Genomic DNA, 54,791 nt, shown 5'->3' on the forward strand with positions numbered 1-54,791 from the left:
TACGTACGTATGTATGTATGTATGTATATGTGTGTATATATACATGCACACACACTTTTTAATATAGACAGATAGATATAATTATAGTTAGTTACAGATATATATATTCTTAAACAATTTTACTAAAAGCTGAGAGAGAGGAATAGAGGGCAGATAGTAAGCATGCCGTCTTCTCCTTTTCGTAGTTTCGAAATCTCTGAATCTCCCCACAATGAAGCCAAATAAAGAGAAATCAAAATATCGATAAAACGGGGATAGTTAACAAAGTTTTTTTAAAAACAAAAAGTTGGAGGACTCGCCTTTTTAAAGGACACGTGTACCTCACGCGCGAGTTTAAAGCGGTCTCAATCTCACCAAGTATATTGCGGTTTGTGTGTGGGGGGGGAACTCTCTCCCTCCACCCACGCTGCCGTGAAACTGTTATCGCCAGGATACCAGTGGTCGACGCGGGGGGAAACCGAGGCGGCATGGGGATGGTCCACGCTGACAGGTCCACCCACCCGCCCCGTAACGCAGGCCTCACAAAGCAAGCCTGGCGGCCCCGCCGGCAGGCTCCCTTCCTGCCTATACAAGGCTTCGAGCTCGCCAACCTCTCCCCCCGCCAGCGCCGCCCGAGCCGCTTCCTCACCGTGCCGCCGTCCTTAATGATGATCTTTTTAGCCAGCAAGATGCTGCGGTTGGCGGCCCTTTTTTTCTTCTTCCCCACTTGGGTCATTTTACCATCCTCCTAGTCTAGAGGGCCGAAGGGGAAGAGGGCGAAGCAGCGAAGAGAGAAAAGGGGAAGAGGAAAAAAAACAACCGAGGCGGGAACGTCGTCTTTTTTTTCTTCTTTCCCGGCGGTAGCCGGGATAGTCTTTTCCAGCTCTCGGCCAACAGCTCCCCTCAGTCGGCCGCCGGTGCCGCCATCTTGGGGAGAAGAGGGAGGGAGGAAGGAAGAGGCGGGGGGAGAAAGAACAACAACCCCGCTTGCTCTGGCGGCGGCAGCGGTGGTCGGGGTTCGTATCACGCGATCACCCGATTGGTTCAGGAGCGTCGCACGTGACACGAGAGGCCCCGCCCACGTGTAGTTCTCAGTGAGAACCAATCGCTTTCGTCGACGGGTTTGCCTCCAATGGGGCGTATGGGGGGGGCGCGTGAGGGAAGCAGATGTTGGAGTTGCTCCGGCGGCTGACTCTGAATAGCAGGCCGTGACAGGAAGGCGGGAGAGCGCGCGGGTGAGGGGTGGATGTTTGCTTACCGCGAGGGCGGTATTACACAGGTAGTTTCCGACTTAACGAACAATCCGCTTGTGTAACCGTTAAAGGGAACGACAGCGCCGAGAATAAGTAACTTACGGCCGTTTGTCACGCTCAACGACTGTTGCAGCGTTATCCCCTATCACATGATCACATTCGGTGGCTTAGCAAGGACTCCTATTTATGACCGTTGCTGTGTCCCGGGATCATGTGAAGACCCTTTTACGACCTTAAGGTGAAGCAATTTTTGGAAGCTAGATTGCTTCAAACAAGCTCGTTGCTAACTTAACCGCAGTGATTCATTTAATGACTGTGGCAAAAAAAGATCGTAAAATGGGCCAAAACTCCTTTATTTGTTTAATTTGTATGCCGCCCATCTCTCTAGGAACTCTGGGTGGCTCACAACCAAAAATTAAAACTTACAGATAATATGAAAACCTTTAAAAACAATTTAAATCTAATCTTAAAAGCCATACATTTATGGCTGTGTCTCGATGGTATACCATCTGGTCAACGGCCCCATTCCTGCTGGAAAAGCCAAGTTTAGCTGATGGGACTTGGACAGGACTTAATGTCTCGCTTAGCAACAGAAAATTTGGGCTCAATTGGAAGTTGAGGACTGCTTGTATAAATATGTTTGGTAATTAAGCTAAACCTGTGAAGTTACTGAGCGTGGACTATTATAAAACAATACCGATTCACATACATTTTATTTATTTATTAGATTTGTATGCCGCCCTCTCCGTAGACTCGGGGCGGCTAACAACAATAATAAAAACAGTATATAACAAATCCAATATTTAAAATAACTAAAAACCCTTATTAAAAACCAAACATACCATGCATAAATTGTATAGGCTTAGGGGGAAGGGATATCTCGATTCCCCCATGCCTGACGACAGAGGTGGGTTTTAAGGAGCTTACGACAGAGGTGGGTTTTAAGGAGCATATTTGTGGCACTATAACTGTCAAGGCAAGAGCGACTCATAGGCGCCCATGTTTTTTAAACAGACACCTAAGATGACCTATAACAATAACAAATTTCAATTTTGTTTTTGTTCCTGGGTATGAAGTGTGTTTTCCTAATCCCATATGCCTAAAATAAATACAAAATAGCTATTCCACAAAAACTTTGATTCTGTGGTCAGGATGATGACATTTTGAAATGTATCTGTTTTCAAGGACATTCTTTATTAACATTCAATACTGAGCAGATTTCCAGAATATTCAGGGAAGAGGGCCATGAAGTTTGCTGTCCCAAGAATTTATTGGATGGAACTGTGCAAGTCACAGGTCAAAGAAAGCATATAAGGGAACACACAAGGATCGTGTGTATGTTCATTCCTTTCTTGTTATCACACACAGCAATAGGCAATCTGATGCCTGCCCTCTAGGTGTTTAGAGTTCAGTTTCCATTTCCTCCAACCAGTCATTTCTCTGATTGACATACCGATTGATCACAAAAATATAAATTAAACTATGATTCCACACGTTCACATGCACCTTCCTTTTTTTTGACAAAACCCCCCCGACCAAAATGAATTCAAAATAAATTAATAATTTGAATAATAAAGTACAGCACAACCCATTATCAAATAAAAATAAAGGGATTATGTTTTCAAAAAAGTTTAAAATATCAAATATACAGCTTTCCACATTACTGGAACTATTAAATTAAAAATACTGGAATATTTTAATTTTAATTCGATGGGGGCTAACCTTTTAAGTCACTGAGGTGTAATATATATATATTACATAAATGAACAAATATAATACAAATTATTTATTTACAATTATTGTAACTTCATCTTATAAGATGACAGGTTTTCAAATTCTCTCCTGAAATTCTATAGATAAAACTAGGCTTGACAAATAGCAACGGTAGTTGAACAAAATTTGGCCACTTCCTCAAATTCATTACTGAAGTGTCTCAAAGAGGGGTAGTGGAAGATAAGATTGGCAGCTGCTCTGCTATGATTGGTTATTAAGTTTTTATGCAAATTTCAATAAAAGGACCAATTAAGAAAGTTGTGTGTTACTGTCCTGCAAAGGATATACTGTAGAATTAGGTTAGGGATCTGCAAACTTAAAAACTCAAAGAGCCATTTGGACTTGTTTCCCAGAGAAAAAACATTCGGAACCACAAAACCTGGGTGAGCATGGCCAATTCTGTCACTCCCCCTGAGTCACATGACACACACACACCAGCTATGCCTACACAGGTTTGGTGGCTCTATGTTTTCTATGAGAAAAAGGTATTTCTCTCTCTCCATCTTTCTTCCTCTCCTATCTCACTCCTTCATCTTTCCCTCTCCCCATCTCTATCTCTCCCTACCCACTCATCTCTCTCTCTTCTTCATCCTTCTCTTTCTCCCATCTTTATTTCCCCTCTCCCCTTCTCTGTGGGCTGAAGAATGATTGTCACCCACAGTGGAGGGTTCTCTTTGGATGACCCTCCTCTCCTTCTTGCAACTCCCTGGCTATCTGTGGTGTGTGCTGGGAGACCCTCAAGTGAGCACCAAAGCACAGCCAAGGCACACACAGAGGGTGGGGGGCTGCTTAAGGAATGTTTTTGGATGGGCTTCTTTCTTTCCTAAGGATCCGGCCATTGCCTTGCTGTGCCCCACCCCATCCTCCCTCCCTGCAGGCCTTCGGTCAAGCAGAGAGGGTGTGAGCCTGAAGCAGCAAGAAACAAATATTGCCTTATGCACAAACATGGTATGAAGGCAGCTACAGGGCTACTTCTCTCCCATCTTAAGGATCTGGCCATTGCCTTGCCATGCCCCCATCTCCTGCCTGAGAGAGGAAAGAGGGTCACCAAAATGAAGGCAGCCTTCACTTTCTGCCGTTTCGAGCTTGAGCTTACATCCATGCTATTTGGCCAAAGAGCTGCAGTGGGGGAACACGGCAAGCCAATGGCCAGATCCTTAGGGCAGGAGACAAGCCGCGTCCAAAGACCCGCCTTAAGCAAGCAACCACCTGCCCTGCGTGTGCACCTTTGCTGCACTTTGGTGCTCACTTGAGGGTCTCCCCATGCATGTGTACCCTCCTGGCCCTGCCACAGCCACAGGGGGTTGCGAGAGGCAGAGGAGTATTGCCCAAAGGAAAGCTTCACCGAGGGCGGCTATGTTCCTCAACCAACACCAGAGAATCAGTCCAGGCCATTTCTCTATTCCTGCCATTGCCCTTACCTCCTCTGGCGAGGGAGGGAAAGCTCAGGCCAGCCAGTGATGGGACAGGGAGCTGCAGCAGGGGAGCTGAAGAGCTGCATGCAGCTCCAGAGCCGTGGGTTGCTGACCCTTGAGTTAGGTAGGTGTCATTGAATCTCCCTCATCAAAAAGTTGAAAGCAGGAACCCGAGTCTCACTAATGTAAAGATTAATTTGTGTGCTAGTTGTAAATTAGTAAGTCCTTTAATCACAGAAAACTGTCTCCCTAGTATGTCTGAATTACAGGATTTTTTGTCATAAAGGCTACATTCTTTTGTAAGACTGGATCAATTTTAAAAAAAAAAATCTGAATATTTTTCATAGCCAGTTGAAACCAGATATTTCATGAAAAGTCTGCAGTTTTAAATTAAACTTAGTCAAGAGGAAACCAAGTTACTTTGCTGGGTCATAGCAGCAGCAAGACATTCATTGAAAATGATTTTGAACCATTTTTTCACACAACATAGCTATAATTGCACTCTAATAAGGTGTGGCTTAATTCAACTCTTCATAAAGCTGTGGGCACACAAAGTATAGGCCATGGAAAGTTGACTAAATCTACAATGAGATAATTGCTGATGTATGCACCATAGAGCAAATAGCTTATTATCTTAAGTCAGAAGATTTTGGTAGTGGCTACTATTGCATGGGTACAGCTTTAATGTCTTTGGCCAAGGATGTTGAGACTTAGAACATAGAACATAGAAGTCTGACGGCAGAAAAAGACCTCATGGTCCATCTAGTCTGCCCTTATACTATTTTCTGTATTTTATCTTAGGATGGATATATGTTTATCCCAGGCATGTTTAAATTCAGTTACTGTGGATTTATCTACCACATCTGCTGGAAGTTTGTTCCAAGGATCTACTACTCTTTCAGTAAAATAATATTTTCTCATGTTGCTTTTGATCTTTCCCCCAACTAACTTCAGATTGTGTCCCCTTGTTCTTGTGTTCACTTTCCTATTAAAAACACTTCCCTCCTGGACCTTATTTAACCCTTTAATATATTTAAATGTTTCGATCATGTCCCCCCTTTTCCTTCTGTCCTCCAGACTATACAGATTGAGTTCATTAAGTCTTTCCTGATACGTTTTATGCTTAAGACCTTCCACCATTCTTGTAGCCCGTCTTTGGACCCGTTCAATTTTGTCAATATCTTTTTGTAGGTGAGGTCTCCAGAACTGAACACAGTATTCCAAATGTGGTCTCACCAGCATTCTATATAGTGGGATCATAATCTCCCTCTTCCTGCTTGTTATACCTCTAGCTATGCAGCCAAGCATCCTACTTGCTTTCCCTACCGCCTGACTGCACTGTTCACCCATTTTGAGACTGTCAGAAATCACTACCCCTAAATCCTTTTCTTTTGAAGTATTTGCCAACACTGAACTGCCAATACAATACTCAGTTTGAGGATTCCTTTTCCCCAAGTGCATTATTTTACATTTGGAAACATTAAACTGCAGTTTCCATTGCTTAGACCATTTATCTAGTAAAGCTAAATCATTTACCATATTACAGACGCCTCCAGGAATATCAACCCTATTGCACACTTTAGAGTCATCGGCAAATAGGCAAACCTTCCCTACCAAACCTTCCCCTATGTCACTCACAAATATATTAAAAAGAATAGGACCCAGAACAGATCCTTGTGGCACACCGCTTGTAACCTGACTCTGCTCAGAATACTCGCCATTAACAATAACTCTCTGATGTCTACGCTTCAGCCAGCTGCAAATCCATTGAACTATCCAGGGATTAAGTCCAATCTTCACTAATTTATCTATCAGCTCTTTATGTGGAACCGTATCAAAGGCTTTGCTGAAGTCCAGGTAGGCAATATCCACGGCACCACCTTCATCCAACACCTTTGTGACATAGTCAAAGAAATCAATGAGATTAGTCTGACATGATTTGCCTTCAGTAAAGCCATGCTGATTTGGGTCTAATAAGTTATTGTTTTTTAGGTGCTGATTTATCCTCTTTTTGAGTAGAGTCTCCATCATTTTAACTACAACTGATGTCAAGCTAACTGGCCTGTAGTTACCAGCTTCTTCTCTACTGCCCTTGTGAATAGGCACAACACTGGCCATTCTCCAATCCTCAGGAACTTCTCCTGTTAACAAGGATTGGTTAAACAAATCAGTCAGGGGGGTAGCAATGACAGATCTGAGTTCTTTAAGAACTCTGGGGTGGATGCCATCTGGACCCATTGCCTTATTTATCTTTAATCGTTCAAGTTCTTCTAAGACATCGGCTTCTAAGATCACTGGAGCTGAATCCGTACAGCTGGAAGCAATGCTATATCCCTCTATAGTATTATTTTGTAAGGTGTTTTTTGAGAAAACTGAACAGAAGTAGCTATTGAAATGGTCAGCGATCTCCTTATTCCCATTAATGCATGTATTATTCCCGGTACTAAGCTTCGTGATGCCGCAGTTTTTCTTCTTCTTATCATTAATATATCTGAAGAAGGTTTTATCCCCCTTCTTTACAGATTTGGCAATTTCTTCCTCTTTTGAGGCTTTAGCAGCATATATTATCTGTTTCGCCTCCTTCTGTCTCATTTTATATACCTCTCTATCAGCTATACTTCCAGACTCTTTATACCTCCTATAGGCAGCCTTTTTTTCATTGACTATAGCCCTTACATCATTGCTAAACCATAGCGGTTTCTTCTTCCTTTTACCTTTAGTTATTTGTCTTACCTACAGTCCAGTGGCTTTTAAGATGGCCTTTTTTAATACAGTCCACTGGATGCTCGCTCCTGCCATTTTATCCCTCCCCTTTAATTCATTATCTAAATATTCTCCCAATGCATTAAAATTTGTTTTTCTGAAATCCAATACTTTGGTTGCATTATACGATTGCTCACAATGAGTTTTTACATCAAACCACAAACATAGATGGTCACTGCAACCTAAATTTTCTCCCACCTTGACATCTGAAACCCAATTCCCATTCGTAAAAACTAAATCTAGAATATTCTCCCCTCTAGTTGGTGTCTTAACCAGCTGTGCCAGAGCTGCTCCTGTAAAGGCCTCTACTATATTCTTACTTTTGCATGTAAGGGCACTGGGGATATTCCAGTCAACATCAGGCATGTTGAAATCACCCATAACCACAATATCTCCCTTTACTGCCATTTGGGTAATTTCATCCACCATCTTGTTGTCATATTTCTCGGATTGCCCTGGAGGCCTATAGATCACCCCAATTCTAATGACAGAACCTTCTTTATTTTGCATGCAAATCCAGAGAGTCTCTAGATCTTGACACGTATTTTGAATTAGTGTTGTTTTTAGACTTTCTTTAATATAAATGGCTACTCCACCTCCCCTTCTCTCTATTCTATCCTTCCTATACAGTGTATATCCTGGTATGGATATTTCCCATTCATTAGAATCCTTAAACCATGTCTCAGTTATGGCAACCAGGTCCAAATTATCTCTAGATATTATGGCCATTAATTCACAGAGCTTGTTGCTCAAGCTTCGAGCATTTGTGCACATTACCCGAAGAACATTATTTTCGTTATTAGTTTGCCCCTTATCATCAACAACTACATCTATATTATTTGCAGCTCCCTTTTCATAAGCTTCCAAAAACTGCTTTATCCTCATTGGTCGGGGACAGAAATCACCCACATCAGTTACATCTCTGTCCCCTTTACCTAGTTTAAATGCCTGTCCAAAAAAGTTCTGAATTCCTCACTGAGCACCTGGGTACCTCTGTATGATGGATGCAAACCATCCCTCTTAAACAACTCCCTATTAGACCACCTACTGACATCATGACTTACATAGCCAAAACCTTCAGCTTTACACCACTGCCTTAACCACACATTAAACTCTCTGATACACGTTGTTTTATCCTCTTGGCCACAAACCGGTAACACCTCTGAGAAAGTCACTGAATCAGTTATTTTACCCAGCTCCACACTTAGACATTGAAAATCTCTTTTTACTACATTAACATTTCTCTGGGACAAATCATTTGTGCCAAGATGCACCACCATATCAACGTTATTACCTTTACTCACAGTCTTAACAATGTTTGTAATCCGCCTCCTGTCCCTGCTGGCAGTGGCCCCTGGGAGACACCTCAGCACCTTAACCACATCCTTGCTCTGTCCCAAATCAACACCTCTAACGGTCGAATCACCCATAAGAAAATGTGTCCTCTTTTTATTTCTACTAACTGTACTTGATGGTTTGGTGACATTTACGACAACTTCCCCTTTGAACATCCCCTCATTCTCTGCCTGAGGGACCTTGCTAATATCTCCAACATCCTTACTATTTAAATCCGCAAGAACACTATAGGAATTCGATACAGAGAGACCAAAATTGCTATGTTTTTGCTCAACTGCACGCAATCTTCCTGAACCGACAGTTGTCCACACAGCCCTCCTCCTCGGGGGGCGCTGTGGAAGTGGAGGCTGGACACATGGCTGCATTACAGCACGTGGCTGGGACAATCTTTCCACTTCTGACTGCAAGCTACAAACTAAGGACTGCAATCTAGAGATCTCGCCATCTAACCTAGATGTCCTTATGCAAAGAGGGCAGTACCCCAAGTTCCACAAGGTACTAAGGAAGACAACAGCCAAACAAATGTTACACTGCACCAAGCCAGTTAGAACGGGTAGTGTTTGATTCATTCTTGAGAGAAATTGGGACAACTGTCTGTCTCATCTGTTGATTGGTATTCCAATATCTGGCCTTCTCAATATAAATGTAAGGATGATGGTTACAGTATTTTCATACAACTGACAGTATAACAGTATGCTGTGGGGAAAATTTGAAAAGTTCCCCATGAAGTATTTTCTTCACAAGTGTAGTTGGAGAACCTGTTCCTAAGTTGATGAGTGAAGTCCATAAGCATAGTTTGGTTTCTTTATGGGAACCAAACTATGTTTATGGCACTTTGCAGAATCTTGTGATTGTGTTTTACAACAGTTTGCTGAAAACTGACATTTACTTCCAGCTTACTTATACAAAGTCAGCATTATTCTTTAAGGCCATTGTCCTCCAACAGCTCATTAGGCATTAATATTTGGAATTTCTATTCAACTAAGATATTTTTTCTTGCAGTTCAAGAAACTTATTTTTTCAGTTTTCAGATAACATTTAAAAAACCCACTAATCATAGATTTGCTTAATCCATATGAAAAACTGACTTACACAGCCTTCAAAATTGCATAGCATTTTTCTGTCTATTATATATGTCAGTTTTATCTGCCATTGGAATACATTTTATAATTCCTTGCCATTGTTAAATATTTTATTTCTTTTTAACAGCACTGTTTGAATAATAAATTATTTCTATCTCTAACCATTACTAGTGGAGCTATTACGACTATCTCATTTGTAAATTTGTTCATTTGCTTTAGATAGCAATTATGCTGCCCTTTACCTTTTCTACATTGGATAAAAAAACATAGAAACATAGAAAATTGACAGCAGAAAAAGACCTCATGGTCCATCTAGTCTGCCCTTATACTATTTCCTGTATTTTATCTTAGGATGGATATATGCTTATCCCAGGCATGTTTAAATTCAGTTACTGTGGATTTACCAACATTAAATATGCTAGCCCTTACTCTCACTTTCTTTTAGTTGACCTCTGACCTTTGTTTGACCTCAAAATCCACTTTTGAACTTAGAACTTTTTATGTTCCAACGGCTTTTAAAAATGCATCTGGACCTATGGATAAGGAAAATGAATCTACCTTCTTCCATTCCATTAGCAGAATTTGCTTCTATTGACGTATAGTGTAGACTTGTCCACACACACACACACTCACACTCTGTTAAACTCTCAAGGACAGCTTATAGTTCTTTTGAGTATGTATGTATGTACAAACATTTATCTTACTACATACCAGGCTCCTTACATCATTATTTTTTAAAGGTTTAAAATACTGGAATCATTTTGTGAAGGAGTAAGGCTCTCACCCATAATAGTTTTTCTTCCATTATTTTTACATAAAACAATCATGTTATGATTCCAGTGTAACTAATGCCAAAGGGTTATGAATCTCTAATTCATTGCCATTCTTAAAGTACCCCTCTGGTATAACTAAGTTAGCTAAAATTCCTAATCTTATATCACACAACTATGTTTTCTATCAGTTTCAGAGGAATTATAAATTTCAGAAGAACCATAGTTATTAAAAGATGGATATGGGTCAGAGGGAGATGCAGGGTAGACATTATTTTATTGATATATTTTATAAGCATTTAGGACAGAATGGCCTACAATGTGTTAAAAATAGAGTTTCACCTAACAATGCAGCTCAACCGTTCCAGACGTCTGCATGGAGGATCACAAAGTGCCAGTATGACTTCCACGATTACAATCGTAATTTCTCAGCAGCAATTTCCATGAGGATTTCAATGACGTACTACTATTATACAAGCAAATGTACACAAACTGCTTTCATGGAGCTTATCAATTTGTTATGTTCTCTGAACATATTTAAATATTTCAGTGTTCCAAAATAGTCTGGGTATGATCTCTACTGAGTTCATAAAGATTTGCCACACTGCCAATGAAGCTCTTCTGCATCAAAAGCAATTACCTGGAGTCTGGACCCAAGCTTACAAGTACAGTAATTTCAAGTTTTATATTCAATGAAGAGCAGAGAGGATTCCATTGGGCTCTATGGCCTTTTCTGCTTACACACCTGAACAATTCATGCCTAATATTTATTGCACAGTAACATTCTTCATTTCTTTGTTAATACAATTAGCATGTATTCTAACAATGGAATTTCAAGACTGGACAGAGCCATTTTAATTAAATAAATTTTCCGGAATTTTAAAAAATCTCTATATTATAGTACATTATATACACATGAATATACTACTGGGGCTCCAAAAGGAACTATAATACTTTTATAGAGTTATATGGCTACTTTTAAAAATACATTTTAAAAATATTTTCAAATTAAGATAGTAAGCAATGAAATGTACTGTCCATAAATTGTAAGACTGTTCTTGTCAAGTAAAGAAATTGTTCTCTGAACAAATATACACATATTCATTATTGGTTATGACAATGTACAATGACATTCATCTAATGTAGAACAAATACCAGATACTGTAGTTATGCTGTTTCTCATTGGTGAGGCTCTCATTTAAAAAAAAACGTTGCAGCAATATAGTTTGTGGCATTCATATACACAAAGCTTCCAAATGAAAATACGAAAGTCTCCCTCTTGGAGAATTCACCATGAATTATAAGACATTTACATCAGTACATTTTACAACATCAATTTCAGTGAATTATTTTCTATATAAAACATTATAAATCTACAAACAATGATTCAGTGATACTTCATTGGTTTTGAATAGGAATACTTATCAGAAACATCATCATCAAACCTTCTTCCCAAAAGAAAACATATCTTCTCACCAGATATTAAATTTGATTCCATAGCTTTTCCGCCAGCCTGGTGAATTTATTTGGTAGGTTATAGAATCCAAACTCAACATACCCAGAGAGGACATCCATATGGAAAAAGACTACTATAGGACAAAATTATATCTCTCTGATTTGAAGTGTGTGTGTGTGTGTGTGTGTGTGTGTATACAGATCTGCATTCATATAAAATTAGAAAAGATGAAATAACTTTCAAAAACAGGTATGATTTAACAGATGCTGCCATGTGCTGTTGCAAGAAGAATGCATAGGACATTTCTGCAGCTGTCGAAAACAGTAAATCATTCTGATTTAACTGCAGAGTTCAAGTTGGAAGCCCTTCAAGTTCCAGGTTCTAGAAGCAACCCATTCAAGTTTTGCTCTGGGCTTTCCTTCTTTTACAGACGTTGTTTTCCAAATTTAACTATTAAACCTCATTCTTCTGACACAGTATAAATGCTTTCAGTGCCTGATAACCCTCCAACAGTATTCAGAAGTCCCTTTTTCTACAATATTGGCAAAATATTGTGACATGGAATAGTCTGTTATGCTTTAATAGGATTTCCTGTTGGCTTTGGATCATAACTATATAAGAAAGTAGCCACTATTACCAGAACAGCTCCAAGAAAAAACACACTAAAGAAAAAAAAAGAGAATACATGTTTAGAATACATATTTTGTATATTCATAAAATGGGTATTTTATATAATGACTCTTACATAACAACTCTGGATGACGTACACAATAAAAATGTATAAACAGATAAAATCAATTAAAAACACAACTTGAGTGAATTAAAAAATTAATACTCTTACCATCCTGTAACCATCTAGCATATATTTGGCTTGGAATGGGATATTTAGGCACAGACTCCTTCGCTCCCAGTCACCCACCTCAGCCCATTTATAGCCAGCTTTTCTTCTCCACTGGTGCTCCCCCAGCCATTCATGGCCAGTGGGTCCTCGGCCCTCCCCCCTGGCCCTTTGTTCCTGCACATTTCGCCCAGATACTGTTTGACCCAGACTCTGGTTGCACGGGACAAACAGCCCCCAGCCAATAGGGTGGTAGACAGAAGCAATGGTGCTGTGGGGCAGCATACAATTGGCAATGGGTCGATTGCAAGGACTATTGAGGAGGAGGTCATACAATGCAGGATTTAAAAAAAGCAACAGGTGAGAATGTGTTGGGGGGACCAGGAAGGGTGGGAATTGCATCTCTAGGGGCTTCACAAAAATGGCTTTGCCCTACAATTCAGTCAGCTCCAAGAAAAGAGGAAGAGGAGGAGCAAGGCCAACAAAGCTTCTGGCATGGGGAGAGGGTGTGTGGAGGTGGCAGGCAAACAGAGATGGCACACAGCTTCTGGCATTACAGCGGGGTGTAGTGGGTGCAGCACGCAAATGGAAGTGGTACATGGTGGAAGGGAAACAACTGCCTGTTAGGCATCAAACCAGAGCGGCAATGGTATAGTGTGTTGTAACTTTGAACAGTCATTAAGTGATTGATCATGTTGAAAACTATAGTATACTATACAGTAAAGGGCTACCAAATTTTTTCCTACCACACTGTGGGCGTGGCTTATGCAGGATGCCCTGCATTTTCTTTCAATATCTTTCAGCTCCATTTTCTCTACCCCACTGCTTTCCCCCCATCTGGGCAGTAGCCCACCCCTGGTCTTATAGGTATAATTGGAGAAAAACATTTTATTTTTCTATTTGAATACAAATGCACCTAGATCTTTTAGTTAGTTACTTACTTACTACTTACTTACTTACTTACTTACTTACTTACTTACTTACATACATACATACATACATACATACATACATACATACATACATACATACATACTTACTTATTCTGTTTTCAGGAACTGAAAGAAATATATTAATTATAACACTAATAGAATTGAAATATCCAAGTTAATTTGTATTCAGCCACACTTACGTAAAAAGCTGCCTTATTCTAAAACAACTGACTTAGACCAATATTTTGTAGACAAAAATGGGCAACCCATACACTGCATTTTTTTCAAGACATTTTCCAGATAACCATTTCGCCCCCATGTTATACCATCAATTTGTGGATGAAAGTAGAAATAAAAACATAATATTAAACCTCCTCCCTTATATACCATTGTTTGAATAAATCCATCCCATGGAGCTCAACTGATTTATGTTTGAGTTGATGTGTGCAATACTGCTCCACAAAAAATATTTCCTCTATTATAGTGCAAAATGTTTCGTTTATAAGCTGACCAAAACATTTAAATTCAGTTTAAATTATACTTTATTTTATACTTGTACAAGGTATTTGTTTTTAAAGACAAAGTTAAAAATACAACTTACCTTGTAGGGACAAAATCTTGAAGCCAGAAATATGAAATTAATGTTGACAATATAATAGATAATGATGTTGCAAATCCTTTTAAAATATTGTCTGCATATTTTATAACAGCTGCTATAACAAGACCGCCAAGTGCCTGACAAAACATTGAAAATGTATTAGTCACTTTACTAATCTTAATGGTTATTCAGATAAAGCTTGCTATGCATATTTAGCAAAGAAATACTGAATGAAAAGTTATTACTTTATTTTTATTTTACATTATTCTATGAATAATTATTCTTTTTTAAAATAAATGTTATTGTATTTTTCTCTTTAAACAAATATTCCTAATTTTTACACAACTGTGTTCATTTACATATTATTTACAGATCATTAATTTCAATTTAAATATATTCCATAAATTCCAGTTATACATTTTACTTCTATTTGCATTTTATCACTTCTTTTTTCATTCTTCTATTCTCAATCCAATCATACCATTTCTTCCATATTGCATAATATTCCTAATCATTTTATCCTTTCAGTTCAATTGCTAATTTGTCCATTTTGGCACTATCAAATATTTTTTTAATTATTAAATTTTTGGAGTGTAAGTTCTTTTGTCTCCAACATTGCACAAACGCTATTCTTGCAGCTGTTATAATATGTAGTATAATATATGTAGTTGTTTTATTATATTCCACTTTAATAATCCCTAGCAAAAATAACTGGAGTATATTCTACTTGACTGCCTATTATTTCCTGTATCCATCTACGATTTTTTTTTGTTTCCATCATAACCACCATGTATGATAGAAAGTACCTAGTATTTGACCACATTTCCAGCAATTTGGTTCTGAATTTGGGTAAATCTCTGCTAATCTACTGGGTGCCATAGACCATCAGTAAAACATTTTGTACTGATTCTCTTTATACAGTATTTGGCTAATTTGGTTATTTTGTGATTTCTATTCCAAAATTCCCCCCCAATCTTTTAATTCTATATTACGTCCAATATTTTTGCCCATGCTACAACAACTCCCTTCACTATGTCCTCTGCTTTGTCAAATTCTAACAAATATTTGAAAATTTTTGTTATTAATTTTTCATCCAGGCCAATCAGTATTTTATTTAATTGTTAACTGTAGTCTATAATAATGCGTAGTCTATAATAATGCTATACATTATTGTATTATCCGTCTGCCTTAATCCTTAAAACCATGGTTTTCATAAGTAGTTTATCGCAGCTAGTCCTCACTCAATGATGCTAATTGAGATTGGGATCTCCATCATTCAATTATGCAGTTACTAATTAGGGAAATCATGTCACTGCTACTATGTTCTCCAGCTGGGACAAGATTACCTTTTATTTGACTAGTAACACTGCCTTATCCTTTGCAATACTAGGTGCCTGATTATTGTTTTTGTACACACTGACAGCGATACAATCATGCCATATCTTGGGACTGGGAGCCATGGGCATGCCACGGGAACAATTTACTCTCTTGAAATCCTTTTATCTCCAATCTTTCTTCCTGCAGGAGAGGAGAAGCAAGCTATTTCTGTTGTCAGTCTCCTTTGCTTGACCCTTTCCAATTGCCAGTACAATCACATTGCACTTAATGTGTAGAAGAACAAATATGGTAGTTTATTTGCTAGAAATCCTTCTCCAATCTCTCTGCTTTGAGGGATGGGGGAAGGCAAAGGACAGATTGCTTACAGAAATAGGTGGTTGTTGGTGGTGGGTTTTTTGCCTTCCACACCCCCAGAGCAAAGAGATTTCAAAACATTAAACTGTATAGTATTGTATCATAAAATAAAATTTAATTTTACATCAGCAATGCAATTGTGCCGGCAATCTGAAAATACATTCTTAAATTAGTCTTAAATGCAATTGTAAATGGGCCACAAACTTATAATTTTAGCACCTTCATAACTTTGAATGGTTGCTCATCAAATAGTGTGTGAGCGACCTAAAATGTTTAATCTGAAAAAGAATTTTCCAATTTCAGTATCTTAAATTAATTTAAATATATAATTGGTTCTGGATCATTTATGCTAAGAACTTTTTATTAAAGTAAAATATAATATAATGTATATTATTGTATCATAAAATAAAATTCAATTTTACAAGTTTTAAAGTCTCTATCAGATCTAGTTATTGTACTCTCTTCTGCATTTGGCTCAAAATTGTTTCCAAACTATGCATTTTATTATTTCTTAATTAACATCTAAAGTGTTAAACTGTTCTTATTCTTAAGTCCTATTCTCTAATTAAATGAGGCAACGTTAACTATTTCCTATCAATTTTATTTCTGTTTTATCAAGAAATAGAAGTTCATTTTTCAAATAACTGGTATTCATAACTAGTGGTGAGGGATAGGAGACTTATCTTGGAAGCATTTATAATAAAAAAATTCAATAAAATTAATGAGTCTGATTAACTGGGACATTAGAAACATAGAAACATAGAAGATTGACGGCAGAAAAAGACCTCATGATCCATCTAGTCTGCCCTTATACTATTTTTTGTATTTTATCTTAGGATGGATCTATGTTTATCCCAGGCATGTTTAAATTCAGTTACTGTGGATTTACCAACCACGTCTGCTGGAAGTTTGTTCCAAGGATCTATTACTCTACATAGTTTTAATTCTTTCTATGCAGTGTAATATGGAACGCTGTCCTTTAAGATAAACTTCCAAAAACTTAACAGAACAAGTTCAATTTTGGTATGGTGGGAGAAACTAACAGCAACAACAACAAAAAGATTGGGTTTGAAAATGGAGGAAAACATTTCAGAAAAAAAATTATCTCAGGTATTTTAGGAGACGTAAAGTTGGACTATTACTCAAAATGCTGTTGACAGCTCTATTCTAGGCCCTGCCTCTGGTCACATTACTTAGAATGGAACATGTGCAGCCTGCTTTATGCTTCCCAATGCATATATACATATACATATTAACACATGGAGACAATCACAAGGGTAAGACAATACAGAGTCACACAACAGATCATTATACTAAGTAAACAGACAGATCTTATGGTCAAGTGCTGGTGAAGTGCTGTGGAATATTCCAGAAGCCAGACTCTGTGTGCTCCCTTATTTGAGACGTCCTGTATCTCATCACGTGACCCAGGAGTTGCAATTAAGGGGTTGAAAAAAGATCTCCCTTGCTTTGTTAAATAGAATGTTTTTAAAGTATTGGTTGAACAAATCAATGTGTAACTCTCAAAGGTAATTTCAGTATTGGCATAACACAAGCCCAATTGATAAAATGTAATATTGGATGTATTACCTGCAGAACTACAACTATCCAAGTAAGCTTGTTATAGCCTTGAAAAAATCCATTCTTTGATACAAGTTCTCCATCATAAATGTATACGCCCATCAATCCAAATATACTACCAAAAAATCCTGAAAGTCAAGACAAATATTGAGCCATGGTAAGTTGGACAGAAAAGAAATTCCAATTGCTCTATTTATGCTACCCAGTAACAATTTGGATTATGTACTTTAATAAGTCAGATGCAAGTGGAAAACTCTCCTAGTATCTGTTAAATATTATTTTGTGCTGTATATAAGAAAATATCAAAGAATGGTGATGACACCCTAATTTTTTATCTTAAAAGCTTATTTCAATGCAGCACCTCATAAATGCTGTTTGCTTTCTACAATGAATCAGTGAAGAGACACTGTTAGATACGTAAAGGACCTAAACAGCTTCTATCAAACATATGTGAGAGATATGCTTAGGTTTTGAATACATACTTATTCAGAAATGCCAATGATTATCTGATGGATTTAGAACCTGTGTTACAATTTTAAAACTAGATTTTCCATCTTACTGCAATAGTTTCCATTTTGAACGGTTATCTTAATTATTTTGGAAGCAGTTTTACATACAGCTTATCACAGCATAAACCACTATTAATTGCAGTTGTATCTGTTAACCACTGTGGGGCAGAAAAGGGCTGCCTATAATTTTTAAATACTGTACTGTACTACTGTAGAGTAATAATACTGTATTAACCTCTTCATTTTAAAGGTCTACTGGAGATTTCACATCTACGTGAAATGAACCCATCCCAATTGCGTTGGGCTTTATTTTATTATTTATTTATTTATTTTGTCCAATACACAATGAGGGTTTTAGTGGGTATATATCTATATACACATAATAAAATACATGATGAAGGTTATAGAGGAGATACTCATAGTAAAATATGTCTAAGAAATAATAGAAAAGAAGATAAAGTAATAGAACATATCAATGAAAGAATAGAAGAAGAGATATAGGAATAGAAGAAAGGTATAGGACATATAGGAGAGCAATAGGACAGGGGACGGAAGGCACTCTAGTGCACTTGTACTCGCCCCTTACTGACCTCTTAGGAATCTGGATAGGAACTTTCTGGAAGTTCTATCAGCCCAACTTATTATTGCAAGTATTCCTCAGTTCATGACCACTTGTCCTGTGATTACTGAAGTTATAACCCAGTGATGGTGAACCTTTTCCCCCTCAGGTGCGAAAAGAGCGTGGGTGTGTGCTATTGCGCATGTGTGAATGCCCACACCCATAATTCAATGCCTAGGAAGGGTGAAAACAGCTTCCCCCGCCCCCCAGAGGCTCTCTGGAGGCCAGAAACGGCCTGTTCCCCAACTTCTGGTGTGCCCAATAGGCTCGTGTTTCGCCCTCCCCAGGTTCCAGAGGCTTCTCTGGAGATGAGGGTGGTAAAAAAATGCCCTCCCCATCCCTCCAGAGGTTCTTTGGAAGCCAAAAACGCCCTCCCAGAGCCTCTGTGTGAGCCAAAAATCAGCTGGGCAGCACACACGTGCACACTGGAGCTGAACTAGGGCAACGGCTCACGTGCCAGCAGATATGGCTCGACATGCCACCTGTGGCACCCATGCCATAGGTTCACCATCACTGTTATAACCAATTCTTGAAGATTAGCTGTCCCAGGACCCCTGCAGTCATGTGATCGCAATATAGACACTTAGCAACTATGCCATGCGTCATCAGTGCACCTCCTTGTTCCCTTTTCTATCCAGCAGAAGCCTGTTTGTGAGCCACCTGGGACTTGCAACTTCCTACCGACTTCCCCACTGACTTTGGTTGCTGGAAGCCAGGAGGAAGTTGTGAAAAGGGGCTTAGTTAATGACAATAAGGATCGAAAGGATTACATCACTAAGCAAATGGTCACATTTTAGGACCGCATCACTTAGCAATGAGAATTCTGATCCTTACTGCTGTAGTAACTTGTGGACTACCTGTAAAATATACTGCTAAAAAAAAATAAAAATAAAGGGAACACTCAAATATTACATCCTAGATCTGAATGAATGAAATATTCTCATCGAATATTTCATTTGCACAACTATTACATTTGCACAACAGCATGTGAAATTGATTGTCAATCTGTGTTGCTTCCCAAATGGACAGTTTAAGTTTGATTTCACATAAGTTTGATTTACTTGGAGTTATATTCTGTTTTTTAAGTATTCCCTTTTATTTTTTTTGAGCAGTGTATATCAAAAACATGAGGATTGCCTATATATTACAAACAATAGAGGTAGACCACAACCTATGACCATATAATGATAGTTTAAAGCTACAATTGCTTCAGAAAAAGTGGCATAACGATTGAGGTTACACTTGGGAAATTGGCAACTGCTCACATTTATAATGGTTGCAGTATCTTGCAGTCACTTCTGAGCAGGCTTCTGACAAGCAAAGTAATTGGGGAACCTGGATTTGCTTAATAAATGGGTGTGTGGCTCACATAATGATCCCATGATTACCGGTAGTCTAACTTACACAGTAAAATTGGTAGTATAATTAGGCTTGGTCATGATGACTTAGTGAATGACCACTTAGCAACCAAAATTCCTGTCTCAATTATGTTAATCAGTCAGAGATTTCCTGTGCTACTTTTCTCTATTTTTAAAAATTGCATCTGTTATTAGATTTATTTTTGTTGCTGTTTGTAGTGTGATCCATATTAGAACTTTGAATTTTGTATTAAAATAGCACTACCTTGTGTATTTTAAAAGACAGGCAATTAGCAAATTTAATAAAAATGGATAGAGTTAATTTAATACTTTCAACCATAATTAAGACATTCAATTCCAATTTTAAATTCACTTTACAACTTAGGATGAACTATGGGAGGTACTTTTTTTTAACAGGCACTCTTTGGATCATAGCACTTTTTATATAGGCATATAGTATGTAAAATGCATGTGCAATAATAGTATCTACTTATGCCTTTTCTTTTTAAAACAGTCTATATTCCTAAATCCACTTACTGGAAAAAATATTCATTTATTTTCATCTTTAGTTAAAAGTATTGCTATTTTTTTTTCATCCTAGACTTCTATTCAAACAGAAAAAATGTCTTTAAAGTATTCTTAAGTAAACATTTGTAGATACACATATTTCCATTTTTTTATTCTTAAAAGGAAGGATGGGTAGGTGACAAAACATGCATCATGACACAAAAACTGACTTACATACTTGCATCAGATGACAGGACACAAGTACGTAAGGGTGGATTGTGCATCATGACATCACCACATGCATGTAATTTTGATGTGATCTTGGTTTGTTCAGATGCCTGTGATAATGGCTATAGAAAGATGGCAACATTTAGTTTAATTTAACTGGTTCTCATATAACACATAAGCTACAACTGTTTGAAGTGAGTCATGCACTACCTTTTCTCTGATAGCAAAACCCCCACCATACCAAATTCATAAAAGTATAATTGAAGTTTCAAAAGGGAGTTGTCTTATAGCAAGAATGAGAAAACTTTAAAAAAAATTACATTATTTGCATCATGGTAATAAATGCACCAGAATTTGGATTCTAGCCATAGCCTTTATCGTTCATTAAATATTACCAGAAATCAAACAGAAACTGACTCCTATAACACGTATTCCTAACAGGATATAAGTAAGAGAATTCCTTTTAGAAAAGTTAATATCAAACAGAGTGTAGCCTTTATAATCATTTCTCCAAACTTAACAGAATGAAGTACTCTTAATCAGTGTTCCCTCTAATTTTTTTGAGGGGGTGGGCGGAAAAGTATAGTGTCTGAGCGGCAGGCCCTTCGGGACTGGACGGCACAGAAAAAATAAATAAATAAACAAACAAACAAACAAATAAATAAAAAACCCACCCTGTTTTGCCTCAGAGAATTTCAAAATAAAATACTGTACTGTGTGTCTATAACAGTGAGCTCATAATAGGGCAACTCTATCAATATCAAAATGCCACTTAAATAATTGAGCTAGTTTCAAACTAGATTTTGATTTTCTTTCTCTCTTCCTTACTCCCATTCTTTTTCTTTCTCTTTTCCTTCCTCTCTTTTTTCTATCTGTTTCTCTCTCTTCCTCTCTTCCTCTCTCTCTCCTTCCCTCTCACTCTTTCCCTCTCGGCTTCTGGGCAGGTTTGGAAAACTCTGAGTTGATGATGATTTTTAAGTGAGCGATTGCTCACTTGCTCAGCTTAGAGGGAACTATGCTCTTAATTATAGTTGGATGCATATCTGAATTTCTCTTTTAGATTTTTTAAAGACTTACCAAGCTGAATATTTCTAATCCATACTGATTGTTTTGTTTCTTTCAATATTTTTTCAAAATATACTCCAGCAAATCCACTAGAAAAGCAGGCTATAAGTACTGCTACCAAACCTACAAACTGTGATCCTGCTGAAAGTTCTTTAGCTGTTGTTGTCTGCAAATCTGATGGCCACTAAAAGAAATAAAGTAATATATTAAAATATATTTAACTTACCAAATAAAATTAACAAGAAAGAAGTGGGGGGTGGGGCAAAATGCAGCAACACACTGGTAACATTTCATACAATGGTCTCCTTTAAGACAGTTCACATACAAATTTCACAGATTCAGTCAAATCAGATCCATCAGTTGATGGCTATTAAATCAAGCCTTAATCAATGCAACCGACTAGTCGCCACATACTGGAAAAAAAGCTACTGACAAAACAAATCCATTGAATTTTGAATATAAACCAAACTGAAACAATTACTTTTCTTAGGTCAATTCTAAATAATATGCAATAGAATTTTTACAAGAACCAATCTGTTTTCTAATCTTAGGTTACAACAAAATTTATGTCATTCACACTTACTAAACAAACATTTTATTACTAGATCTAAGATAATACTAAATATACAGGAGGTACATTCTCTTCGCACTTCAAGTATAGGTGGTAGAACATTAATGAACAAACTTAACTTGTAAAGTCCTACAGCTTGGGAGTAAAAAAATTAAAGGCACAAGAACAGTATTGGGAAAACTGGCTTGGCAGTTGTATAGGTCAGGGGTGGGCAAAGTTGGCTCTTCTATGACATGTGGACTTCAACTCCCAGAATTCCTGAGCTAGCATGATTGGCTTTTGAATTCTGGGAGTTGATGTCCACAAGTTGTAGAAGAGCCAACTTTGCCTACCCCTGGTATGAGTGAACAAGAGCTGGGTATTCAAGTTGAACATGAGCCAATAGCATGATTCAACTGCTAAAAAGCAAATGCTATTTAGGGCTTTACTAACATAAAATTGAATCTAGATTATAGAAAATAACGATCTCATTCTACACTTACAATACTATGTTCAGTTCTGCACATTGCAGCCTAAAAACAACAATGACAAACTAGAGCGAATTCAGAAGGCTTCTATGTACAGGTAGCCGACCTACTGTATGACACAATTGAGCCCAAAATGTATGTAGCTAAGTGAGACATTAGTTAAGTGAATTTTTCCGCATTTTACAACCTTTCTTGCCACATTTCTTAAGTGAATCAGTGTAACTGTTAAGTTTGTAACACGGTTGTTAAATAAATATGTCTACCCCAGAGGTGGGCTGCTAAGCTGGAACGGTGATGTGCATTCATCCCCATGGCTCTGAGTGCTAGCAGAGTCCAGTGCAAGTAGGCTACTGCATCTGGGCAGGTAGCGAAATCGCACGCCACGGGCACACCTGTATGTCCGGGTGCGTTTTTGATACCTGTCCAGGTGCAGTAGATAATTGCGCTGGACTCCGCTAGCACTGGGACGAGCCAATGTCACCGTTCCACCTTAGCAGCCCACCTCTGGTCTACTCCCATTGACTTTGCTTATCAGAAGGTCACGGAAGGAGGTCCCATAACCCCGGAACACTGCAAATATGAGTCAGTTGTCAACTGTCAGAATTTTGATCATGTCATTCTGTGGGTGCTACAATGGTTGTAAGTATGAAAAATGATCATGAGTCACTTTTTTCACTACCATTGTAACTTCTAGTGGTCACTAAGCAAACCTTTGTAAGTTCAGGACTACCTGTAATGCAGAGATCAGAAACCTATTATCTATAAGTTAAGCCTGTACAAGAAATTCAGCTGAAGAAAGATGGATATCTTCAGATAAAGTAACTTTGTGAAAATATCTCTTTTTCATTCATTCGTAGCTGGTATGCTAGAGGGGAGCCAATTCCTATTTAAATGCAGTATAAGAGTTATGAGGCATCAACCAAGTTTCTATTACCAAAAGAAACTAAGATTTTCCCTGCCAGCATTAAAATGTATATTCATAACAGTATTTACCTGTACAAATGCAACGCCAGCCATCAGAATCACTAATGAAAGCCATTGATATACACCTAATTTCTTACTGAGCATTGACACGGAAAATAATGCAGTTGTGAGGATTTTCAGCTGGTATGTGACCTACAAAGGTAAAAGAAAAAAAAAAATACAATAGCCCATGATTTGATTTCGGAGTTTTAACAATAAGACCCTATCGAAATAAAGTACCTGGTAAGTGGCTGCATCTAGATTTGATAAAGCAACATAGAGCAGGTTATTCTGCAGAGTGTAAATCCCGGAAGGAATAGCAAGTTTAAGCGTCTCCATTGGTTTGTTAAGAATTTCATCATGTAACACTCTGTTCAGAGTTCGCAAACTGCACTCTATGCAAAGAGAAAATGCAACATATATTTTTGGTTAGAAGGCAGCCTATCTGTTTTAATCACTTTGTAGCTAAACATTTTAATGCTTTTGTGTGGGACGTGTGATTTGTAAGGGACTGGCATATTTTAAACTTATGAAGGACCTAGATTCCCCTCCTTCTTGTCACTATTTTCATTTCCTTAAATAATGAACACAGGCAGACACAGCTAGACCATAATCTAACAAGTGAACTTGTGTTCCTATGTCTAAGTTGTATTTTCACAGTATAACTGTGAAAGTCTGTGGAGAGGGGCGGCATACAAATCAATCAATCGATCAATCAATCAATTAATCGATCGAACGAACGAACGAATGAACAAATAAATAAATAAATAACCTACAATGTATACAGATAGCCCTCAACTTACAACTACAACTGGAACTGGAATCTTGTTCATAACTCATTACAGTCCTAAGTCGAGTCGCCAGATCTGATTTTACAGCCGTTTTTACTGCAGTCATATGTAGAGTCACTGTAATTGTGAGTTGAGTAATGCATTTTAAGTGCAAATCCACCAAAAACCGTCATAAATTGTGATCACCTGTCTGCAACAGGTTATAAATACAAACTACCGGTAGTTGCTAGGTCCCTGAGTTGCAATCATATCATTGCAGAGTGTGTGTGTGTGTGATGTTTTGCAGCAGTCAGGAGTGCTTCACAGGCCATAAAACACTCTTTCTGGGGCTATTGTGTTATTGTGCACACTTTTCAAAGCTGTTATTAATTCAAACTGTCATTAAGCAAATGGTTGCAAATCAAGGACTCTTTGTAGTGTGAATTCCCAGAAAATAGCTTATTACCATATATCATTCAAGGCACTGATGAATCAAATTGGAATCCCCCCTTCCTGGCAACTACACTCCATAACCTTATGTTCCCCTTCTGTAAATATTTTCAAGTTTAGGTAACTTAAGTTTGTATTCACTATGTAAACCTTTTAAAAACTGATCTACAATTTCCAAGTCCTCTTTGTATGCTTTTTAAAAATAAATATACTTATTTGGCAAATGCATTGGTTTTACTCCTGGGAAGGCATCTTATTAACGCATTATAATATCTAAAGATAATACTGAGCTACTTACTGCTGTCTTTGTAAACCAACAAAATGCAAGCCGTAATTTTTAAAAGTTCAGCAATGACCACTGCAGTTGAAGATAAATAGCGAGGTCCCTCTTCTTTCAGTGTTCGAGAATATCGCATAGTCAACACCAAACTAGTTGTCTGGAAGACTAATATGCCCAAAGAAAGGTATTTTAAGTTGGTAGACATAGCTTGACAATCACCTTCCTGAAAAAGAAAGACAGAAGAGGGAGATAATTAATTGTAGAGATTACTTTGTCATGTGACCATCACTCCGTGGACTGCATTGGCTACCGATCAGTTTTCAGGCACAATTCAAAGTGTTGGTTATGACCTATAAAGTCCTACATGGCACAGGGCTAGATTATCTCCGAGACCGCCTTCTGCCACACGAATCCCAGCAACTGGTGAGGTCCTACAGAGTTGGCCTCCTTAGGGTCCCGTTGACAAAACAATGTCGGTTGGCGGGACCTAGGGGAAGAGCCTTCTCTGTGGGAGCCCCGGCCCTCTGGAATCAACTCCCCCCAGAGGTTCGCACTGCCCCCTCCTTCTTTGCCTTCCGAAAGAGCTTAAAAACTCATCTTTGCCGCCAGGCTTGGGATTCTTAGATCTTCCCCTGACCACTGAATGCCTTAAGTATGATTGCTGAATGTTTGGTTAATAAGTTAATTTTTTAGGTTAATCTTCTCTTTCTAATTGTTTTTAATATTGTAGTACTAATTGGATTATATTACTGTTCTTTTTTTATATATGCTGTGAGCCGCCCCGAGTCCTCGGAGAGGGGCGGCATACAAATCCAATTAAATAAATAAATAAAATAAATATATTCGCCGTTGAGAGCAAGGCCAGCATATAAGTTGGGAAGGGCCACATTAGGAAAGACAATAAGGCAATATGGCATTCTTACTATTTTATTAATTAATTTTAGTTTTATTAATTTATTTGAATCACATTATTCTTTATACAGTATTTAATAAGAATCGGGTCTGGAATGTCTTGAATGCTGAGTAGGTTTCCTTTAATATCAACCAGTTAGAGATTTCTTGATAGATCAGTAGAATCAAGTGCTTTAAGAAATCAACTTTTAATTTAGTGGTTCTCAACCTGGGGGTCAGGACCACTTTGGGAGGGGGTGTGTCAAATGACCGTTTCACAGGGGTCGCCTAAGACTATGGAAAAAGACAAATTTCCAATGGTGTTAGGAACTAAAGCTTCTATACTGGCGCCTTGGAACATATTTTTACAATCCGACCAATCAGGCGTTTACAGTGGGGGTCTCCCTCTGACCTTCGTGCCAATCAGCTTAAAGCTCAGTTGGGAGAATTGACGCTACAATTATGGTTGAGGGTCACCACAACATGAGGAACTGTATTAAGGAGTCACAGCATTAGAAAGGTTGAAAACCACTAAAATCTAAAGGGAAGTTCCTTGTCTAATAAGACTGATAGCCAATCTATACTAAGGGTCTGCTCTCCGATATAATACATATAGTTCTCAATATAACTTTTAGCTGAACCCACTATTTGTATCATTTCTCAAAGGTGAAAAGGAGCTTTGCCTTTTGTGATAGTCTAGTCAAAATATGAATATTTCTCTCCTGTGTTGCTCATAAGAAAAATACTGTGTCAATTGAGTAGACCGACATTTCGTACAACAAAGTAAAACCCTGAGAACAAAATATGTCACAAGTTGAGATGATGTCACAGACTGAAATCAAAGTGCTGCTCTTATATTAGAATAGAAAATTCTGCATTCCTTTATGTGTGGTGTGTGTGTGTGCGTGCACACATATATCTGTGGTTACTGAGATATTCAGGATTGAATGGTTTGACTTATGCCATTCCTTACAGCAGTGATGGTGAACCTTTTTTCCCTCGGGTGCCGAAAGGGCGTGCACACATACTACTGCGCGTGTGCAAGTGTCCACACCCATAGTTCAATGCCTGGGGAGGGCAAAACCAGCTCGCCCCCATCCCCTGGAGGCCAGAAATGGCCTGTTTCCCAGTAGGCCCAGTAGGGCCCAGTAGGCTCATGTTTCACCCTTCCCAGGCTCCAAAGTTTTCCCTGGAGCCGAAGGAGGGTAAAAATGCCCTCCCTCATCTCTAGAAGCTCTCTAGAAGCCAAAAACGTCCTCCCAGAGCTTCTTTGTGAGCCAAAAATCAGCTGCCGGCATACACATGCATGTTGGAGCTGAGCTAGGACAATGGCTCACGTGCCAACAGATATGGCTCCGCGTGCCACCTGGGGCACCCATGCCGTAGGTTCGCCATCACTGCCTTACGGATTAATTTATTATTGTATGTTTCCTTTTTCCCTTAAATTTCAGATCATTGAAATATGTGCTAGTCTATTTCTAGGTGGCAGTTTTCTTAAGGCAGGCCTCATGGCTAAATCAAATGTCAGATTACTTTTCCTCATTTACAGTCCCACTTTTTTAGTACGCATTCACCATCTTGTTAAAACATTCCAGAATATTCAAAGTCTTCACATTTTTCTGATGTTTCTATTGGCCATAAATATGTGGCTTTTTGCATGACTTGGGATTAAGTCACAGAAGAGTACTGAAACATGATCCATGTTGAAGTTAGGACTGAATTATATTATATACATATTGTTTATTTATTTGTTTATTGGTGAGGATAATTTACTAAAACACAACAAATTGTTGTAGTGGGAAAAGGCCCCTATTACTAGTTTCTTTGAGAATAATAATAATAATAATAATAATAATAATAATAATAATAATAATTTTATTGTCATTGTCAAAACAACGAATTGTCATTGGCAACGAAAGTCGTGTGACACCCAGAGACCAGTCTCACCATACATAAAATCAGAATAGGTAAATTTAAAAATAGAATAAAAAATAGAATAAAAAAGAGAATAAAATGTCCCACTCACTACAAATTCCCCACCCTGAACCACTCAACCATCTACATGACCATCTACAAGAGAAATTACTCTTTCTGTAATTTAGCTCTAAAAACATTGACAATATAGCCAACTTTACAGCATCACAAACTTTATTTGTTGTTGTAGTAGTGGTGGTGGTGGTGGTGGTGGTAGTAGTAGTAGTAGTAGTAAGGAAATGATCAAAATACCATTCTGCTCGTAAGACTGCCTCACAAATTAGGAGAGTCACACAGTAAAATGATTTTCTAAAAGTTGCTATTAAACCACTTCATTTGGAACAATTGACAGACACTTAACAATATACTTGGATAATAACAAGTCCTAAATTCTTAACTGTTTTTCTATCATTCTGCCAAAATGTCTTCCTCGGAGCCTTTTGGCTTGACAACAATTGGATTCAAGTACCATGTTAAATAGTTTAACTATGGTGTATGGAACTGTATTGTAACATAATCCAAATAAGTACCTTATCACTCAATATGCTGAACATTTGCTTTCTAGATGTTAATCATTTGTTATCTTTCTGGATAGATCTATGCAATGCCTGAACTAATGCATATTGCTGATTTATGATCTTTAAAGAAAAGACCACACCTTTTGGGAATTTTTCCACAAAATAATCTCCACTATTCATAAAGATTCTTCTACGCCTTATAGAAAACATCTCTTGCGTATAGTTTTAAGAATCATAACTTTAAACTTACTGCGGTTTTTTCTAACATGTGCTTCATTTCTACTATAATTAAAGAGCTGTTTCTTATATCACAGGGGAAAAATAGCAGCAACTGTTGGAAGAGAATGCCAACTCTATCCATATTGTTTGCTCCTAACCTTCAATACAGTGATCCCTCGATTTTCGCGGGGGTTACGTTCCAAGACCTCCCGCGAAAATCGATTTTCCGCGATGTAGCGGCGCGGAAGTAAAAACACCATTTTTGGCTGCCCCCGCCCCTCCAGCGCCTCTGGCGCCCTCGCCGCTACTGCCCGCCCGCCCGATCCACCACGTTCCCCGTAGGCACCCGCCCACCCGCCGTTCGCCCGGCCGCTCGCTCACTTTTATTTCACCCAACGCCCCCAGCCGATTTTCCTGAGCCAGAGCTGAGGCGAACTGGAAACCGTCCCTCCTTCTTCCTTCCCTTCTCTTCCTCCCCATTCGGTCAAAGCCGGCGGCGAGTGTCCGAAGCCTGAACTTTTCACGGAGTTGAAGCCAACGGTGGGGGCGGCGGGGCGGGAGGCTCCCTCCTTTCGAAATCGTGGAGGCGGCGTGTTTATTGATGGATCCAGGAATGCAAGGGCGACGCCGGGCCGCGCGTTTTCTGCAGACCCTTCCCTGGCGGCTTCGGCTGTCAAAAAAGAACTACGCCTCCGTGCGTGCGCGGTTTAGGAAACGACGCGCCGGAGGCTTCCCTCTTTTGCAGCCTTGCGTTTAAAACTGAGGCAATTTCCCTCAACAAAACGCTTGTGCAATTCTGCCCCCGCTGATGAAGAATGTCAGCTCGCTTGCCGCTCGCCCGCCGCTCGCCCGGCCACCCGCCGCTCGCTCGCTGCTCGCCCGCCCTTCGCCCGGCCGCTCGCTCGCCGCTCGAGAGCAAGAGGGGGAGAGATAGAGAAAGAGAGAGAAGGAAAGAAAGAAAGAGATGAGAGAGGGAGGAAGAGAATGACAGGAAAGAAAGGGAAAGAGACAGAGAAGTGACTCTTGGTGATGACGTATGACATCATCGGGTGGGAAAAACCGTGGTATAGCAAAAAAACCGTGGAGTATTTTTTAATTAATATTTTTTGAAAAACCGTGGCATAGCGTTTCGCGAAAATCGAGACCATGAAAATCGAGGGATCACTGTACCTCAAATATACCGGGGTGGCGCAGCAGGTAGAGTGCTGTACTGCAGGCCACTGAAGCTGACTGTAGATCTGAAGGTCAGCGGTTCAAATCTCATCACCGGCTCAAGGTTGACTCAGCCTTCCATCCTTCCGAGGTGGGTAAAATGAGGAACCAGATTGTGGGGGCAATAGCCTAGCTCTGTTAAAAAGTGCTATGGCTAGCATGTTGTAAGCCGCCCTGAGTCCAAGGAGAAGGGCGGCATTAAAAAAAAATCGAATAAATAAAAATAAATAAATAAATAAATACTACCATATTTGATTTTTGCAGCTTGCTCTGAAGGAGTTAGGGTACTAGTCCTCTCAATAGTATTTGCTCAGGAAAAGAAATTAAAACCTATAATGCTTACCTAAAATATCTCTCCTTTTGATCTGTTAAGACGGAAAAGCAAGCAAAAAAAAAAGTCTAGTAACAATGAGTAGGTTTTAAAAAAAACAGAAAAAGGGAAAAAATCACCCTTTTAAGAAATTATCAGTAAAATTATCTCTCTGGAGTCTGGACATTTGTTTACTTTTGCTAAATGCATCGGGTGGCTGCTAACTATCACAAAATCTAAACTAACCAGTTTCACTTCAGAAAAGGAGGAACAAATTTTTGAAGGTGGCTCTGGTGCTGAGGGAAACTATTGAATGTTAAGGTTTTATTTAGTTATGCATGTGTTAAACAAATTTGTATAACCACCCATCTATCAAGAAGACACATATGTTTTTATTGCCCATCCCTTGTAGCCACCAGGATAAGTACTTTGGTTTCCAGTTCAGATCAGGATTCAAGAACTAAGATCCAAATGGAAACTCCATATACACTGCTCAAAAAATAAATAAATAAATAAAGGGAACACTTAAACAGCACAATATAACTCCAAGTAAACCAAACTTCTGTGAAATCAAGCTGTCCATTTAGGAAGCGACACTGATTGACAATCAATTTCATGTGCTGTTGTGCACACTCAATTTTTTACAGAAGTGTAAAGTCACTACCGGACTCTGTAGTATCATCCCCTAACCCCCAACACTTTACCCTTAGACTATCCATGGTTGACCTCACCAAGTTCCTAAGAGGTCAGCAAGGGGCACCAGCGTGCCTATCGTCCCCTGTCCTATTGTCTCTCCTATATCTCCTATATTTTCTCTTCTATACCTATATCTTTTTCTGCTATTCTCTCATAGTTATATTTCATTCCTTTATTTTCTCCTCTATTCCCCCTTTAATACATACTACTTGATTATATCCTCTATAACCCTCATTGTGTATTATTGTGTATTGGATAAAACAAACAAACAAACAAATATTTCATTCATTCCGATCTAGGATGTGTTATTTGAGAGTTCCCTTTATTGCTTTGAGCAGTATATATTAAGCCAAAAGCAGTTTGTTACACAGGCTCAGAAAAATATACATTTGAATAAATAGGAGCACAAACATGGTAAAACTGAGTCACATCCTTATCTGTATGCCTCCCTTGTTCAAACAGACATTTTTCCTGAGCCACTGTGTGAGCTCTATAAAAGCTGTTGCTTCTTTCAACAGCAGTCAACAGAGAGGTGCCAAGGCAGATCTTAAAACACGATGCCAATGTTAGTTCCATAGACTGCATACCTCCGATGCTGAGAGACTACTTTTCAAGTCTAAGCCAGTGATATCTCACACCTTTCCATCTTGTCCCAAATTGCTGAACAACAGTGGAAGGAATCTTGAGTCTATTACATTTAACTCCAAGTAAGCAGATTCAGCAGGACTCAATAGTAACTAAGCCAATATTCAATATTAACTAAGCCAAAACCGTTGTTGATCAATCAGAAGGTCAGGGCATTATGGATGGGGACTACACCTCCCATCCTACCACCTCTCACAATACTAAAGAACGCAGTATCAACAGTAGAGACCTTCAAATTTATAGCATATCTCAAGACCTAAAATGGTCACCTAACATCAAAAACATCATCAAAAAAGCACAACAAAGAATGTTCTTTCTGCACCAACTCAGGAAGCTCAAACTGCCCAAGGAGCTGCTGACACAGTTTTACAGAAGAGTCACTGAGTCTGTCATCTGCACCTCTATAACTGTCTGGTTTGGTTCTGCAACCCAACAAGACTGACACAGACTTCAGAGGATAATCAGAACTGCAGAAAAAACAATTGCTGCCAACCTGCCTTCCATTGAGGACCTGTACACTGCACGAGTCAAAAAAAGGGCTATGAAAATATTTACAGACATCTCGCATCCTGGACACAAACTGTTCCAACTCCTACCCTCAAAACGTTGCTACAGAGTACAGAGTACCTCTAGATACGAGTTTAATTCGTTCCAGAAGGGAGCTTGTATGTCGAACAACTCGTATCTGGAACAAATGGCTTTAGACTTTGTTTTTCCCCTCCGAGATAACCAGAAGCAAGGATTCTTGTGCCACCTAGTGGACGCTCGGCTTGTATCCCGAATTTGAGCTCGGGTCTCGAAAAGAAATTTCTCTCCCCTCGTGGCTCATATCTTGGAATACTCGCATGTGGAGCAGCTCGTATCTAGAGGTACTACTGTACTGCACACCAAGACAACTAAACACAAGCACAGTTTTTTCCCGAAGGCCATCATTCTGCTAAACAAATACTGTAATTCCCTCAACACTGTCAAATTATTTACTAAGTCTGCACTAGTATTTTTTTCTCATCATTCCTATCATCCATTTCCTCCCACTTATGAATGTGTGCTTATATATCCTTAAGATTTTTATTAATATTGATTGTCTCCTCATTGCTTATTTGAGAGCATATGCACAAGACTGCTGTGTCCAATCACACTTAGCCAATAAAGAATTCTAATTCTAATCATGTTAATGCGTCCATTGCAACTCTTCTTGAACCAGCAAGAGTTGCATGGTTACAGGGCAATAGTTACAATAAGCTCCATAAAAGTCAAATTTTAAAATCCTGTACTCAGGCTGCTAATGGATGCATGCTATTAGGAGCAAGCAAAGTGTGCCCATATTGATAGACCTGAAGGCAGCCAAGTTTTTTCTGGAGCACAATTTTAAGGTGTTGGTTCTAATTTATATAATTGATATAAGCACTTTCCAAACACCATGTATTAGACATACGAGAAAGGGCCCTTCCTTTTGCTCATCCCAAGCTATGCAATAATTTCCTGAGGAATTTTAATAAGTTTTTTTGGGGGGGTGTGTTTTCAGAAAAAGAAAACAAAACTTTCTTCTTTAGCCAAGTTATTTCAGTCTCAGAGGGACTAAAGATATTAAGAGTGACTCTGTTTTATCAGATATTAATTGTTGGTTCTATTTTATTGTAGCTCTAAACAATTTTACTGGGGCAGAAAGGTAATAAATAAGCCTAAACAAAACCCAAGTTCTTTTAAAACAATTCACAAAGGACGCTTTGACTCCACAAGACTCTTACTTGTCTTGAATTAAGAGTCAAACAATTCAATTTTAAATATGTTTGGCAAAGGAAATATTGAATAGATAGACATCTAAACGGCATTTCAAAAAAATAGGTCTCATTGTAGCTGTAATATTCTGAAAATCAGGATTTGGATTGGGCAAATGGAAAGCTATATTATAAATTGTTATCAGTTGAGGGAAGGATACAACTATATAGCTTTCCATTGTCTCTGTGACTAAAGTCATACAATTTTTGTACCCAGGAATAATTAGAATCTACTGTCATCTTATTCTTGGAGGGAAGAATAGATGATTTTCACTTCTTTACTCTTTTTTTTAGAGAAGGACAATTTTAGACTATGTAAAAATTTGCATAAACTCAGCCTAGATCTATTTTAACAAGATGAATGGTTGTTTACCCTGGATACAAGTTTTACTACTTTTGTCTGGAGATATCAAATAACTATTTTCTGTTCATTAAAATAAATTTTAAGAAGTCTATCAACAATTTCTAAACCAAACACTTTACACAGATATAGGTTCTGAACCTGAATCTATCTACAGTAATTACTGTATACTCAAAGCAACACAACTGATCCTACAGAAAGTAGACGTACAATGGACAAATTCAATATAATGGCAATTTACAATGATCAAAATATTCAGTTTCATGCTGTTTTTCCCTGCCTGACTTTACCACATGTGGGCTATCAACTCTATCCTAATGAACACAAGACAAAATTTGTAAAATTGATTGAATATCCAGTGCTAATATTTTTAAGACTCCTACTTCCTCTTCAAATGCAGAGTTTTTAAAACTGATATTTCTAAAGGCAATATATAACACAACACTGAGATCTACTAATCAACGAAAAAGGTAAAAAAAGTACCTGACAAATTTCAAACTCTTTTGGCATACTAAACAGCCCAGCTCTGGGTGCCAACCATTTTACATTTTACCAATATTCAGTGCAATATATATATTGTTTTCCTAATAAATAATACAGACAACTAGAAAATGTTATTAAAATACATATAGATATACCAACTTCAACAACAAACTTCTCTTTCTGAGTTTCCATGATTCCCAAACAGAAATGAGAGCAGCATTCATTCAATCTTGCAGTTAAGGTTCAAAATGTATATCATCCAGTATCTGCTGCTGTATAAACTCAAAACAAAATGAAAGCCTCAAAACGTGTGCAGTCACAACTTGAAAAATCCATTTTTTCATGTTCATATTCTTCAGTAAACATCAAACACGAAGTTTAGGGGAAATGTTCATTTTTCAGGAGTAGTTAGTTCCATGGTTAAATCACTCCAAATGCAGTTTTTCTCAGTGCTCGTATGGACAGAAAATAATGTACAAAGAAATAATTCTTTCAGTGCAGTGTAGTCTTACACTATCAGCAGTTATGCAATAGCAATCTACATTTTTTATAGGAGCAATAAATCACCTATTATGCCACCTCATACAACAATGACAAGGTTTTGATTGTTCCTCTAGTTTAGCAACCTAGGATTAAGCAAGAGATCTCATTTCACAATGCAGAATTCATTTCACAAGGCACTTAATATTAAATATTAAATACAGAACCAATGTCATTTCAGTAGCCTCCAGTAGTTATTGGAGTCTTGGTGTTTTAGCATAAATGACTGTTGCTCTAGCTCTCCTCTCCTTCCCTGTGCTTTAACATTGCTAAGGACTTTCAAAAATACTTTGCCACAAATATATTAGACATTGTTTCAGAAATATATTTTGCTCCAAACTCTCTATATGGCAGGCTTCAAAAAACATGCAGAGAAACTTCTAAGACAGAAAACAGGCTATTTGCATCATTGAAGATATATATTGAGAACTTCCAGGGAGGAGCTGTCTTGATCCTTTTCATCCCAACCAAACCATCTAAATCAGACCTGGGCAAGAGTCGACCCACTGGCCACATCCGGCCCACCCGCTGTCTGTGACCGACGCACCTGCTATCTGTGATCAGTCCGTGGTGGTCGGGGTCCGTTCCAGAGTGAGGATGAAAGAGCTCACTGCATCTGCCAGGACTCCTCCGGTTCCTGCTTTTCTGATCAGGAAAGCAGGAACCAGAGGAGTCCCGGCAGACGCGATGAGCTCTTTCATCCTCGCATTGGAGCGGACCCCGACCTCCTACCGAGACGGGCCGAGCACAGAAACCACGCAAACACTCCAGCGCAGTGACTATAGTGCACCATGTTGCCGTAAAGCAAACAATTAGGGATCTGTAGAGTGGGTCTGGGTGTTTAGGTCAGGCCAGGGTCTGGGTCTTAAGATGGTCAGCACCGAAAAAATCCCCTGTGAGCAGTACAGGAGTGGTATACAGATACCACGTGCTTCCTCCCCTGTCCCCTGCAGCAGCTACTAGTGCTCTGTTCTTCTGACACTCGGGCAGAGAATCAGGACTCCCATTGGAAGAATTAGCCAAGGTTAGCTGTTAGCCCTTAAATATGTCGGCTAACATTAATGTTAAACGTTAATGTTTAACATACTGTTTCTTTATGAAAAGATAGCATATGTATACTATATACAGTATTGGGTAGAACTGAGTTAATTATATTAGTCCAGCCCTCTAAAACCATCCCAATTTCTCATGCGGCCCCATGGCAAAATTAGTTGCCCATCCCTGATCTAAATTGGCCTTCTCCGAGTCCCGTCAACTAAACAATGTCGCTTGGCGGGACCCAGGGGAAGAGCCTTCTCTGTGGCGGCCCCGACCCTATGGAACCAACTCCCCCCAGATATCAGAGTTGCCCCCACCCTCCTTGCCTTTCGTAAGCTCTTAAAAACCCACCTCTGTCGTCAGGCATGGGGGAATTGAAATATTCCCTTCCCCTAGGCATATAAAATTTATGTATGGTATGACTGTATGTATGACTGATCTCTTAAATTGGGTTTTAAAAGATTTTTTAATATTAGATTTGTTTACATTGTTTTTTACTGTTGTTAGCCGCCCCGAGTTTGCGGAGAGGGGCGGCATACAAATAGATAGATAGATAGATAGATAGATAGATAGATAGATAGATAGATAGATAGATACTGTAGATAGATAGATAGATAGATAGATAGATAGATGGATGGATGGATGGATGGATGGATGGATGGATGGATGGATGGATGGATGGATGGATGGATGGATAGATAGATAGATAGATAGATAGATAGATAGAAAGAAAGATAGATAGATAGATAGATAGATAGATAGATAGATAGATAGATAGATAGATAGATAGATAAATAGATACTGTAGATAGATACTGTAGATAGATAGATAGATAGATGGATGGATGGATGGATGGATGGATAGATAGATAGATAGATAGATAGATAGATAGATAGATAGATAGATAGATAGATAGTGCTCTCTTGCTCCTTTAGAATGCAGCCCCTCCATCCTGAGAATCTAAATTATATCCTACCACCCTTTGGGAGAAAGAGCAGTATAGGAACAAAAATAATCCTGTTGTGAAAAAATGTGAAGGTTAACCTGACTATAAATGTATGCGATTGGGCTATACATATTTTGAAGAATTCACCAGCAGAGTTAATATAAATTATAAATAATCCCCCAAAATTTCACTTTGTTGGGATGATGATTATAGGCTGTTGCTTCCTTGGTTATTGTGCTTGCCCCATAGATGGCGAAATGAGTTATGTTATCATAACTCAATGAGCATGAGAAGATACATTGTGATAGCATATATAGGTAGTCCTCATAAGAGTTCATTTAGTGATGGTTCAAAGTTATAATGGCACTGAAAAAAGTGACATAATTTTTTAGATTTACAACCTTACCAGCATCTCCATGATCATGTGGCCATAATTCAGACACTTGGCAACTGGTTCATACTTATGACTGTTGCTGGGTCCCAAGATCATGTGATCTCCTTTTGCAACAAGCAAAGTCAATGGGGAAGCCAGATTCACTTAACAACCAAGTTACTGATTTAGCAACTGCAAGGATTCACTTAACAACTGTGGCAAGAAATGGGGCAAAACTCACTTAACAAATGTCTCATTTAACAACAAAAAATTGGGCTTAATTATAGCCATATGTCAAGGACTAACTGTAATGCCCAGAATAATAATTTATTTCATAGATATAACCACATCACAAAATAGTATACAAGTGTCACACTGGGATTGTGTTTCAGCGTTCCTTTAGTTCTATTTATTCAAATTCCTCTGCAATACTTTGATGGATACTTTCTATTTCATAACTTCCTAGAGAAATACAATGCAAACATTATTAAAAATGTAGGAAAGCAGGTTATGAAATATAAATATAATTACTGGATTCTTCCAGCTCTTTCGCAGATTGACAGATTGTAACTGATAAATAAAATTTGAGGTTCTTCTTAAAATACTCCCATAATTCGATAAGAGGTTCAATTCTACCTGCTTGCCACAATTTAGATTTTATAAAAACAGTATTTGGTAAACAGGAATAATCCTTCTGTCCTTTGAGGCTTCTTATGGAGGTTTGCTTCTTTCTATTTGGCAAGAACAAAAAAGCTCTATAACAGTGATGGTGAATGTTTTTTTGCTTGGATGCCCAAAGGGCGCCCGTGCATGCCCATATCCATAATGCAATGCCTTCCCCCATGTACGTACACGCACAACTCCTCCATACGCTCCCCCCTCCCACGCATGTGCACAAGGCTCATTGAAGTCTCCAGGGTCTGTGGATGGCAAAAAATGGATTCTAGCTGATTTACGGCCTTCCAGAGAGGAGGTTGTTTTTGCCTTCCCCAGGCTTCAGAAAAGGGCTGTTGGATCCATTTTTCACTATCCTCAGGCTCCAGAGGCTTTCCTGAAGCCTGGTAAAGGGGAAAATGACCTCCACTCAACCTCCAAAAGGCCGAAAATCAGAGCTGACATAGGGCAACGCGACGCGTGGCTTCAGATATGGCTCTGTGTGCCCCCTGTGGCATGCGTGAAGGGGTGGGCTACTGTCCGGACGAGGGGGGTAACGCAGTGGGGTAGTGAAAATGGAGCTCCACCCCAGAGCACCCAATTTGCACTGAAAGATGTTGAAAGAAAATGCAGGGCCTCCTGCATAGGTCACGCCCACAGTGTGGAAGTAAAACCTTTGGTAGCCCTTCACTCCATGCGTGCCATAGTTTTGCCATCAAAGCTCTATAATAATAACAACCATGTTAAAAATTCTTTCCTTGGGAATTCTCCTTTGGTATATTTCTTTGCTACTTCCTGGTCAACACCTTCCTGGTCTTGTGTAAATTCAGGAGCAAAACAGAATTAGATCAAGTGAATACTATCAGGGATTACCACACCTACACACAGAAGGTTCTCAACTCAGTAAAAAAGCAAATTCCATGCTTGGCATGATTAGGAAGGGAACTGAAAATAAGTCAGTAAGTGTTGTATTGCCTCTGTACAAATCGATGGTGAGACCACACTTGGAGTACTGTGTTGAGTTCTGGTCATTGGAAAAGGTGAAAAAAGGGCAACAAGTATGATCAAGGAAATGGAGCCCCTCCCTTATGAAACCAGGTTGCAACGCCTTGGTCTCTTCAGCCTTGAAAGACGGCGTTTAAGGGGTAACTTGGTTGAAGTGTATAAAATCATGCATGGGATAGAAAAGGTGGATAGAGAAAAATTCTTTTCTCTATCACACAAAACTAAGATGAGGGGGCACTCCCTAAAGTTCATAGATAAGAAAGTGAGGACAAATAGAGGGAAATATTTCTTCACCCAGAGGGTTGTTGGTTTATGGAATTCACTTCCAGAAGAGGTTGTGATAGCTGTCAGCCTTGATAGCTTCAAGGCAGGATTAGACAGATTCATGGATGCCAAGTGTATCGGTGGTTTTTGAAATGGATGTCCATGTGCCGCCTCTATGCTGGTTGAGGCAGGCAGGATTCCCTTGAGTACCATTTGTTGGGGATCAAGGGAAAGGGAGGGTCTTGCCTTCTCTTTCTGCTCAAGATCCCCATGTACAATTGGTTGGCCGCTGTGTGACACAGAATGTTGGACTCAATGGGCTTTCACCTGATTCAGCATGGCTCTTCTTATGTTCTTATGTAATTTACTACCACAATTAGGACCAGAATTTTACATTGCTAGGCAATGTGGTTGTAAAATGGGACATCATGTGAATGCACTGCTTAGCATCAGCCATTGTTAACTGAATCCCACTGGTTGTTAGCTGAGGACTCACCCCATTTCAAGCTATTCTGGGTTTGGTCCCTCGTAACTCTTGAGTTTTAGTATGATAAGCCATTGCGTCCAGCTATTTCCCACTACTGTATTTCTGCCTTTTTGGTCAGCTTGCAACTCCTCTTCCGAGACAGCAAGTAACTGGGACTCTTTGCTATACAGGTAGCCCTCAATTTTACAACCACAATTGAGCCCCAAATTTATGTGGCTGAGAAATTTGTTAATAAATTTTTGCCCAATTTTCAACCTTTCTCGCCACATAGGGTTCTTAAGTGAATTTGACTTCCCCATTGGCTTTGCTTGTCAGAAGGTGTTCTGATCAAACTCCCCAAACACGACAAACCCTCTGTAGTTGAAGATATGATTTCTTTGTTAGGTATGCCAGCAACTCCGGCAAAAAGCTTCTCGTTTACAGCATGCTAACAAGTCTGCCCAGAAGGGAGATGAATAGTTGTCTGCCACATCTATTCATCTCCGCTGCCTGCCTTTTATCTGCAGAGCTAGGATGGAGGTTCGCTAGCAGTGGTGGCTCTTCTGTCCAAAGGATCGACCCACAGATTTCCCTGTTCTCCTCTCCTCTGCCTTTTGCGTATTCATCATCAGCCACCTCCAGATCTAGGGGTTGTTGACTCTCCATCTGAGGGCTGAGGGACAGCCCAGGCTCTGCCTATGTCTCTCTCTCTCTGACAATTCCCTCTTCCTCCTTGAAGCTCTTGGGTGCCTTGCTGCTGACTGTGACTCCCATGCCTCCTCATCTGATTCGGCAGCTGGAGGGCCCAGTGGACAACAGGCCGCAACAGGTCAGAAAAGGGGAATCACATGACCCTGGGACACTGCAACCATTATAAATATGAGTTAGTTGCCAAGCGTCTGAATTTTGATCACAACGCCATGCGAAATGCCACAAAGTGTGAAAAATGATCACGTCACTTTTTTCAATGTCGTTGTAACTTCGAATGGTCACTAAATGAAGTGTTGTAAGTCGAGATCTACCTGTATGGTGTCTCACGGGCTTCTTGGTGCACCAAAGCTCTGGGGCTTCAAGAAACCTTCATGCCTCAGAACAACATGAAGCCATAACCACCACAGGCCCCACAGCCCATTCTATCGGACCATAGGGACTTCTGGGCACTCTGGGACTCTAAGAAACTGGGTTGCTGCATAGTGCAAGGCCCAGGTGAGCTGGGCCCAGCCCAAATCCACAGCTGTCCAGAAAAATCCCGGCCATGCCAATTTGATGAAGCACATCCATGCTGGCATGAGTCCATCTTCTCTAGGTTTCACAAGGAAACCTCCATGTGCAACCTGAAGGAGAATGCCTCATGGAGTATTGTGTTGTGAGCCGCCCCGAGTCTACGGAGAGGGGCAGCATACAAATCTAATAAATAATAATAATAATAATAATAATAATAATAATAATAATAATAATAATGTAGCTGTCTTAGAAGTGCCAACTGGGGACACAACTCACGTAACTGTCTTCCTTAGCAACATAAATGTTGGGCTCAGTTGTGGTCAGAGCACTGCACACCAAGACCACTAGACACAAGAACAGTTTTTCCTCCGAACGCCATCCCTTTACTAAACAAATAATTCCCTCACAACACTGTCAAACTTTTTACTAAGTCTGCTCTTCTATTTCTACTAATTTTTTTCTCATCATTCCTATCATCCTTTTCCTCCCACTTGGGACTTTATGACTGTAACTTGTTGCTTGTATCCTAAGATTTTTATTAATATTGTTTCTTTGTTGCTTATTTGACCTCTATGACAATCATTAAGCGTTGGACCACATATTTCTTGACAAATCTATATTTCCTTTTATGTACACTGAGAGCATATGCACCAAGACAAATTCCTTGTGTGTCCAATCATACTTGGCCAATAAAGAATTCTACATCTATATCTATATAAGTTGAGGAACACCTATATTGTCAGCTGCCTTGGGGAATTTACAAACACGGATGAATGAAGAAATAAGCTCACCTTTCCTATACTGCTCGTTTCCAATGCACTTTATTTTATTTATTTATTGGATTTGTATGCCGTCCCTCTCCGAAGACTTACGGTGGCTCACAACATAATAAAAAACAGTATACAATGTCAAAAACCTAAAATCCAAATAATATAACTAACTACTCTAAAAACCCAGTGTTCTGCCGGGCTCTATGGTATGAGTCTCCCGAAAATTCAAGGGTACAAATTTCAGACAAACAGACACTTGAAAGTTCAAAATAACGTTCTTTATCACAAAAATTCAAAAGAAACAAAGCACCCTTTTTGTATTGCAGAGAGCACTATTCCCCAAAACAACCTGGTAGTCTGTACAATCCCCTTAATCAGTCCTTAAGTACTTAGCTAGCAGCTGTGAAGAAACGTCACAGCCCTCCTTCTTCCACGAAGTGAAACACACACACTTTGCTCTGCTTTGGTTTCAAAGTCGTGAAAAATCAACAAACAGCAAGGCACAGTCCTGAAGAACAACGATCAGATAATCTTCCACAACGGCCCAAGCCAGCACGCTGCTATTTATAGCAGCAGCTCTAATTACTGGAGCTCCACCCAAACACAGGTGGCCTCTCTTATCTCCTGTAATATTTCTTCAATTGGTCTCTTCTATGCATAATTCTGCGCATGCATGGGTCTAACACTTCCTCATCCAAATCGACCGAAGATAATGGAGATTGGCTTCCTGGGCTGTGTGCCAAGCCCCCCTCTTCCAAGTCACCCCCACCTTCTTCTTCGTCCGAGGAAACTGCACTCCCTGACTCTGCCGGCAATAAAACAGGCCTATGACATATTGATGTTTCCCCTGCATCCACCTCTACATTCCTTGGGGCAGGAGCTGGGCCAGAGCCAACCACAACACCCAGGAACATTAAAAATCATTTATTCACATTCAGACAACAAGCATGCATCACATTTGTTGGTTGGAAGCTAGGGTCTAGTGACCCCAAGCCTGGCGACATAGATGAGTTTTCAAGTTCTTACAGAAGGCGAGGAGGGTGGGGGCAGTACGAATCTCTGGGGGAGCTGATTCCAGTGGGCCGGACCCCCCACAAAGAAGGCTCTTCCCCTAGGCCCCACCAAACAACATTGTCTAGTTGATGGGACCTGGAGAAGGCCAATTCTATGGGACCTGACTGGTTGCTGGGACTCATGCGGCTTACTCCGCTACATTTATATTATCTAAATTTGCCTTTTCCACTTGATGCCACACTTAACAGTCTAAGATTAGTAACATTTAAAGAAACTATTTAAATAAGAACATATAGAAACCTACAATACAGAGATAGAACGTAATTCCAGAGAAATAGATGCTAGCTTTTCAAATCAGAAGCACTTGTGCAGTTCTTTTGTCCTTATATCCTTCAGTTACCTTTTGTGGCAAAGAAAAGATAGAAAAGTGGAAAAATATGAGGTATTTGCAAATGGATGATGACAGCATCTGGAACTTATCTAAATCAGATGTGGTGCAACTTGATTCATAGCTGTTACTTTAAGGATGTATAGGGTTTTCAAATAAAGAAAACAAGTGGACATATTGTAGTTCCTGCTATGTAGTTCCTAGTCAACTTTTGATAAAGCATCTAAATTCCAGGATATTAATCCACTGAATCACCTTCTGTTTATTCTGCCTATCTGCTAACATTGTCCTTTGTTATTCTTCTACTTTTTAAAAAAACTTCTTTGCATTAAAAAAAACAAGCTAAGAACAAGTTCTACTACTGAAAGACTTTCTTTCAATGGTTCAACAAAGAACAGTGATATCTGAGTAGTGTTTTATCTTTCAAAATATTTGTACAAAAGACTGAAGCATTCCAATGAGGGCAACTTTGCCAGCTAACCAGGTTCACCATAAAGAGTACTGATATTGTTCAAAGATTTCCTAGCAGAGGCATGTAAAATATGATTAAATTATTTTCATAGTCTTTTCTGATTGAAAGGATAGTGAAAAAAGGACAATATTAATATTTTGTACTGCTGACCTGACTCCAGATCCTTTAAATACAGTATGCAAAATATTCAGTTTTCTATTGGTTTCCTATAAAAGTGAATTCCTGCTTTATTTGTGTAATTATGCCACAACAAATTTCTTAAATGCAATATGTAAATTCATATATGTAAATATCTGAATGAAAGGGAGAATAAGGAAGCACTATTTAGGGAGGAGATAGAGTTAGAGAAAATAATAAGAGAAAAAACTGAGGGTACTAAGGCACAAGCAAGCAATATATATAAGATGTTAGTGAAGTCAGACGGGGATGTGATCCAAGGATTGACTAAATGGTGGGAAAATGAGATACAAGTAGAGGTGCAAGAGATGGAAAATACAGTAGAGAATACTGTATAAGGAAAATCAAGAATACAAGAGTTAGGGAAAATATTACATAAGTGGTATTACACACCCGTTCAACTTGCACACTTTCAGAAGAACGTTAAAGGTATCTTTTGACATGGGTGCCAAGATAAAGGAGTGTTTATGCATATGCTCTGGGAATGCCCAGTGGTGCAGAACTTTTGGCAAAAAGTGCAAGAGGATATTAATACGATATTAAATATAAGATGGAGAAACCTTTATAGTGACATAACATAAAACTCTGAACGGTTTTATCGGATCATTATGAACACCTTGATCAACCCAATATGACTTTATCTCAAGTGTAACCTAGAAATGTATTGATAAAAATAAAACAACAGAAAAACAAAAAACAACAAAACCACGGCACCCATATGCCGCCCAATTAGTAATTTAAAGCTTTCAGAACTGTTACAGTTCACTGGGGGGGAGGGGGAGGGAAGGAAGAGTCAGAAGACTTAAATGATAATGAATTTTCCATAATTGGTTCTGGGTTTGATATGTATACTGACTGGATAAAGTTTAATTGAACAGAATAATCATATTACATTTGCGAGTATATGTTATCACAATGATGGCAATTAAGATATATCTACTCTTCCTCCCTTTGTACATACTTTTTTTCTGTAAACTAATAAAAATTATTTTAAAAAAAAAAGATGGACAATTACTAAGGAAATGGCAGTATTAGTAAAAAGTAGTGAGATGGGACAATACAGAGAAATAAAACAAGCAGCGATAGAAAGCGCTCGGGCGGTAAGTCTTGGGGTGGAAAGATGCGACAAAATGGACAATGCAAAATTGGTATAGGTATATGGTGGACCACATTCAATTTGAAATTATGGATAAAAGGATGAATTCGATTAATGAAACTGATTTGCAACAGCTGATGGGGCGATGGGACAAGGTAAGACGATATATGGTGAGTAGGATCCGAGACCAAGCTATAAGAAACAAGTTGGAAACACTCTATAATATGTAAAGAAATATTTCACTCTTGGTTTTAAATGATTTATACAAGAAATACCCCCAACTGGTGGTGGGGTATGATTGATTGTGTGGTGGTGGGATCACTGAGCACATGTTATATGTTATATGTTGTGTGTTGTTTTATATTATAAAAATCAATAAAAATATTAATTAAAAAAAAGACAAATTTCTTATCTGATAGGTTCACACTTTTCTCTCATATATTTTTAGTGAGAGGTAAATTCCAATTTTAAAAATGTAGTTTTTCCTGAATAATTTTTTAACAGTGAATGAACCAAAATATCTTTTAAATGAAATATATATATTGTAAGGGTAGCATGTCAAATTTATAGTAAAAGTAATATCAGAATACTTTTTAAAATAGTTATCTATTTACTAGCGTTATTAATCAAATTTAATTTAATTTTAATTTAATTTATTAGATTTATATGCTGCCCCTCTCCGGAGGGAACTACAGTATTCCATCTTTTTCATTGAAATTGTTGTTTTTCTACTGTGAGAAAAATGCAGAAGATGTAGAGTGACAGAATTACAAATACAGTCATACCTCGTCTTACGAACCTAATTGGTTCCAGGGGGAGGTTCGTAAGACGAAAGGTTCGTAAGACGAAACATTGTTTTCCATAGGAAACAATGTAAAGTCAATTAATCCGTGCAACCAAAAAAACCCCCCCAGAAAAAAACACTGCCGCACGGCTGTCACCTTTTAAAACAGCCTGGGGGCTTCTCAGCGACCTCCGGAACGCCGAACGCCAAACCCGAACTTCCGGGTTCGGCGTTCAGGAGGCCGCCGAGAAGCCCCCAGGCTGTTTTAAAAGGTGACAGCCGGGCGGCGGGGCTTCCCAGCAGCCTCCTAACGCCGAACGCGGAAGTTCGGGTTTGGCGTTCGGCTTCGGGAGGCTGCTGGGAAGCCGCCCGGCTGTTTTAAAAGGTGACAGCCGGGCTGGGGGGCTTCCCAGCAACTTCCCGAACCCTGAACCCGGAAGTTCGGCAAAAGTTCGGGGTTCGGGAGGTTGCTTGGAAGCCCCCCAGCCCAGCTGTGACCTTTTAAAACAGCCGGACGGCTTCCCAGCAGCCTCCGAATGCCGAACCCGGAAGTTCGGGTTTGGCGTTCGTAACTCGAAAAAAGTTCGTAAGAAGAGGCAATTTTTTTCTGAACCCCGGGTTCGTATCACGAGTTGTTCGTAAGACGAGGGGTTCATATCTTGAGGTACCACTGTACAATGTTATATTGTATAAACTCCAAAGCTTTTAGAAGAACAATTATACAATGAAGGACATGTCTATTAGCGTCCATCATAAGATGACTACTATAACCGGATGATATATAATGGAAGGATAAAGGGATGACAATCCGGGAATGATAGAAATTCTGGGATGCACTGAATTTTATATTACTAACTCTTAGGTCACAGATCTTCAAACTTAGCTGGCTGGAGAATTTTGGGAATTGAAGTCCACAAGACTTAAAGTTGCCATGTTTGGGATCCCCTGTCTTAGATGATTAATAGTTATTACATACACACAGGAAATGTAGCATTTGATTTAGACCTTTCATGTTCTTTATTACAATATAAAAACTGTTAGTGATGTTTAAACAAATATAGCTGGGTATGTAGCACTTATTAATACATCAATATCACACGTATGCTACTATCAGCAGAAAGTTTCTCATCTGGTTACTGAGATAGATGGCATATGGATTTAAAAAACAAATAATCAGATAAAAATAAACCGATAAGCTTGGTTCAAAATAGGAATTAATTCAAAGTACATACAAAAACTGTCAGCAGCCATATATTTTAAAATATATCTCTACACAATATATTTGATATTTCTATGGAATCAACTCCTCCCCGAAGTCCGTATTGCTCCCACCCTAGTGGTTTTCCATAAGGCCACCAATAACAATCATGGCCCAACTGTAAGTATGCATGTTGGGTTAGTTTATTATGGCTTTCAATTATGGTTTTATAATTCAGATTCTATATTTGACTTCTTTTTTACTGTTTCTGTATTTTATACTGTTGTAAGCCGCCCTGAGTCCTTTATTATGTATTTATTATAAATAAATAATTTATTATAAATAAATAATTTATTATAAATAAATAATTTATTATAAATAAATAATTTATTATAAATTAATAATTTATTATAAATAATTTATTATAAATTAATAATTTATTTATAATAAATAAATAATAAAAAGCATAATTTTTAAAGAACATTTGCCCTTTCTCTATATGCTTGATGCTATTTTCTCTACCAGTAGGACAATCTTTCTCTGATTATTAATAACCTCTTAGTTTGTGCTTTGAATGTACTATAATGAATGATCAATATTCATTTATACAGGAAAGTCACAGGATTTTTTTAGTTAACCTACCTTTTCATTTTTCTGTTCCTTTGCCAATACACTGAAAATCTTACCATTGTATTCCCATTTTATTCCAAAGTAGTAGTCCATACTATAAAAACTTGCTTACATACAAGCAACATTTGCTTGTACGTAAGCAAGCAAATGACTGAATCTGTATGGCGGGAGTGGACACATGCATACATTTGGTCACAGAGTTTCAGGTATCGTTTTTCTTGATTGATCTATACTGCCTCATATATTTATCTTGCATTAACAGAAGAATACAATAAAGATCAAGTATATCAGACCAGAATATCTCCAAGACCACCTTCTGCCACACAAATCCCAGCAACTGGTTAGGTCCCACAGAGTTGGCCTTCTCCGGGTCCCATCGACGAAACAATGTTGTCTGATGGGACCCAGGGGAAGACCCTTCTCTGTGGTGGCCCCAACCCTCTGGAATCAACTTCCCCCAGAGATTAGGATTGCCTCCACCCTCCTTGCCTTTTGCAAACTCCTTAAAAACCACCTCTGTCGTCAGGTATGGGGAAATTGATTCCCCTAGACCGTTTTTGTTTTATGCATGGTTTGTGTGAGATGTATGGTTGCTTTTTATATGAATGGGTTTAAATTCTTTTAAATATTGGATTTGTACTGTTTTTATTGTTGTGAGCTGCCCTGAGTCTTCGGAGAGGGGCGGCATATAAATCTAATAAATAATAATAATAATAATAAATAATAAAGTGAGGTGCTAACGCCTTAGTTAGACCACAGCTAGAGTACTCCATCCAGTTTTGGTCACCACACTATTGAAAAGATTGGAAGTGCCATATGGCTTAAGGCCAAACTATCTTCGAGACCGCCTTCTACCACATAGCTCCCAGCAATGGATAAGGGCCCACAGAGTTGGTCTTTTCCGGGTCCCGTCAGTTAAACTGTGTCAGCTGGCGGGTCCATGGGGGAGGGCCTCCTGTGTGGCTGTTCCAACTCTCTGGAACCAGCTACCTCCTGAGATCCTGACTACCCCCATCCTACTGATCTTCCAGAAAGCTGTAAAGACCTGGCTGTTCCAGCAGGCCTGGGGCTGTTGATCTGATTGTGTACCATTGGGACCTGGCCATAAATAGCATGTATGGTTTTTAACTGTTGGTTTTAAATGGTTTTGTAGGACGTTTTAATACTACACTGTATGTTTTATTTTTTGGTTGTGAGCCAGCCAGAGTCCTTAGGGATTTGGGCAGTATACTGAATGAATGAATGAATGAATGAACGAACGAAGAACGAACAAACAAACAAACAAGATGTTGAGACTCTAGAAAAGTGCAGAGGAGACCAACCAGGATGATTAAGGGACTGGAGACTAAAATACACTGCTCAAAAAAATAAAGGGAACACTTAAACAATACAATATAACTTCAAATAAATCAATCTTCTGTGAAATCAAACTGTCCACTTAGAAAGCAACACCGATTGACATTCAATTTCACGTGCTGTTGTGCACATTCAACTTTGTACAGAACAAAGTATTCAAAGAGAATATTTTCATTCATTCAGATCTAGGATGTGTTATTTGAGTGTTCCCTTTATTTTTTTGAGCAGTATATATGAAGAAGGGTTACAGGACCTGACCATGGCTAATCTAGGGAAGAGAAGGACCAGGGGAGACATGATAACAGTGTTCCAACACTTGAGGAGCTGCCACAGAGAGGAGGAGGTCAAGCTATTTTCCAAAGCACCTGAAGGCCAGGCAAGGAATAATGGATGTAAAATGATCAAGGAGCGATTCAATCTAGAAATAAGGAGGAACTTTCTGACAGTGAGAACAATCAACCAATGGAACAGTTCGCCTTTGGAAGTTGTGGAAGCTTCATCACTTGAGACTTTCAAGAAGAGATTGGATTGCCATTTGTCAGAAATGGTACAGGGTCTCCTGCTTGGAGTGGGTGGCTGTTGAACTAGATGACCTACAAGATCCTTCTCAACTCTGTTACTCTGTAATTTATTATTATTATTATTATTATTATTATTATTATTATTATTATTATTATTATTATTATATTTGAATGCCGCCCCTCTCCGGAGACTCGGAGCGGCTCACAACAGCAAACCACAGTACAAATCTAATGATTAAAAAACAGTTAAAAACCTTAATATAAAACAGTCATATATCCCAAAGCATACATAAAACAGAACGGCCCAGGGGAATCAATTTCCCCATGCCTGATGACAGAGGTGGGTTTTAAGGAGTTGATTCCAGAGGGTGGGGGCCTCCACAGAGAAGACTCTTCCCCTGGGTCCTGCCAGACGACGTTGTTTTGTCCACGGGACCCGGAGAAGGCCGTCCACGGGACCCGGAGAAGGCCGACTCTGTGGGACCTAATAGGTCGCTGGGATTCATGCGGCAGAAGGCAGTACCGGAGGTATTCTGGTCCGATGCCATGAAGGGCTTTATAAGTCATGACCAACACTTTAAATTGTGACCAGAAACTGATCAGCAACCAATGCAGACTGCGGAGTGTTGGTGTGACATGGGCATATCTGGGAAAGCTAATTCATTTTTAACCATGCCCACTGCCCTTTAATTCACCTTTTGGAATAGCTGCACATCCTGCTTCTTGTCCCCAAAAGCTATTGTTCCTTAATCTCTTCCACTCCTGCCTGAGCCACTTTCTGCAATTAACAGACTTCGCTCCACTAGTTCTGCAAGTTTTCGCCTTTAATTTCTATAGTTAGAGATCAGTCATCTCCAACCTTTGCGAAGCTTCCCGCTTCGAGGGTTACGCGCCACCCCGCTCCTCTTAGCAAAACCGAGGCAATGAAGCACTCTGCACATGCTCCAGGAACCAGACGCTTTCATTCATTTACTCGACCGTCGACAGCGACCCTACCAAAAGAGCGAGTTTCGAGACGGAGCAGAGCTCTCCCGGAATCAGCGAGCCCCCATCCCAGTCCCGAAGGGAAAGGCGACCCCGCTGCCTTAACTTTGAAGGAATGGTAACTCCGCAGAGCCTTTAGGGACGCGGTCTCCAAAGGAGGCTTCAGCTGTGCAGATGCTATTATCAGCATCGGTATGAAGCAGCGCTGACGCGGCGAGGACGAGCGCTGGTGCAATCGTACCCTGCCATCTCTCCACTTTTGCCCGCCGCGGGGAGACTTCCCCTGCATCCCATCCCTCGCTGCCCGCCTTCGCGTCCTGCCTCGCTTCCACCTAAGCTGCGACCAGATCCCCGCAGCCGCCTCCTTCCTGTCCGCTCGCGCCCGGCCGTTTCCCTGCACTCGGACCTGCCCTCCCTACTTAGCAATCCCCCCTGTTTCCGCTTTTAGCCCTCCCGGGTCTCTTCTCCCGACTCTCACCTGCCGCGCTGGGAGCCTGGCACGCTTCCCTTCCGGGTGCTTCTTTTTTTTTTTCTCTCCCGGTGCCGCCCCGTCACTACTCCGGCTGCCGCCGCGGCTCCGCCCGCTCGGTTCCCAGGCCCGGGGCTTTTTCCCACCCACCCCGCCTCGCGTTGCCAGTCTTCCTAGGGAGTCGCTGGGAAAGGCGCTCCGTTAGCCGGAGAGGCAGAGGAGGCTGGGTCCTGGAAGAGGAGACAACCGACGGGGCTAGCAAAAAAAAGGGGGAACGGCGACATCCGAAAAGATTGGCTCTACAATGGATGTAACCCCCCCTCACTTTCTCTTTCTCTCTCTTTCTGTATCCATTTGCCAATTGTTAAAATACATACCTGTCTGTGGGAGCCTTGTACTATATTATTCTCTGTGTGTCTCTGTCTCTGCCTCTCTCTCTCTCTCTCTCTCTCTCTCTCTCTCTCTCACACACACACACACACACACACACACACACACCCCTTAAAGATACCCACTAACTCCCTTTCTTCTTTTCTTTTTAAACCTATTCCTGCAGGGCCATTGTCAACTTACTGTATATGTGCATTTGGCAGCTTTTCGCAGAAGGGCAAATGAATTCACATAAAGAAATCTTCCTTATCTCCTGCTTTTGTTACTGTTCCCTTAGGGGAAAACCTGAGAGACCAAGGCGATTTAGAATGAGAATGTGTGAATGGCAAAATCTCTTTTATCTAAAACTATCTGTTCTCCCTTTGAAATAGGAGTAGGTTGTCAACTGAACATGTTGCTTTTTCTGTACTATATGTATTCAGTTGGATTGTAGCTAGTGGCACAATCCTATATGGGATTAATCCGGAAATAATTTTCTAAAGCTGCAATTGTTGGTAACCTGAATGAATTATGGCTGTCGTCTTTGAGGTCATTCAACCTTTCCTTGACCTGGAAAGGAAGCTCTGCCTGCCTTTTCTTACTCCACTTCAAATTGTCAGTTTTTCAGTTTCTGTAAGGAAGAGTTCCATCAAATACAGTATTATATCTGCTATAAATCATAATGAGGTACATTGAAGTGCAAGGTTTTTTCTGTTGCTGAGGATGCTTTAAGCATGCCCTTGTCCTCTGATAATCAGGACTATTTGCTTTTTAACAGAAGAATTGTCAAGTCTCTGCCATTGTGGCAAACACCATTTCTCTTGTCGACTCCTGGATGGCAGGGGAAGTAGGAAGATAAAAGGTGTTTTTTTCCCCCCCTTGCCAGTTCTTAGGGCATCAAAGAGATTCATTTCTTATCACAGAGTGGTTGATGACTTCATTTCCTCATTTCACTTTCCAGATAGAGGCGCGGGGGAAAGTTGTCTGGTTTTTGGATGACACAAAAAATGGGAAAATAGCTAATGTCCAAGAAAACAAATGCATTTCAAAACAATCTAGATGGTTTGTAGAACATGGTGCTGAAAGTAATGGAATGAGATTTATTTAACAGAGAAATACAAAGTTCTTCACTTTGGAAGCACACATCAGATCTCTGGGGGTACTTGGAGTGCCCATGAAATGTGAAAAATGTATTGGTATAATAGGTGGCTATGGGACATAATGTGTTCTGACTGTAGAAACTGGAATACAGTTTAAACTGCATCAACAAAAGTATAATTTCCAAGTCATGGGAATTGCTCTTTCTACCAAACAGCAATCACTTCCCATACTCCCAACCCCAAGGAATGAATCAATTTCTGAGTACCGCAGGATTAAAAAGATTTCAAGGAATTGAAGCAGCTTGGAAAGGCAACGATATGTTTCATAGTTTCTTTTTTCTCTAAGAAACTCAATTTCTTTCATAGATTTAAGACATAAAAAAAATATTGAAGGAGCAGAGTATATTTAGCTTTGAGAGTAGATGGATGAGAGGAATATGACAGCCCTCTTCAAATACTGGAAAGAATATCATGTAAAGAAGATCAACTCCTGTTCTCATTCTGAAGAAATATTAACAAAAGTTACAAGAAGATAAATGGCTTTTCAAAGTTAGGAGAAAAGCCCTTCTCCCTCATGGTGGATATAGCATTCAGGCATGGGATATTTCCATCTGCTCTCTGATTGGACTGAGTCTGACAAAGCTGTTTAGGTCACACCCTAGTTGTTATGACTGATGTGGATTAAGCCTTGCTACAAAGCTCAAAGTCTACCGAGCAGTAGTGCTAAGTATCCTGTTGTATGCTAGTGAGACTTGGACTGTACACAGGAGACATGCTAGGCAATTGAACCACTTCCACATGACCTGCCTCCATAGAATTCTAAGGATCCAGTGGCAGGATAAGGTGCCAGACACTGAGGTCCTCTCCAAAGCAGGCCTGCCATCAATTCCCAGCCTGCTGATAAAAGCCCAGACACGCTGGACAGGCCATGTGGCTAGGAATGCCATACCGTCACATCCCTAAACAGTTCCTCTATGGTTAGCTGTCTATAGGAAAGCGATTGCATGGGGGACAAAGATAGAGATACAAAGACACGTTGAAAGCCTCCTTCAAGTCCCTCGATGTCGACATCACCTCCTGGGAAACCCTAGCACAAGATCGACCAACATGGCGCATGCTGATCTACCAAGGTTGCCAGACATCGGAGGCCAGAAGAACATTTGTAGCAGAAAAGAAGCGAGTACTCCGCAAAGCCAGAGCTGCAAATGCTGCAACAAGTGTGCCCACACGTGTCTGCCCAACATGTGGCAGAACATTTTGTGCCCTTATAGGCCTTACCAGCTGTTGTGGTTAGCTCTGGCCCAGGTCCTGCCCCAAGGAATGTGCAGGTGGATGTGGGGGAAACATCCACATGCTGCAGGCCTGTTTTGCTCCCGATGGAATCTGCTGACGAAGCCTCCTCTAACCAAGGAAGCGCGAGTGACAGGGAAGAGGGAAGTTTGGCAGACAGCCCAGGGGATCAGTCATCTGTATCATCCCTGGATTCTTTACAAGAATTAATGACACATCCACGCATGCGTAGAGTGATGCATAGGAGACAACAACTGAAGGATTATTACAAGAGAAAATGAGGCCACCTATGGTTGGGTGGGGCTGCTGTAATTAGTGCTACAGATAAAAGTGCAGCTTGGTGTTTTAGCCTCATGGCAGTTTATCTGATTCATTGTTTCGTCAAGATTGTGGTTTTTGTGCTGTTCAAGATTTTGTGGGGACTCTCTGGACTTTAGAATTGGACTCAATTTCCCAGTTATTGGGTGAGCAATTGGATTGCATTTAACCTGTGCCTTGTGTACCAGAAAATCCCTTTGACATTTAAAAAGGGAGCTGTTTCTGTTTTTCTGTTTATAAAAACTTTTGGGTTTTCCTTTTATCGTGTGGTGTGTGTCTTCCTGGACTAATTACCCTGTAATTACGGGCGGTTGAAACACGCCGGCAGAACACCAGCCACCTGGGCATACATCACATACAGCCCACAACTCATTAGATATCAAGGTCCTCTTCGAACACAATGGACGAACATGCTTGAGAGCTTTTTCACGGTTGTGCTTTTGATTCCTCCCGTAGCAACTGAATTGTGACCAGAAGCTATAACGCCTGTACAGCATAATTACAATCTACAGACCACTGTATGTTACAGAACTGTAAGTCTAGGAGTTTAATTTTGAGGATAGAGGAATGGCATTTGCCCCCTCAGGTAGTCTGTCAACGCTGCTAGCCTCTGAGAACCATTTTCAGGGAAAAAGCCCTTCTGACAAGTGTTGTGCCAGAGAAACAATTATCCAGACACACAATGAATTCTCCTCTGCTGGATTGGGCTAAATAGTCATTTCTCTGGGGTGCTTTCATTTTTACTGGTTGAGAAGCCAGATTCAGTAGTCTGAAGTCCCTAGTCTGAATGGCCTTTTCCAACAAGAAGTCTTATCCGATTTCCTTGGCATTATATTTTACATGAGTATCATGTTACTCACATTATTCTCATGCAGGGGTGGGTTTGGACCAGTTCTCCTGAACCAGTGGTGACGCGCTGGTGATGTCACGATGACATCACCGAACGAGATCGGTCAGTGTCAGTCCATGGGCACCACCATCTT

General features: G+C 39.6%; 2 protein-coding genes across 6 annotated transcripts in view; both read right to left on the minus strand.

The window, feature by feature from the left end:
* Nucleotides 1–1,016, minus strand: part of MFSD14A (major facilitator superfamily domain containing 14A) — a 34,178-nt gene extending 33,162 nt beyond the window's left edge. The window contains exon 1 of the mRNA XM_070746477.1: nt 629–1,016. Within this exon, the coding sequence (XP_070602578.1) occupies nt 629–715 (87 nt within the window). The 5' untranslated portion in view covers nt 716–1,016. The remainder of the gene's footprint in view (nt 1–628) is intronic.
* A 9,633-nt stretch (nt 1,017–10,649) lies between these two features.
* SLC35A3 (solute carrier family 35 member A3) lies at nt 10,650–50,873 on the minus strand. 5 transcript variants are annotated; one of them, XM_070746483.1, is made up of 9 exons: nt 34,522–34,846; nt 30,048–30,263; nt 25,294–25,498; nt 24,016–24,170; nt 23,806–23,928; nt 21,787–21,958; nt 17,498–17,616; nt 14,219–14,352; nt 10,650–12,509 (listed from the first exon to the last, which is right to left on the minus strand). In XM_070746483.1, exons 3-9 carry the CDS (start codon nt 25,478–25,480, stop codon nt 12,419–12,421), a joined length of 981 nt encoding a protein of 326 aa, XP_070602584.1. In that variant the 5' UTR covers nt 25,481–25,498; nt 30,048–30,263; nt 34,522–34,846; the 3' UTR covers nt 10,650–12,418. The 5 variants fall into 5 exon arrangements, with proteins under 5 accessions (XP_070602584.1, XP_070602582.1, XP_070602580.1 ...); XM_070746481.1 differs by lacking the exons at nt 30,048–30,263; nt 34,522–34,846 and adding an exon at nt 50,741–50,873; XM_070746479.1 differs by lacking the exons at nt 30,048–30,263; nt 34,522–34,846 and adding an exon at nt 50,504–50,635.
* Nucleotides 50,874–54,791: the final 3,918 nt, after the last annotated feature.

This window comes from Erythrolamprus reginae, chromosome 3 (assembly GCF_031021105.1).
Source record: "Erythrolamprus reginae isolate rEryReg1 chromosome 3, rEryReg1.hap1, whole genome shotgun sequence".
Lineage (NCBI taxonomy): Eukaryota > Metazoa > Chordata > Lepidosauria > Squamata > Dipsadidae > Erythrolamprus > Erythrolamprus reginae.

Bases quoted from the DNA above. Each gene is read 5' to 3' on its own strand.
- SLC35A3 (XM_070746479.1), bottom strand. From the start codon at position 50,551: ATGCAGGGGAAGTCTCCCCGCGGCGGGCAAAAGTGGAGAGATGGCAGG. The intron at 24,171-25,293 runs GTAAGTAGCTCA...CTCTTTGCATAG, and splicing joins GTTGGTTTACAAAGACAGCA to AGTGCAGTTTGCGAACTCTG. The intron at 14,353-17,497 runs GTAATACATCCA...ATGTTTTGTCAG, and splicing joins GGATAGTTGTAGTTCTGCAG to GCACTTGGCGGTCTTGTTAT.